This window comes from Oncorhynchus masou, chromosome 1 (genome assembly GCF_036934945.1).
Source record: "Oncorhynchus masou masou isolate Uvic2021 chromosome 1, UVic_Omas_1.1, whole genome shotgun sequence".
Lineage (NCBI taxonomy): Eukaryota > Metazoa > Chordata > Actinopteri > Salmoniformes > Salmonidae > Oncorhynchus > Oncorhynchus masou.
In genome coordinates this window covers 52,008,191-52,080,279 of record NC_088212.1, presented here as the reverse complement: position 1 = coordinate 52,080,279, position 72,089 = coordinate 52,008,191, and the positions used below count along the sequence as shown (strand labels likewise).

The 72,089-nt window shown below is 43.1% G+C and overlaps 1 protein-coding gene across 2 annotated transcripts; it reads left to right on the top strand.

The window, feature by feature from the left end:
* The first annotated feature begins 37,811 nt into the window (after positions 1-37,811).
* sncaip (synuclein, alpha interacting protein) lies at positions 37,812-62,689 on the top strand. Of its 2 annotated transcripts, none has more exons than XM_064974665.1 (10): positions 37,812-37,899; positions 50,427-50,524; positions 50,827-50,878; positions 51,002-51,846; positions 51,960-52,139; positions 52,372-52,485; positions 54,828-54,953; positions 57,081-57,250; positions 59,112-59,201; positions 59,321-62,689. In XM_064974665.1, exons 2-10 carry the CDS (start codon positions 50,468-50,470, stop codon positions 60,318-60,320), a joined length of 2,634 nt encoding a protein of 877 aa, XP_064830737.1. In that variant the 5' UTR covers positions 37,812-37,899; positions 50,427-50,467; the 3' UTR covers positions 60,321-62,689. The 2 variants fall into 2 exon arrangements, with proteins under 2 accessions (XP_064830737.1, XP_064830729.1); XM_064974657.1 differs by having other exon boundaries at positions 50,806-50,878.
* The last annotated feature ends 9,400 nt before the right edge of the window (positions 62,690-72,089 follow it).

The window sequence follows — 72,089 nt, the reverse complement described above, 5'->3', positions numbered from 1 at the left end:
GGTTTGTGAAGGTTTTTGCCTGGAAAAGTACAGATATGATTCCTTAGTTTCAATGTCAGAGAATTTGTCCCATCCCCATTGCAGTGTTAGTGTTTTAAATGCCAAAGAATGGGATGTGTAATTACTCAGTGTAAAGGAAATAAAAATATGTGCCAAATGTGGAGGGTAACATGATTTTGGTGAATGTGGGAGCATTGTTAAAAGTGTTATAATTGTGGGGTAGAACATAGTGCAGCATTTGGTGGATTTCAGGTGCAGATAGAGACTGGAGAGTCTCAGAGATATAGAAACAGTCACAATATATCATATTTAGAGGCTGTTAAACAGACTGGTGGAACTACAGTGTGGACTGATGGAGCTTCCATGGCTGCTCCTGTAATAAGTGGACATACTGTCAGGGCTGGTGCTTCTGCTGGTCCTGGCATGAATTCGAGACCTGTTCAGAAATCTTGCGATCATGAATGTCCTGTGTCAAAAGACACTTTGATAGTGAATAAAGTTAACTTCATGGCTTTCATTGGTAAGGTTATGAACACGACTTGGGTTGTGGAAAGCAGAAATGCCAGGTCTAAGCTTATAGTGGATATGGCAACATAGTTATTGGCGGTAACAGGGCCTAGCTAGCCATCTAGCTAGCTAGCTACATTAGCGAATAGAATGGTACAGTGTTAAAGCTAATTTCCTGCAATTATACACATTTTGCTATTATGCGCTGTCTGGGGGCCCCCCTACCTCCAGCCTACTTTCTGACACAAAATGCAATGATGTATACTGAAACTATCACCCAAAATAAACACATTGCGCTTCAATACAGTGGCAGCTTCAACACAGTGGCAGTTTCACTACAGTGGCAGCTGCATTCATATAGACGATAATTGCCATAGTCAGTAACCGTAATGAATGTTGACTGAATTATTTGTTTTCTGCTATTTAACGAAAGACTGGACCTGTTCCTATAGAAGAAGCCTATTTTAATTGTTAATTTCTTAACTTTTCAACATACTTTTTCAAAGATAGCTTTTCGTCCATTCAGATGCCCAGATATATAAGTGGGGACACGATCCAAAGTACATACGCATAAATACAGAGATACATTTTTACGTGATTTGGGAAATTATAAATGTTGTTTTACCTGCATTAAGTACCAATTTCAGCTTAACAAAGGCTTGCTGTCTGGCAATAAAGGTAGATTAAAGCTCTGACAGAGCCTGGCCAGCTGTGGGGGAAATAGCATAGACCACAGTGTCATCTGCATACAGGTGAAAGTATTTATAATATTTTTTACAGATAAACCAATAATGTTCATGTAAAATACAAAAAACAAACCAAGAATCGATCCCTGTGGGACCATTTATTATGTCCAGAAAATGTATCTCCATCAATAAATGCACCCTGCATTCAGTCCTTTAAATAATTTTCAAACAACCTACACACAGCCTGGTCCAGGCCAATAGATGAAAGCCTCTGAATGAGTAATGAGTGATCCACAGTGTTAAAGGCTTTAGACAGGTCAATACAAAAGTGTTTTGTCTTATCCAAACTATTAATACGAACATAATTTAAAACCAAAGAAGTAGCAGAGATGGTGCTGTGACCTGGTCTGAAACCTGACTAGTGTATAGGGTTGCAAAGCTAACGGTAGCTTACCAAAGTTACTGGAATCTTCAGTAATTCTAGTAATTAACAGAAAATCTAAGGAACTATCATCATTTTGGTAATTTATACTTGAATAACCTTTAAATAAATGTATTCATATATACTATTCTTTTTTTTATATCTATCTCCATATTGTCCATTAGTTAATTGTAGATAGACCGTATGGTTCAAGAAAAAATTGCCTAATTAATGAAAAAAGCATCTAATCAACAATGGCATTATTTTCAATTAACTCTGCAACTCTACCAACTATTTGACTTTTATTCACCACTGCCACCAGTTTGTCGGCAAGACATTGACAACAAATACAGTGCCTTCAGAAAGGATTCAAACCCCTTGACTTACTCCACATTTTGCTGTGTTACAGCCTGGTTTCATAATGGATTAAATCAAAATAAACATCTCACCCATCTACACACAATACCCCGTAATGAAAGTGAAAACATGTTTTTAGATTTTCTTTCAAAATGACTGAAAATGAAATACAGAAATATCTCATTTACTTAAGTATTCACACCCCTGAGTCAAAGGTTAGAATCACCTTTGGCAGCAAATACAGCTGTAAGTCTCCAAGAGCTTTGCACACCTTGATTGTACAATATTTGCACATTATTTTATTTTTTTAATTCTTCAAGTTCTGTCAAGTTGTTTGTTGATCATTGCTAGAAAGACATTTTCAAGTCTTGCCATAGATTTTCAAGCCAATTTAAGTCAAAACTGTAACAAGGTCACTCAGGAGCATTCAATGTCATCTTGGTAAGCAACTCCAGTGTAGATTTGGCCTTGTGTTTTAGGTTATTGTCCTGCTGAAAGGTAAATTTATCTCCCATTGTCTGTTGGAAAGCAAAACTGAACCAGGTGTTCCTGTAGGATTTCTTATCCTGTCACATCCGTTTAATAAATAAGTGTACCAAGGCGCAGCGTGAGTAGAGTTCCACGTATTTATTATAATGAAACTTACAAAAACAACAAAGATTTAACGAACATGCAACTACGTAGTATACACAGGCACTAACTCTAAACAATATCCCACATCGCAGGTGGGAAAAGGGACACACTAAGTATGAGCCCCAATTAGAGGCAACGGTATTCAGCTGCCACCAATTAGGAACCAGACTCAAACACCAACATAGAACTCAAATAACTAGAAAACCCCTCCTAGTCACGCTCTGACCTATTACACCATAGAGAACCCCGAAGGCTCTCTATGGTCAGGGCGTGACAGTTTCTCCTCCCCATTCTCTGTGTTTGATTGGTGTTCATCAATTAGTTTGATTTTGACTGTGTTTCATTGAATTCAGTTTGTGCTGTCATCGTCATCTCCTATGTCATTACATATGGGTGACGGGCTCAAAGAGTTGGTCACTAAACCTGTTCCTCAATCTGATTAACAAGACTTAGAGTGTTACCTCGATTCTTGTCCCACATATTCCACAGATTGTTTTTACACTATGTTTAGTGATAACCCACTGGGCACAAGCATCAATTCAATGTCTATTCCACGTTGGTTCAACATAATTTCATTAAAATGACATGGAAACAATGTTGATTCAACCAATGTGTGCCCAGGGGGAATGGGTTTTCCAATTGGAAATTTGGAATTCCCAAAATTTGAAATATGTATTGCCATTGAAATAGCATGATAATCCCAAAATGTATTTACTCCCCCCTCCATTTTTTGTGAGTCTTAACCAGTGATGGGGAGTAATGAAGTAGATGTAGTTCAACTAGCAATTTAATTGTATTTTCATGTAACTTGGTGGTAGTTGAACTCAATTAAAATCATGGTTGTGTATTCAGTAGTTACTTTGTGCCATGTAATGGTGTAGCTAAATACAGGAACTACACACTACTTATTTTGCAAATAGAAGAGAAAATACAGTGGCAAGAAAAGGTATGTGAACCCTTTGGAATGACCTGGATTTCTGCATAAATTGTTCATAAAATTTGATCTGATATTCATCTAAGTCACATCAATAGACAAACACAGTGGGCTTAAACTAATAACACACAAATTATTGTATTTTTCTTGTCTATATTGAATACATAATTTAAACATTCACAGTGTAGGTTGGGAAAAGTATGTGAAACCCTAGGCTAATGACTTCTCCAAAAGCTCATTGGAGTCAGGAGTCAGCTAACCTGGAGTCCAATCAATGAGACGAGATTGGAGATGTTGGCTAGAGCTGCCCAGCTCTATAAAAATCACTCACAAAATTTGAGTTTGCTATTCACAAGAAACTTTGTCTGATGTGAACTATGCCTCGAACAAAGGAGATCTCAGAAGACCTAAGATTAAGAATTGTTGACTTGCATAAAGCTGGAAAGGGTTACAAAAGTGTCTCTAAAAGCCTTGATGTTCATCAGTTCACGGTAAGACAAATTGTCTATAAATGGAGAAAGTTCAGCACTGTTGCTACTCTCCCTAGGAGTGGCCGTAAAGGAAAGATGACTGCAAGAACACAGCGCAGAATGTTCAATGAGGTTAAGAAGAATCCTAGAGTGTCAGCTAAAGACTTACAGAAATATTTGGAACATGTTATCTTAGAGGCACTAGGTCACTTGACCAAGGAGCTATTGAAATTTTACATTTTGAAAAATGCATGTAAAATCATGTGAGATGAAAATGGACAAACTAAAGGGTGAGCAATATGTATGCCCACTGAGTGTATACATTCTAAACCTTGTCTGAAGTCACTAGATCACATGACCAAGGAGCTATTGAAATGTTACATTTTGAAAAATGAATGTAAAATCTTGTGAGATGAAAATGAACTAACGGGTGTGCAATATAGAAGGGTAGTCAGTGGTCATTCTGAACCTTGTTTGAAGTCATTAGGTCACATGATCAAGGAGCTATTACATTTTTACATTTGGGAAAGCCATGTTAAAATGTGTGAGATGAAAATGGACTAACTAAAGGATGTGCAATCTAGAAGGGTAGTCTGGACATTCTGTCAAGTAGGTCACATGACCAATGAGCTATTGAAATTCAAAATGGGAAAAGGTTTGTACTTTGTTTACAACTAGGAATACAATGCTGCTCACATTTCCACATGTTTATTAGCTTTGGAAAGTGAATTAATGTTCAAATCGTGAAAATAAAACCTGTGCAATGTTGTGCGCAATTCTTCCAACATAATGACACTTATTTGGAGTCTGTGACTCAAGTGGTTTGAAAGTTATTGAGGTTTGAATGCGTGAATAACCGTCGAATATCCAAATTCAAACTGTCTTTACCTCGGTACTAATGAGACTCCCAAATATTCTGGACATTCCTCGCAAACACCTTTTTTCCAGCACTTGGGCAGTTTTTACACCGCATGTGCTATCACAACAGCGGTTCATTCTGAAAATTCCTTCTTGGATCAGATGAAGTGTGAAACTATCATGGCCAAACTAATCAGCTGAACACCAAATCCACATCCAACAACTATTATGCATAATTATGGAAGAACCACGTTAATGACAGCATCATTTTAGGTGGTAAGATGACTCTTTCAGTTAAAAGCATTTGAGTTTGGATTTGTGTACCCATTAAAACGGTTTTCAGCCCGTAACATAAGAGTACACAACATGTTATGTAGTTACACTGCATTTCTGAGATCTCCATACAAAAACACAGTTGGACAGCTAGATCCAGGATTCTTACATGGGTCAAGTTTAATGTCTAATTGAACGGGTTCCTGCTTAATCAAGGTTTTACTGCTAACTTACAAAGCATTGCATGGGCTTGCTCCTATCGATCTTTCCGATTTGGTCCTGCCGTACATACCTACACTTACGTGCCTCCTTATTGTCCCTAGAATTTCTAAGCAAACAGCTGGAGGCAGGGCTTTCTCCTATAGAGCTTAATTTTTATGGAATGTTCTGCCTATCCATGTGAGAAGATAGGTCCAAGTCTGTCTTTATTAAAGACTCATCTCTTCAGTTGGTCCTATGATTGAGTGTAGTTTGGCCCAGGAGTGTAAAGGTGAACGGAAAGGCACTGGAGCAACGAACCACCCTTGCTCTCTCTGCCTGGCCGGTTCCCCTCTCTCCACTGGGATTCTCTGCCTCAAACCCTATTACAGGGGCTGAGTCACTGGCTTACTGGTGCTCTTCCATGCCATCCCTAGGAGGGGTGTGTCACTTAAGTGGGTTGAGTCACTGACGTGATCTTCCTGTCTGGGTTGGTGTCCCCCCTTGGGTTGTGCCGTGGGGGAGATCTTTGTGGGCTATACTCGGCCTTGTCTCAGGATGGTAAGTTGGTGGTTGGACATATCCCTCTAGTGGTGTGGGGGCTTTGCTTTGGCAAAGTGTGTGGAGTTATATCCGGCCTGTTTGGCCCTGTCCGGGGGTATCGTAGGATGGGGCCACAGTGTCTCCCGACCCCTCCTCCCGACCCCTCAGCCTCCAGTATTTATGCTGCAATAGTTTGTGTCAGGTGGGCTAGGGTCAGTCTGTAATATCTGGAGTATTTCTCCTGTCTTATCCGGTGTCCTGTGTGAATTTAAGTATGTTCTCTCTAACTCTTTTTTCTCTTTCTCCCTTTCTCTCTCTCGGCGGACCTGAGCCCTAGGACCATGCCTCAAGACTACCTAGCCTGATGACTCATTGCTGTGCCCAGTGCACCTGGTCATGCTGCTCCTCCAGTGTCCACTGTTCTGCCTGCGGCTATGGATCCCTGACCTGTTCCCCCGGATGTGCCAGCTGTCTCAGACCTGCTGTTTTCAACTCTCTAGAGACCGCAGGAGCGGTAGAAATACTCTGAATGATCGGCTATGAAAAGCCAACTGACATTTACCCCTGAGGTGCTGACCTGTTGCACCCTCGACAACTACTGTGATTGTTATTATTTGACCATGCTGGTCATCTATGAACATTTGAACATCTTGGCCATGTTATGTTATAATCTCCACCCGGTTCATCCAGAAGAGCACTGGCCACCCCTCATAGCCTAGTTCCTCCCTAGATTTCTTCCTAGGTTCTGGCCTTTCTAGGGAGTTTTCCTAGCCACCATGCTTCTACTCCTGCATTGCTTGCTGTTTGAGGTTTTAGGCTGGGTTTCTGTACAGCACTTTGAGACATCAGCTGATGTAAGAAGGGCTTTATAAATACATTTGATTGATATAATGACAACTTACACTGCCATAAATGCAAGGCCAAAAAGTAATGTTTTATGTGACACGATTTTGGACAAATCCACACGTATAGGGCTGTGGCAGTCACAGAATTTCTACACATAGCCTACAAGACAATGACGGAGGAACATCTACATTTTAAAAAGTCTAATAAATCCATGTCATATAGCCCACACTTTCACAATGAATCCATTATTTATCTTAGACAGGTCTAAAGAAATATATTTTATCCAAATGATTTGAGAGAGAACGCACATGCGTCTATTCTGTGTTGAGCGGTTAACAAAGAAATAGGTACTCTGTAAGGGCAATTTCTGTTAAACCTTACTGATGCTTGTATACTACGAGATCTTTCTTAAAGCTTAGTTGCGTAGGCAGAAATGTTTATATTGTTAAAGAAGCTAGATCATATAAGATAAATGTGTGTGCATTAGTATAGGCCTGTTTTAACGTGTGTGTGTGTGTGTGTGTGTGTGTGTGTGTGTAGTATAGGAACCTACCTAGGGAAGTAGGTCCCCATTGTATGATCTGGGCCCACAGCCAAGAGCTGACCAGAGCGACCAATAGTATCCTGTTAGTCAGAAGAGAATGAACTGATTACTCTTAATCTACTGAAAACAGAGCAAAGTGTTGTATCCTGGGCACCAGTGATAAAGATGTTGTCCTGGTATTAGCTTGTTGCTGGTTGAAAGATTCATGAATGTGTATGTGTGGGTGTGAAACCATCTATCATCTTGGCAGACAGCAAAAGGCGCTTGCTGGCTAATGTATGAGGAACTAGTGATTTTCCTGTTGCTCTGACACCTATTGTCCTTTGTCCTCACTAGAAGATTAGAATAACCAGCAGTTGCTACAGGACAAGACAACCAAATTCTGTACCTTTTATCCCAGTTTAGTCCTTTTTCTCCACGCACATACAAAGATCATGTGTTTTGTATGTGTTTGCATAAGACAGCCTGACTATATAAGGTTCCTGCATTTCTAGTGTCATTTGGGCTCTCGGCCTTCCACCTCAGAGTGGAGGACTGACCAGCTGCATTATTGCAATTCTTATTAAATAAAGGTTGATTGTTTGAAGAAATAACAGTCTCAACTCATTAATTAGAATTTCCATGACAACTCCCAGTGGCGACCCTTCGTGTAGGGCATAGGGTCTTTTTTCCCAAGCATAAAACGATAAACATTCAACATTGGCCATGCTGTCAATCCAGCATGACTTCTGCCACTCTCAAAACAACTGGAAACTCAGAACTAGGAAATCTCAGACTTCAGTAAGGTCAAGACAACTGGGAACTCAGAAAATATGAGTTCCAACTCCAACCTGAAGATCACTAACATCATGATTTGACCTTGTTTTTTCCCAAATTTCCAGTTGTCTTGAAAGCACCATGAATTCAGAGAATGCCAGACATTGATGACCAAGGTTGATGACAAAATCTGCCCACAAAGGACCGCCGCACCACCTTCCTGTTCAAGTGAGGACAGCACAACAAGGTGAGTGTCACACCCTGCCCATAGTTTATTTGTATGTGTCTATGTTTTGGTTGGTCAGGGTGCGATCTGAGTGGGCATTCTATGTTGGATGTCTTGTTTGTCTATTTCTATGTCTGGCCTGATATGGTTCTCAATCAGAGGCAGGTGTTAGTCATTGTCTCTGATTGGGAACCATATTTAGGTAGCTGGGGTTTCACTGTGTGTTTGTGGGTGATTGTTCCTGTCTCTGTGTTTGTTGCACCAGATAGGGCTGTTTCAGTTTTCTACGTTTGTTGTTTTGTATTGTTCGTGTTTCATCTTCATTAAAGATGTATCTAACTAACCACGCTGCATTTTGGTCCGATCCTTGTTCCACCTCTTCGTCAGAGGAGGAGTTAGAAGAAACTCGTTACAGAATCACCCACCACAACAGGACCAAGCGACGTGGTGACAGGCAACAGCGGCAGCAGGAGCAACAAAGAGAGGAAAAGACATGGGAACAGAATCTGGACTACACTACATGGGAAGAAATAGACAGGTGGGTGGCCGACCCAGGAGGAGTGCCCGAGCCCGCCTGGGATTCGCTGGAGCAGTGCGAAGAGGGGTATAGAAAAATGGAGTTGTTGAAGCAAGCACGGCGGCGCGATAGGAAGCCCGGGAGTCAGCCCCAAAAATGTCTTGGTAGGAGACCTACGACGCTAGGTAGGAGACCTACGCCAACTTCCTGCGGTTACCGGAGGGCTAGAGAGACCGGGCAGGCACCGAGTAATGCTGTGGTGCGCACAGTGTTTCTAGTGCGGGTGCATAGCCAGGTGCGTTCTATTCCAGCTCCACGTGTCGGTCGGGCTAGATTGAGCGTCGAGCCAAATGCCATGAAGCCGGCTCTATGCATCTGGTCCCAGTGCGTCTCCTTGGGCCGGCTTACATGGCACCAGCCTTATGCTCGGTGTCCCCGGTTTGCCTGCATAGCACAGTGCGGGCTATTCCACCTTGCCGCACTGGCAGAGCGACCGGGAGTATTCAACCAGGTAAGGTTGGGCAGGCTCGGTGCTCAAGAGCTCCAGTGCGCCTGCACGGTCCGGTCTACCCAGTACCACCTCCACACCGCAGCCCTCCGGTGGCAGCTCCCCGCACCAGGCTTCCTGTGCGTGTCCTCGGCCCAGTACCACCAGTGCCAGCACCACGCATCAGACCTACTGTGCGCCTCGCCTCTCCAGCGCTGCCGGAGCCTTCCTCCTCTCCTGCGCTGCCGGAGTCTCCCGCCTGTTCAGCGCAGCCAGAGCCTTCGTCCTCTCCTGCGTTGCTGGAGTCTCCCGCCTGTTCAACGCAGCCAGAGCCTTCCTCCTCTCCTGCGCTGCTGGAGCATCCCGCCTGTTCAGCGCAGCCAGAGCCTTCCTCCTCTCCTGCGCTGTTGGAGTCTCCCGCCTGTTTAGCGCTGCCAGAGCCTTCAGCCTCTACAGCGTTGCCGGAGTCTCCTGCCCGTTTAGCGCAGCCAGAGCTGCCAGTCTGCATGGAGCAGCCAGAGCTGCCAGTCTGCAAGGAGCTGCCAGTCTGCAAGGAGCTGCCAGTCTGCAAGGAGTTGCCAGAGCTGCTAGTCTGCATGGAGCAGCCAGAGCTGCCAATCATGGAGCAGCCATGCCAGTCAGAGCAGCCAGAGCCGCCAGTCAGCATGGAGCAGCCAGAGCCGCCAGTCAGCATGGAGCAGCCAGAGCCGTCAGAGCCATCAGTCCGATCCTTGTTCCACCTCTTTGTCAGAGGAGGAGTTAGAAGAAACTTGTTACAGTGAGACCGTAAATGTATTGTATGCTGCTGCATAAATTATGTAATATGCCAGGGAGATATGTATACTGTAGCTAAGAAAGTAATGCTAAGTGTAGGTTGGGTAGTAAGCTGTTAGTAGCCCATGTGACTCACCATTTCCCCTCATAATTTAGCCTACTGTTCTGACTTGTTTGTGCACATGTAGCCTATAGCCTGTTTTAGAGAAATTTCATAATCAAATATTGTAAGAGATTTAATTGTCTGCTTTATATGCCTTTTTGTATTTATCCTACGGTTCTGACTTGGTGTACAGGGAGAACCCTGTAAGAACGGCCCATGTTCTGAATTCTGTCGCTGTACATTTCAAAAGTGCTAAGCAAATAGTTCTATTGACTACGTCCGACCTAGCTCGCTCATTAATAATGTCTTAATCAAAGTTACTATTGCCTCTTATCCGCTTGTCGTCCCCTTATGCCATAGTTTGTACATCTCAATTGTAATTTGAAACCACATTTGTTTCAGCAAGTCAGCCATATCAGCTATGTTTTTTTTAAAGGCAGTAAAGTAGGCTGAATGAACTGTTTCGATGCCAGACAAGGCTTCGCTGATAGCCGGGTGTAGCAGTGGTAAGATGCTGGGACTGCTGTTGCGACAGCTTTATGTAGGCCATTTGTGGGCACCGTTTGTCACCGTTATACTGAAATTAATGTATTGTTTAGTGTTGTGTAGTGGCTTTGCTGGCACGTTAATGACAGCATGTTAATGACAGCATCATTTTAGGTGGTAAGATGACTCTTTCAGTTAAAAGCATTTGAGTTTGGATTTGTGTACCCATTAAAACGGTTTTCAGCCCGTAACATAAGAGTACACAACATGTTATGTAGTTACACTGCATTTCTGAGATCTCCATACAAAAACACAGTTGGACAGCTAGATCCAGGATTCTTACATGGGTCAAGTTTAATGTCTAATTGAACGGGTTCCTGCTTAATCAAGGTTTTACTGCTAACTTACAAAGCATTGCATGGGCTTGCTCCTATCGATCTTTCCGATTTGGTCCTGCCGTACATACCTACACTTACGTGCCTCCTTATTGTCCCTAGAATTTCTAAGCAAACAGCTGGAGGCAGGGCTTTCTCCTATAGAGCTTAATTTTTATGGAATGTTCTGCCTATCCATGTGAGAAGATAGGTCCAAGTCTGTCTTTATTAAAGACTCATCTCTTCAGTTGGTCCTATGATTGAGTGTAGTTTGGCCCAGGAGTGTAAAGGTGAACGGAAAGGCACTGGAGCAACGAACCACCCTTGCTCTCTCTGCCTGGCCGGTTCCCCTCTCTCCACTGGGATTCTCTGCCTCAAACCCTATTACAGGGGCTGAGTCACTGGCTTACTGGTGCTCTTCCATGCCATCCCTAGGAGGGGTGTGTCACTTAAGTGGGTTGAGTCACTGACGTGATCTTCCTGTCTGGGTTGGTGTCCCCCCTTGGGTTGTGCCGTGGGGGAGATCTTTGTGGGCTATACTCGGCCTTGTCTCAGGATGGTAAGTTGGTGGTTGGACATATCCCTCTAGTGGTGTGGGGGCTTTGCTTTGGCAAAGTGTGTGGAGTTATATCCGGCCTGTTTGGCCCTGTCCGGGGGTATCGTAGGATGGGGCCACAGTGTCTCCCGACCCCTCCTCCCGACCCCTCAGCCTCCAGTATTTATGCTGCAATAGTTTGTGTCAGGTGGGCTAGGTCAGTCTGTAATATCTGGAGTATTTCTCCTGTCTTATCCGGTGTCCTGTGTGAATTTAAGTATGTTCTCTCTAACTCTTTTTTCTCTTTCTCCCTTTCTCTCTCTCGGCGGACCTGAGCCCTAGGACCATGCCTCAAGACTACCTAGCCTGATGACTCATTGCTGTGCCCAGTGCACCTGGTCATGCTGCTCCTCCAGTGTCCACTGTTCTGCCTGCGGCTATGGATCCCTGACCTGTTCCCCCGGATGTGCCAGCTGTCTCAGACCTGCTGTTTTCAACTCTCTAGAGACCGCAGGAGCGGTAGAAATACTCTGAATGATCGGCTATGAAAAGCCAACTGACATTTACCCCTGAGGTGCTGACCTGTTGCACCCTCGACAACTACTGTGATTGTTATTATTTGACCATGCTGGTCATCTATGAACATTTGAACATCTTGGCCATGTTATGTTATAATCTCCACCCGGTTCATCCAGAAGAGCACTGGCCACCCCTCATAGCCTAGTTCCTCCCTAGATTTCTTCCTAGGTTCTGGCCTTTCTAGGGAGTTTTCCTAGCCACCATGCTTCTACTCCTGCATTGCTTGCTGTTTGAGGTTTTAGGCTGGGTTTCTGTACAGCACTTTGAGACATCAGCTGATGTAAGAAGGGCTTTATAAATACATTTGATTGATATAATGACAACTTACACTGCCATAAATGCAAGGCCAAAAAGTAATGTTTTATGTGACACGATTTTGGACAAATCCATGAAGACACCAATAGGGCTGTGGCAGTCACAGAATTTCTACACATAGCCTACAAGACAATGACGCAGGAACATCTACATTTTAAAAAGTCTAATAAATCCATGTCATATAGCCCACACTTTCACAATGAATCCATTATTTATCTTAGACAGGTCTAAAGAAGTATATTTTATCCAAACGATTTGAGAGAGAGCGCACATGCGTCTATTCTGTGTTGAGCGGTTAACAAAGAAATAGGTACTCTGTAAGGGCAATTTCTGTTAAACCTTACTGATGCTTGTATACTACGAGATCTTTCTTAAAGCTTAGTTGCGTAGGCAGAAATGTTTATATTGTTAAAGAAGCTAGATCATATAAGATAAATGTGTGTGCATTAGTATAGGCCTGTTTTAACGTGTGTGTGTGTGTGTGTGTGTGTGTGTGTGTGTGTGTGTGTGTGTGTGTGTGTGTGTGTGTGTGTGTGTGTGTGTGTGTGTGTGTGTGTAGTATAGGAACCTACCTAGGGAAGTAGGTCCCCATTGTCTGATCTGGGCCCACAGCCAAGAGCTGACCAGAGCGACCAATAGTATCCTGTTAGTCAGAAGAGAATGAACTGATTACTCTTAATCTGCTGAAAACAGAGCAAAGTGTTGTATCCTGGGCACCAGTGATAAAGATGTTGTCCTGGTATTAGCTTGTTGCTGGTTGAAAGATTCATGAATGTGTATATGTGGGTGTGAAACCATCTATCATCTTGGCAGACAGCAAAAGGCGCTTGCTGGCTAATGTATGAGGAACTAGTGATTTTCCTGTTGCTCTGACACCTATTGTCCTTTGTCCTCACTAGAAGATTAGAATAACCAGCAGTTGCTACAGGACAAGACAACCAAATTCTGTACCTTTTATCCCAGTTTAGTCCTTTTTCTCCACGCACATACAAAGATCATGTGTTTTGTATGTGTTTGCATAAGACAGCCTGACTATATAAGGTTCCTGCATTTCTAGTGTCATTTGGGCTCTCGGCCTTCCACCTCAGAGTGGAGGACTGACCAGCTGCATTATTGCAATTCTTATTAAATAAAGGTTGATTGTTTGAAGAAATAACAGTCTCAACTCATTAATTAGAATTTCCATGACAACTCCCAGTGGCGACCCTTCGTGTAGGGCATAGGGTCTTTTTTTCCCAAGCATAAAACGATAAACATTCAACATTGGCCATGCTGTCAATCCAGCATGACTTCTGCCACTCTCAAAACAACTGGAAACTCAGAACTAGGAAATCTCAGACTTCAGTAAGGTCAAGACAACTGGGAACTCAGAAAATATGAGTTCCAACTCCAACCTGAAGATCACTAACATCATGATTTGACCTTGTTTTTTCCCAAATTTCCAGTTGTCTTGAAAGCACCATGAATTCAGAGAATGCCAGACATTGATGACCAAGGTTGATGACAAAATCTGCCCACAAAGGACCGCCGCACCACCTTCCTGTTCAAGTGAGGACAGCACAACAAGGTGAGTGTCACACCCTGCCCATAGTTTATTTGTATGTGTCTATGTTTTGGTTGGTCAGGGTGCGATCTGAGTGGGCATTCTATGTTGGATGTCTTATTTGTCTATTTCTATGTCTGGCCTGATATGGTTCTCAATCAGAGGCAGGTGTTAGTCATTGTCTCTGATTGGGAACCATATTTAGGTAGCTGGGGTTTCACTGTGTGTTTGTGGGTGATTGTTCCTGTCTCTGTGTTTGTTGCACCAGATAGGGCTGTTTCAGTTTTCTACGTTTGTTGTTTTGTATTGTTCGTGTTTCATCTTCATTAAAGATGTATCTAACTAACCACGCTGCATTTGGTCCGATCCTTGTTCCACCTCTTCGTCAGAGGAGGAGTTAGAAGAAACTCGTTACAGAATCACCCACCACAACAGGACCAAGCGACGTGGTGACAGGCAACAGCGGCAGCAGGAGCAACAAAGAGAGGAAAGGACGTGGGAACAGAATCTGGACTACACTACATGGGAAGAAATAGACAGGTGGGCGGCCGACCCAGGAGGAGTGCCCGAGCCCGCCTGGGATTCGCTGGAGCAGTGCGAAGAGGGGTATAGAAAAATGGAGTTGTTGAAGCAAGCACGGCGGCGCGATAGGAAGCCCGGGAGTCAGCCCCAAAAATGTCTTGGTAGGAGACCTACGACGCTAGGTAGGAGACCTACGCCAACTTCCTGCGGTTACCGGAGGGCTAGAGAGACCGGGCAGGCACCGAGTAATGCTGTGGTGCGCACAGTGTTTCTAGTGCGGGTGCATAGCCCGGTGCGTTCTATTCCAGCTCCACGTGTCGGTCGGGCTAGATTGAGCGTCGAGCCAAATGCCATGAAGCCGGCTCTATGCATCTGGTCCCAGTGCGTCTCCTTGGGCCGGCTTACATGGCACCAGCCTTATGCTCGGTGTCCCCGGTTTGCCTGCATAGCACAGTGCGGGCTATTCCACCTTGCCGCACTGGCAGAGCGACCGGGAGTATTCAACCAGGTAAGGTTGGGCAGGCTCGGTGCTCAAGAGCTCCAGTGCGCCTGCACGGTCCGGTCTACCCAGTACCACCTCCACACCGCAGCCCTCCGGTGGCAGCTCCCCGCACCAGGCTTCCTGTGCGTGTCCTCGGCCCAGTACCACCAGTGCCAGCACCACGCATCAGACCTACTGTGCGCCTCGCCTCTCCAGCGCTGCCGGAGCCTTCCTCCTCTCCTGCGCTGCCGGAGTCTCCCGCCTGTTCAGCGCAGCCAGAGCCTTCGTCCTCTCCTGCGTTGCTGGAGTCTCCCGCCTGTTCAACGCAGCCAGAGCCTTCCTCCTCTCCTGCGCTGCTGGAGCATCCCGCCTGTTCAGCGCAACCAGAGCCTTCCTCCTCTCCTGCGCTGTTGGAGTCTCCCGCCTGTTTAGCGCTGCCAGAGCCTTCAGCCTCTACAGCGTTGCCGGAGTCTCCTGCCCGTTTAGCGCAGCCAGAGCTGCCAGTCTGCATGGAGCAGCCAGAGCTGCCAGTCTGCAAGGAGCTGCCAGTCTGCAAGGAGCTGCCAGTCTGCAAGGAGTTGCCAGAGCTGCTAGTCTGCATGGAGCAGCCAGAGCTGCCAATCTGCATGGAGCAGCCAGAGCCGCCAGTCAGCATGGAGCAGCCAGAGCCGCCAGTCAGCATGGAGCAGCCAGAGCCGCCAGTCAGCATGGAGCAGCCAGAGCCGTCAGAGCCATCAGTCCGATCCTTGTTCCACCTCTTTGTCAGAGGAGGAGTTAGAAGAAACTTGTTACAGTGAGACCGTAAATGTATTGTATGCTGCTGCATAAATTATGTAATATGCCAGGGAGATATGTATACTGTAGCTAAGAAAGTAATGCTAAGTGTAGGTTGGGTAGTAAGCTGTTAGTAGCCCATGTGACTCACCATTTCCCCTCATAATTTAGCCTACTGTTCTGACTTGTTTGTGCACATGTAGCCTATAGCCTGTTTTAGAGAAATTTCATAATCAAATATTGTAAGAGATTTAATTGTCTGCTTTATATGCCTTTTTGTATTTATCCTACGGTTCTGACTTGGTGTACAGGGAGAACCCTGTAAGAACGGCCCATGTTCTGAATTCTGTCGCTGTACATTTCAAAAGTGCTAAGCAAATAGTTCTATTGACTACGTCCGACCTAGCTCGCTCATTAATAATGTCTTAATCAAAGTTACTATTGCCTCTTATCCGCTTGTCGTCCCCTTATGCCATAGTTTGTACATCTCAATTGTAATTTGAAACCACATTTGTTTCAGCAAGTCAGCCATATCAGCTATGTTTTTTTTAAAGGCAGTAAAGTAGGCTGAATGAACTGTTTCGATGCCAGACAAGGCTTCGCTGATAGCCGGGTGTAGCAGTGGTAAGATGCTGGGACTGCTGTTGCGACAGCTTTATGTAGGCCATTTGTGGGCACCGTTTGTCACCGTTATACTGAAATTAATGTATTGTTTAGTGTTGTGTAGTGGCTTTGCTGGCACGTTAATGACAGCATGTTAATGACAGCATCATTTTAGGTGGTAAGATGACTCTTTCAGTTAAAAGCATTTGAGTTTGGATTTGTGTACCCATTAAAACGGTTTTCAGCCCGTAACATAAGAGTACACAACATGTTATGTAGTTACACTGCATTTCTGAGATCTCCATACAAAAACACAGTTGGACAGCTAGATCCAGGATTCTTACATGGGTCAAGTTTAATGTCTAATTGAACGGGTTCCTGCTTAATCAAGGTTTTACTGCTAACTTACAAAGCATTGCATGGGCTTGCTCCTATCGATCTTTCCGATTTGGTCCTGCCGTACATACCTACACTTACGTGCCTCCTTATTGTCCCTAGAATTTCTAAGCAAACAGCTGGAGGCAGGGCTTTCTCCTATAGAGCTTAATTTTTATGGAATGTTCTGCCTATCCATGTGAGAAGATAGGTCCAAGTCTGTCTTTATTAAAGACTCATCTCTTCAGTTGGTCCTATGATTGAGTGTAGTTTGGCCCAGGAGTGTAAAGGTGAACGGAAAGGCACTGGAGCAACGAACCACCCTTGCTCTCTCTGCCTGGCCGGTTCCCCTCTCTCCACTGGGATTCTCTGCCTCAAACCCTATTACAGGGGCTGAGTCACTGGCTTACTGGTGCTCTTCCATGCCATCCCTAGGAGGGGTGTGTCACTTAAGTGGGTTGAGTCACTGACGTGTCCCCCCTTGGGTTGTGCCGTGGGGGAGATCTTTGTGGGCTATACTCGGCCTTGTCTCAGGATGGTAAGTTGGTGGTTGGACATATCCCTCTAGTGGTGTGGGGGCTTTGCTTTGGCAAAGTGTGTGGAGTTATATCCGGCCTGTTTGGCCCTGTCTGGGGGTATCATAGGATGGGGCCACAGTGTCTCCCGACCCCTCCTCCCGACCCCTCAGCCTCCAGTATTTATGCTGCAATAGTTTGTGTCAGGTGGGCTAGGGTCAGTCTGTAATATCTGGAGTATTTCTCCTGTCTTATCCGGTGTCCTGTGTGAATTTAAGTATGTTCTCTCTAACTCTTTTTCTCTTTCTCCCTTTCTCTCTTTCGGCGGACCTGAGCCCTAGGACCATGCCTCAAGACTACCTAGCCTGATGACTCATTGCTGTGCCCAGTGCACCTGGTCATGCTGCTCCTCCAGTGTCCACTGTTCTGCCTGCGGCTATGGATCCCTGACCTGTTCCCCCAGATGTGCCAGCTGTCTCAGACCTGCTGTTTTCAACTCTCTAGAGACCGCAGGAGCGGTAGAAATACTCTGAATGATCGGCTATGAAAAGCCAACTGACATTTACCCCTGAGGTGCTGACCTGTTGCACCCTCGACAACTACTGTGATTGTTATTATTTGACCATGCTGGTCATCTATGAACATTTGAACATCTTGGCCATGTTATGTTATAATCTCCACCCGGTTCATCCAGAAGAGCACTGGCCACCCCTCATAGCCTAGTTCCTCCCTAGATTTCTTCCTAGGTTCTGGCCTTTCTAGGGAGTTTTTCCTAGCCACCATGCTTCTACTCCTGCATTGCTTGCTGTTTGAGGTTTTAGGCTGGGTTTCTGTACAGCACTTTGAGACATCAGCTGATGTAAGAAGGGCTTTATAAATACATTTGATTGATATAATGACAACTTACACTGCCATAAATGCAAGGCCAAAAAGTAATGTTTTATGTGACACGATTTTGGACAAATCCATGAAGACACCAATAGGGCTGTGGCAGTCACAGAATTTCTACACATAGCCTACAAGACAATGACGCAGGAACATCTACATTTTAAAAAGTCTAATAAATCCATGTCATATAGCCCACACTTTCACAATGAATCCATTATTTATCTTAGACAGGTCTAAAGAAGTATATTTTATCCAAACGATTTGAGAGAGAGCGCACATGCGTCTATTCTGTGTTGAGCGGTTAACAAAGAAATAGGTACTCTGTAAGGGCAATTTCTGTTAAACCTTACTGATGCTTGTATACTACGAGATCTTTCTTAAAGCTTAGTTGCGTAGGCAGAAATGTTTATATTGTTAAAGAAGCTAGATCATATAAGATAAATGTGTGTGCATTAGTATAGGCCTGTTTTAACGTGTGTGTGTGTGTGTGTGTGTGTGTGTGTGTAGTATAGGAACCTACCTAGGGAAGTAGGTCCCCATTGTATGATCTGGGCCCACAGCCAAGAGCTGACCAGAGCGACCAATAGTATCCTGTTAGTCAGAAGAGAATGAACTGATTACTCTTAATCTGCTGAAAACAGAGCAAAGTGTTGTATCCTGGGCACCAGTGATAAAGATGTTGTCCTGGTATTAGCTTGTTGCTGGTTGAAAGATTCATGAATGTGTATATGTGGGTGTGAAACCATCTATCATCTTGGCAGACAGCAAAAGGCGCTTGCTGGCTAATGTATGAGGAACTAGTGATTTTCCTGTTGCTCTGACACCTATTGTCCTTTGTCCTCACTAGAAGATTAGAATAACCAGCAGTTGCTACAGGACAAGACAACCAAATTCTGTACCTTTTATCCCAGTTTAGTCCTTTTTCTCCACGCACATACAAAGATCATGTGTTTTGTATGTGTTTGCATAAGACAGCCTGACTATATAAGGTTCCTGCATTTCTAGTGTCATTTGGGCTCTCGGCCTTCCACCTCAGAGTGGAGGACTGACCAGCTGCATTATTGCAATTCTTATTAAATAAAGGTTGATTGTTTGAAGAAATAACAGTCTCAACTCATTAATTAGAATTTCCATGACAACTCCCAGTGGCGACCCTTCGTGTAGGGCATAGGGTCTTTTTTCCCAAGCATAAAACGATAAACATTCAACATTGGCCATGCTGTCAATCCAGCATGACTTCTGCCACTCTCAAAACAACTGGAAACTCAGAACTAGGAAATCTCAGACTTCAGTAAGGTCAAGACAACTGGGAACTCAGAAAATATGAGTTCCAACTCCAACCTGAAGATCACTAACATCATGATTTGACCTTGTTTTTTCCCAAATTTCCAGTTGTCTTGAAAGCACCATGAATTCAGAGAATGCCAGACATTGATGACCAAGGTTGATGACAAAATCTGCCCACAAAGGACCGCCGCACCACCTTCCTGTTCAAGTGAGGACAGCACAACAAGGTGAGTGTCACACCCTGCCCATAGTTTATTTGTATGTGTCTATGTTTTGGTTGGTCAGGGTGCGATCTGAGTGGGCATTCTATGTTGGATGTCTTGTTTGTCTATTTCTATGTCTGGCCTGATATGGTTCTCAATCAGAGGCAGGTGTTAGTCATTGTCTCTGATTGGGAACCATATTTAGGTAGCTGGGGTTTCACTGTGTGTTTGTGGGTGATTGTTCCTGTCTCTGTGTTTGTTGCACCAGATAGGGCTGTTTCAGTTTTCTACGTTTGTTGTTTTGTATTGTTCGTGTTTCATCTTCATTAAAGATGTATCTAACTAACCACGCTGCATTTTGGTCCGATCCTTGTTCCACCTCTTCGTCAGAGGAGGAGTTAGAAGAAACTCGTTACAGAATCACCCACCACAACAGGACCAAGCGACGTGGTGACAGGCAACAGCGGCAGCAGGAGCAACAAAGAGAGGAAAAGACATGGGAACAGAATCTGGACTACACTACATGGGAAGAAATAGACAGGTGGGTGGCCGACCCAGGAGGAGTGCCCGAGCCCGCCTGGGATTCGCTGGAGCAGTGCGAAGAGGGGTATAGAAAAATGGAGTTGTTGAAGCAAGCACGGCGGCGCGATAGGAAGCCCGGGAGTCAGCCCCAAAAATGTCTTGGTAGGAGACCTACGACGCTAGGTAGGAGACCTACGCCAACTTCCTGCGGTTACCGGAGGGCTAGAGAGACCGGGCAGGCACCGAGTAATGCTGTGGTGCGCACAGTGTTTCTAGTGCGGGTGCATAGCCAGGTGCGTTCTATTCCAGCTCCACGTGTCGGTCGGGCTAGATTGAGCGTCGAGCCAAATGCCATGAAGCCGGCTCTATGCATCTGGTCCCAGTGCGTCTCCTTGGGCCGGCTTACATGGCACCAGCCTTATGCTCGGTGTCCCCGGTTTGCCTGCATAGCACAGTGCGGGCTATTCCACCTTGCCGCACTGGCAGAGCGACCGGGAGTATTCAACCAGGTAAGGTTGGGCAGGCTCGGTGCTCAAGAGCTCCAGTGCGCCTGCACGGTCCGGTCTACCCAGTACCACCTCCACACCGCAGCCCTCCGGTGGCAGCTCCCCGCACCAGGCTTCCTGTGCGTGTCCTCGGCCCAGTACCACCAGTGCCAGCACCACGCATCAGACCTACTGTGCGCCTCGCCTCTCCAGCGCTGCCGGAGCCTTCCTCCTCTCCTGCGCTGCCGGAGTCTCCCGCCTGTTCAGCGCAGCCAGAGCCTTCGTCCTCTCCTGCGTTGCTGGAGTCTCCCGCCTGTTCAACGCAGCCAGAGCCTTCCTCCTCTCCTGCGCTGCTGGAGCATCCCGCCTGTTCAGCGCAGCCAGAGCCTTCCTCCTCTCCTGCGCTGTTGGAGTCTCCCGCCTGTTTAGCGCTGCCAGAGCCTTCAGCCTCTACAGCGTTGCCGGAGTCTCCTGCCCGTTTAGCGCAGCCAGAGCTGCCAGTCTGCATGGAGCAGCCAGAGCTGCCAGTCTGCAAGGAGCTGCCAGTCTGCAAGGAGCTGCCAGTCTGCAAGGAGTTGCCAGAGCTGCTAGTCTGCATGGAGCAGCCAGAGCTGCCAATCTGCATGGAGCAGCCAGAGCCGCCAGTCAGCATGGAGCAGCCAGAGCCGCCAGTCAGCATGGAGCAGCCAGAGCCGTCAGAGCCATCAGTCCGATCCTTGTTCCACCTCTTTGTCAGAGGAGGAGTTAGAAGAAACTTGTTACAGTGAGACCGTAAATGTATTGTATGCTGCTGCATAAATTATGTAATATGCCAGGGAGATATGTATACTGTAGCTAAGAAAGTAATGCTAAGTGTAGGTTGGGTAGTAAGCTGTTAGTAGCCCATGTGACTCACCATTTCCCCTCATAATTTAGCCTACTGTTCTGACTTGTTTGTGCACATGTAGCCTATAGCCTGTTTTAGAGAAATTTCATAATCAAATATTGTAAGAGATTTAATTGTCTGCTTTATATGCCTTTTTGTATTTATCCTACGGTTCTGACTTGGTGTACAGGGAGAACCCTGTAAGAACGGCCCATGTTCTGAATTCTGTCGCTGTACATTTCAAAAGTGCTAAGCAAATAGTTCTATTGACTACGTCCGACCTAGCTCGCTCATTAATAATGTCTTAATCAAAGTTACTATTGCCTCTTATCCGCTTGTCGTCCCCTTATGCCATAGTTTGTACATCTCAATTGTAATTTGAAACCACATTTGTTTCAGCAAGTCAGCCATATCAGCTATGTTTTTTTTAAAGGCAGTAAAGTAGGCTGAATGAACTGTTTCGATGCCAGACAAGGCTTCGCTGATAGCCGGGTGTAGCAGTGGTAAGATGCTGGGACTGCTGTTGCGACAGCTTTATGTAGGCCATTTGTGGGCACCGTTTGTCACCGTTATACTGAAATTAATGTATTGTTTAGTGTTGTGTAGTGGCTTTGCTGGCATGCATCCCACCAAGATGTACATGTTAAAACCGCCACTGGTAGTGAGATACCCAATAGGCTGGACGATTCTCTTCTCATCACTCATCTTCAAAAAACATATACTAAAAACTTGGAAATCCATCAATCTGCCATCATTAACACAATGGAAAAATTGAATGATTTATTAAATAGCATAGGCACCATAAATTAATTGGTACAATTTAAGGCCGTGTAGAAAACATGAATGCAGGTGCTAGGGATGGGGGTGTGAGCATGTCGGTCTGGGCAGAGGAGATGTAGTCGTTGTTTGTGTGCATCTGTAAATTGTTGTTCGTGTGTGTATGTTTACATCTAGTGTAATTCTTCTTTAAAGGAATTGGTCCTTGGAGTTCGTTGGTCCTCAAGTGTGGAGTATAACCAGAGATACTGGAACATAATGACTTCTCTGGTATAATTTAGTTAACGACCTTAAATAACGTTATTCCTGGTTATGTTGGTAGCTATCTTTTGATAAAGCGAGGCAGCAGTCTAGCTAACGTTTTAGCTAATTTTAGCGTAACTAGCTCGCGAGCTACCTCATTACAACATTACAGTTATGGTGGTAGCTAACTAAGTCTGACTAACACAGTGAACTAGGAGCAACAAACAGTAATAATGTCACTAGCCCGGATCTAATCCAATCTGGTCAGTCTGTAAAGCATAGAATTAGGGTTTCCACAAGTTACCACAGCCACATATGTTCAATTATTCCTGGTTATGTTGGTAGCTATCTATTGATAAAGCGAGGCAGCAGGCTAGCTAATGTTTTAACTAATGTTAGCGTAACTAGTTCGCTAGCTACCTACCTCAGTACAACAATGCGGTTATGGTGGTAGCCACAAATATGATGATTTGCAATTCGACTTTGATTTTAACACCAATGACTCGTGACTTGACTTGGACTTGAGCCTTATGACTCGACCTGACTTAAGGTCGGCAGGTGAATTCAGATTGAACCATTGGAAAGATGATACCCAAAATTATTATTTGTGGTTATAACATAAACTCACCCCATTCCGTACAAATGTGCGCAACCCCAACATTCAAATGAGGCTACAAAGAAAACTAATGGGACTGTAGCGACTGTGTTAACGTCAAAATTGGGGGTGTGAACTAGGTTTCTATTCAAGCGTTGATCGACATGGTAATGGCTCTATAGTATTGGGAAAAAGTTGAAAAAACTGAACCTCCGTTACATCATGACGTGTCATGTCGTAACATACAGCACGCATAAAGCAACTATTTCTGTCTTACAATCTCTCTCCACCAGGTGTAGCACTTCCATCATCCTTTAAAAACAAGAAATGGACAGTGACAGGGGTAAGGGGGATACCTAGTCATTTTTTCGTCATTGCATGCAATCATCATTCTCAAAGCCGCTGTTTACTTCTAAGATCACTTTAGCACCGCCCTAAAAACCTGATTCAAATTTGACATAAACCTTCAAATAGGTATGTAATGACACATTATATATACTCTTTATAGTGTTTTATTTACATTTTAAAGGCGATAAGGTGATAAGTTGGACAGATCGAGTGAAAAAAAAGCTATTTTCCCACACTGTCACTCCCTGGTCTAAGTATTTTGTGTTTTCTTCATTTATTTGGTCAGGTCAGGGTGTAGCATGGGTTTTTGTATGTGGTGTGTTTTTATATTGTTTTTTTCACATGTATTGGGATGATAGCTTAGTGGGGTGTTCTATGTCTATCTATGGATGTCTGACGTGGTTCTCAATCAGAGGCAGGTGTTTATCGTTGTCTCAGATTGGGAACCATATTTTGGCAGCCATATTCTTTGAGTGTTTCGTGGGTGATTGTCCTTATTGTCCTTATGTCCTTTTTCTGTCCTTGTTCGGTGTTAGTTTACACCAGTATAGGCTGTTTTCGGTTGTCTTGTTACGTTTGTTGTTTTTTGTATTTTGATTCGTGTTTACTTTTGTCTATTAAACATGGATCGCAATCTACACGCCGCATTTTGGTCCGACTCTCCTTCGCCTATAGAAAACCGTAACAGAATCACCCACCACAACAGGACCAAGCTGCGTGTCAACAGGCAGGAGCAGCAGGAGAAGCAACAGAGGCAGCAGCAGCAGTGGGAGAGGCCGCACTATTTGGATAAATGGACTTGGGAGGAGATCCTTGACGGAGAAGGACCCTGGGAACAGCCTGGAGAATATCGCCGCCCCAAGGAAGAACTGGAGGCGGGGAAAGCGGAGAGGCGCTGGTATGAGGAGGCAGCACGGCGATGCGGATGGAAGCCCGAGAGTCAGCCCCAAACATTTCTTGGGGGGAGGCTCACAGGGAGTATGGCGACACTAGGTAGGAGACCTACGCCAACTTCCTGTGCTTACCGGGGGCTGAGAGACCGGGCAGGCACCGTGTTATGCTGTGGTGTGCACGGTGTCCCCAGTGCGGGTGCATAGCCCGGTGCGGTACATTCCAGCTCCGCGTATCGGCCGGGCTATAGTGGCGTCGAGCCAAATGCCATGACACCAGCCTTGCGCACGGTGTCCCCGATTCACCTGCATAGCCCAGTGCGGGCTATTCCACCTCGCCGCACTGGCGAAGCGACCCGGGAGTATTCAACCAGGTAAGGTTGGGCAGGCTCGGTGCTCAAGAGCTCCAGTGCACCTGCACGGTCCGGTCTACCCTGTACCAAGTCCACGCACCAGCCCTCCGGTGGCAGCTCTCTGCACCAGGCTTCCTGTGCGTGTCCTCGGCCCAGTACCACCAGTGCCAGCACCACGCATCAGGCCTACAATGCGCCTCGCCTCTCCAGCGCTGCCAGAGCCTTCCTCCTCTTCTGCGCTGCCGGAGTCTCCCGCCTGTTTAGCGCTGGTCGACGGAGAGGGTCGCCTATCTAAGGACGAGAGGAAAATGGACAAAGACTTTGATAGAGTGGGGTCCACGTCCCGCGCCGGAGCCGGAGCCGCCACCGTGGACAGACGCCCACCCGGACCCTCCCCTATGGGTTTTGGTGTGCGGCCGGGAGTCACGCCCTGGTCTAAGTATTTTGTGTTTTCTTCATTTATTTGGTCAGGTCAGGGTGTAGCATGGGTTTTTGTATGTGGTGTGTTTTTATATTGTTTTCTTTTCACATGTATTGGGATGATAGCTTAGCCGGGTGTTCTATGTCTATCTATGGATGTCTGACGTGGTTCTCAATCAGAGGCAGGTGTTTATCGTTGTCTCAGATTGGGAACCATATTTTGGCAGCCATATTCTTTGAGTGTTTCATGGGAGATTGTCCTTATTGTCCTTATGTCCTTTTTCTGTCCTTGTTCGGTGTTAGTTTACACCAGTATAGGCTGTTTTTGGTTGTCTTGTTTCGTTTGTGGTTTTTTGTATTTTGATTCGTGTTTACTTTTGTCTATTAAACATGGATCGCAATCTACACGCCGCATTTTGGTCCGACTCTCCTTCGCCTATAGAAAACCGTAACAGAATCACCCACCACAACAGGACCAAGCTGCGTGTCAACAGGCAGGAGCAGCAGGAGAAGCAACAGAGGCAGCAGCAGCAGTGGGAGAGGCCGCACTATTTGGATAAATGGACTTGGGAGGAGATCCTTGACGGAGAAGGACCCTGGGAACAGCCTGGAGAATATCGCCGCCCCAAGGAAGAACTGGAGGCGGGGAAAGCGGAGAGGCGCTGGTATGAGGAGGCAGCACGGCGATGCGGATGGAAGCCCGAGAGTCAGCCCCAAACATTTCTTGGGGGGGAGGCTCACAGGGAGTATGGCGACACTACGTAACCATATTTTGGCAGCCATATTCTTTGAGTGTTTCGTGGGTGATTGTCCTTATTGTCCTTATGTCCTTTTTCTGTCCTTGTTCGGTGTTAGTTTACACCAGTATAGGCTGTTTTCGGTTTTCTTGTTACGTTTGTGGTTTTTTGTATTTTGATTCGTGTTTTGTCTATTAAACATGGATCTATACGCCGCATTTTGGTCCGACTCTCCTTCGCCTATAGAAAACCGTAACACACACAACATCTCTCCTTCGCAATATCACGCATTAGTTTGGCGTTCCCACCCGCCATTTTTAAAATAACCCGACGGGGCTCATTGCCTGCTTGAATTATGCAGAAAAGGGCAGCGTTTAGATCATGTAATTGATTTTGTTGGAAAGGGGAGAAATTGTGCTTTACAATGGTATTGACATCTGGAAGTATTACGTTTTTGGGGTGCTAAAATAAGGGCAATTGTACGGACCAAGGCGATGTACGAGTTTACGTTACAGACTACACTGTTGTCAACAAAAAATGGACGTGCGGGAAGAAAATGACAGATGGAGGCATAACAACTTCCAACTTTATTCGACATTTGAAGCTACACAAAGAATGGTAAGTCGTGACAAATATAGCCGACAGCTATATATAACTTTGCTAGTATAGCATGTAGACTAACATAACATTAAATCAATGAGCCTCCACACAGTCAGCCAGTGCGGGAACATGATCATTGCACCCAAGGTTGAGACCAGGCAAGATTGTGCTACTGCCCCGCTCAATATTTTTTTAATATGCTTACAGATTTGAACAATACCAGATGAACAAAAGTGTCACAAGTGAACCACAACAGTCTCCAATCTCACAGTTCATGGAGACCCGTGTAGGGCAGTACAGCATGAATCATCCACAGCAGAAAGCTATCGACAATGCAATACTGTCCGACCTGGTTATCGATTGCAACTTGCCTCTGTCTATTGTGGAAAACAAGAGTTTTCGTCACTTTCTGTCAGTGGTTGACAGTAAGTACAGCCCAGTGTGTCGTAGAACATTGACATCAAAAGGAGAGAACCTCGCTACAGAGAGAAGTTCAAAACTGAAAACTCAGTTGAGCAAGACAGAACATGTTTCAGTCACAGTGGACATTTGGTCTGACCGAAATATGAGGGGGTTCCTTGGTGTCACTGTGCACTGTATGGAGAAAGATGGAGAGAGGATACAGCTCAAGTCCAATCTCTTGGCCTGTGACCGCTTCAAAGGCCCACACATGGCCGAAAGAATCTGTAAGCAATTTGAGGCCATATGTGGTGAGTACAGCATTAAAGATAAATTGGACTATATCATTAGTGACAATGCTGCCAACATGAGAAAAGCATTCACTGTGTGCTTCCCCATTGAACAAGAAGATGAAGTACTTGACGAAGATCACCTTGATGACCCAGAGCTCTGGAATGACCTAACCCTGGAAGACCAGCAAACAGTGGATGCTGCTATTGCAAAAAACAGCACTTGCAGTGTTTTGCCCACACTCTCCAGCTGGTGATGGGAGATGGCTTGAAAGAAACAAAAGTGATGACACCTTCTCTTTCAAAGTTATCAAAAATCAGCTTACTGCTACATACAAGCACAACATTCAAAGAGGTGTTTGAGGCTGAATTTGGGGAAAGAGGCACCCCTGCTGCTGTCAACACAAGATGGAACTCAACACTGAGACAAGTGAAGGCAGTTATCCAATGAGACCATCTTAAGCTCAGTCATGTTCTACAAAAGGCTGGGCACAAGGAGTTGTTGTTCACAGTATGGGAGTGGAATAAGTTGAAGGAGTTGGTGGACACCCTGAAGCCATTTGGAGAAGCAACAGATATGACACAGGTGGAGAAGATAGTCACAGTCAGGTCTGTTGTTCCCTTGGTTCTGTCCCTGAATCACCACCTGGAGCAGCGGAAGCCTCAATCCATTTCCTGAGCGGCCTGGTCAGAAGTCTCCAGGCATCCCTGAACAAAATCTTTCTTGGAATCTTCATCAATGTGAAAATGGACAGGACACAAGATGGAATCACTGTCCCCTTTTCAGATCCAGTCTACCTCAAAGCAGCTGCTTCACTGACCAGACTGGCCATCAGGGTCATGGCAGTGCCTGCCTCCAGTGCTACGGTGGAGCGTGTCTTCAGCCATGGTGTCATCATACTGTGGCCTCATCATGCACAAATGACTGACAGACTTTTATCGAATTTGGTCTTTTGCAAATGCAATGCATCATAGGGCCCTGAGATAAGAGAAACATTTTTACTGTTTATGCATTACACACACACACACACACACACACATGTAGTCTCCATGTTCAAGTTTAATCTCCCATCTTTGGGATCTGTATTTTTTTCTCAGACATTCAGGCCAGTGTTCAAATTGTAGGCCTATTTGAAGTTCAGTGTCAGTTGTTTTGATGTACCTTTAAATAAATTATTGTAACTTTATGGCAGGATTGTTTCAGGTGTCTAGAGTATATCTGGAGAGAGGGAGAGAGCACTACAATATTTTGTTTTTGTTGTCGTATTGATGTTTCTTTCTCATGGCTACCCATGTATTTCCATGGAAATATAAAGTTTATTTGGAAAGTAATAAATATATAGATTTTTAAATCATTCATGATTTGCATAAATTTCATATACTATTACTCTTGTTAAATATGAAATGGTATTACACTTGGTGAAGAGCACATTATGACTTGTTTAGGACTCAACTCAAAGTTTAGGACATGATACTTGACGGTCTTGACTTGAGACTTGACTCGGACTTGTCTGTCTTGACTTGGGACTTGACTTAGGACTTGAGTGCTAAGACTTGAGACTTACTTGTGACTTGTAAAACAATGACTTGGTCCCACCTCTGGTGGTAGCTAACTGAGTCTGACTAACGCAGTGAACTAGGAGCAACAAACCGTAATGTCACTAGCCCGAATCTAATCCAATCTGGTCAGTCTGTAAAGCAAATAATTAGGGTTTCCACTAGTTACCACAGCCAGCAATTTTTAAGTTTGCTTTATTGAAAAAATGTATGAAAACTAAAATATGCTTTTTGGTTTTAATTTAACGTTAGGTTTAGGCATAAGGTTATCAGTGTGGTTAGGGTTATGTTTAAAATCATATCAATTGTAGAAATAGGCAGCCTTTATGAGCTTTACCTGAGTTAATGGCCAACACACTGGCCTTGGGTCGACAGGTATTCTAGTGGTTAGAGCGTTGGGCCTGTAACTGAAAGGTTGCTAGATCGAATCCCCGAACTGACAGATGAAAGAAATCTGTTGTTCTGCCCCTGAACAAGGCAGTTAACCTACTTCCAAGGCTGTCATTGTAAATAAGAATTTGTTTTTATTTGACTTGCCTAGTTAAATAAAGGTTAAATATATATTTTTAAACACAATACCCCATAATGTTAAAGTGGAATTATGTTTGTAGAAATGTTTACAAATTAATTCAAAATGAAAAGCTGTCTTGAGTCAATAAGTATTCAACCTCTTTGTTATGGCAAGCCTAAATAAGTCCAGGAGTAAAACTGTGCTTCAAAGTCACATAGTAAGTTACATGGACTCATTCTTTGTGTAATAATAGTGTTTTAACATTCTTTTTTAATGACTACTGTCACGTCCTGACCATAGAGAGTCCTTATTTTCTTTGGTGGAGTAGGTCAGGGCGTGACTGGGGGGTTAGTCTATGGGGTTCTAGTTTTGTTTCCTATGTTGGTGTTTGGTATGATTCCCAATTAGAGGCAGCTGGCTATCGTTGTCTCTAATTGGGGATCATATTTCGAGCAGTGAATTTCAAACACAGATTTAACCACAAAGACCATGGAGATTTTCCTATGCCTCGCAACGAAGGGCACCTATTGATAGATGGGTAAAAATGAAAGAAGCAGACATTGAACATCCCTTTGATCATGGTGAAGTTATTAATAACACCGCTCAGGGATTTCACCATGATGTCAATGGTGACTTTAAAACAGTTAAAGAGTTTAATGGCTGTGATAGGCGAAAACTGAGGATGGATCAACAACATTGCTACTACTCCACAATACTAACATAAATGACAGAGTGAAAAGAAGGAAGCCTGTACAAAATACAAATACTCCAAAACATTCATCCTGTTTGCAATAAGGCACTAAAGTAAAACTGCAACAAATGTGGTAAAGAATCTTTATGTCCTGAATACAAAGCATTATGTTTGGGGCAAACACAACACATCACTGAGTACCACCCTTCATATTTTCAAGTATGGTGGTGGTGGCATCATGTTATTGGTATGCATGTCATCGGCAAGGACTAGGGGAGGTTTCCAGGAATACAGCTACAGGCAAAATCCTAGAGGAAAACCTTGTTCAGTCTGCTTTCCAACCGACACTGGGAGAGAAATGTACCTTTTCAGCAGGACAATAACCTAAAACACAAGATAAAATATACACAGGGGTTGCTTACCAAGACATCAGTGAATGTTCCTGAGGGGCCTAGTTACAGTTTTGACAATCTATAATAAAAATAATACAATTTAAAAATAATAATTTGCAAATATTGTACAAGCCAGGTGTGCAAAGCTCTTAGAGACTTACATTACCGTTCAAAACCTAGAAATGTCCTTGTTTTTTAAAGAAAAGCACATTTTTTGTTGATTAAAATAACCTCAAATTGATCAGAAATACAGCGTAGACATTGCTAATGTTGTAAATGACTATTGTAGCTGGAAACAGCAGATTTTCAATGTAATATCTACATAGGCGTACAGAGGCCCACTATCATCAACCATCACTCCAGTGTTCCAATGTGTTGTGTTAGCTAATCCAAGTTCATCATTTTAAAAGTGTAATTTATCATTCGAAAACCCTTTTGTAATTATGTTAGCACAGCTGAAAACTGTTGTCCTGATGAAAGAAGCAGTTGAGTATCTGGAGCATCAACATGTGTGGGTTCGATTACAGGCTCAAAATGGCCAGAAACAAAGCCCTTTCTTCTGAAAATCATCAGTCTATTCTTGTTCTGAGAAATGAAGGCTATTCCATGCGAGAATTTGCCAAGAAACTGAAGAGCTCGTACAGTGCTGTGTACTAGTCCCTTCACAGAACAGCGCAAACTGGCTCAAACCAGAAAAGAAAGAGGAGTGGGAGACCCCGGTGCACAACTGAGCAAGAGGACAAGTATATTAGTGTGTCTAGTTTGAGAAACAGACGTCTCACAAGTCCTTAACTGGCAGCTTCATTAAATAGTACCCACAAAACACCAGTATTAACATTAACAGTGAAGAGTTGCAAAGACAAATCTCAGTCTGGCTAATGAAAACAAAAGATTAAGATGGGCAGAAGAACACAGATACTGGACAGAGATCTGGCTTTTGGCAACTGTGCCAAATGTTATTTTTTATTTTTTTATACTCCTTATTTGTGGTATCCAATTGGTAGTTGCCAGTCTTGTCCCATCGCTGCAACTCCAGTACGGACTTGGCAGAGGTGAAGGTCAAGAGCCATTGCGTCTTCCGGGTTAGGCGGGCATTGTGTCCAGAAACACGACCCAGTCAAACCGCACTGCTTCTGGACACAATGCCCACTTAACCCGGAAGACAGCCGCACCAAAGTGTCAGAGGAAACACCGTACATCTGTCGGCAGAGTCAACGTGCATGCGCCCGGCCCCTACAGGAGTCGCTAGAGTGCGATGGGACAAGGACATCCCGGCCAGCCAAACCCTCCCCTAACCTGGACGACGCTGGGACAATTGTGCACTGTCCCATGGGTCTCCCGGTCGCGGCCGGATGCAACAGAGCCTGGACTCAAACCAGGATCTCTAGTGGCACAGCTAACACTGCGATGCAGTGCCTTAGACCACTGTGCCACTTGAGAGGCCCACCAAATGTGATTTTAACATGTATTGTCTGGGGTATGAATAATTAGGTAAATGAAATATTTCTGTATTTAATTTTCACTAAATTTGCTTAACATTTCTAACAACATGTGTTCACTGTCATTATGGGGTATTGTGTGTAGACAGCTGAGAAAAAGGACAACAAAGGAGATTTTTTTGTTGTGATTGAGTGGTGGGAAACAGCTGAGGGAAAGGTTCTGACAGATGGGTGGCTTGGTAGTGGCAAGGACACACCCAAGAAACACCCACATCAAAGCAAACTCACCTTTGGCTTCTGTCATGGCCACCAGCATTTCCTGAGGAGCAAGCCCAAAAATGTGGCAAAATCAGCAGGTGGAGTTCACCTTTAAATAGGAAGAATTAGGCTCCAAAGCAGAGCCATCTTCTTATAAAGTTGAATTAAAAACAAAGAGAAGTTTAAATGAATCAGGTGATCTCAAATTAGTCTACTTTCAGCAATCATGCACTGTCCATCTCTGATGGATTGTGCCGGGGCTGCTGCTTCAATGTAACCAAATGTAAATGATGTAAGTCAGGCCTACTCGAATCTGGCTTATTGTGAGGTCAATAACTCTGATAAATAGCTTCACCATGGGAAACAAAACATATTGTTTTAATTAAAATAAATTATAGCAGTAGCAAACTATCAAAGATTACCTTCTCATCTTCACGCGCGCCGTCTCAAACTGAACAGGACATCAGATTACCGCTTGCACAGATACAGTGGGGCAAAAAAGTATTTAGTCAGCCACCAATTGTGCAAGTTCTCCCACTTAAAAAGATGAGAGAGGCCTGTAATTGTCATCATAGGTACACTTCGACTATGACAGACAAAATGAGAAAAAAAATCCAGAAAATCACATTGTAGGAATTTTTAAGAATTATTTGCAAATTATGTTGGAAAATAAGTATTTGGTCACCTACAAACAAGCAATATTTCTGGCTCTCACAGACCTGTAACTTCTTCTTTAAGAGGCTCCTCTGTCCTCCACTCATTACCTGTATTAATGGCACCTGTTTGAACTTGTTATCAGTATAAAAGACACCTGTCCACAACCTCAAACAGTCACACTCCAAACTCCACTATGGCCAAGACCAAAGAGCTGTCAAAGGACACTAGAAACAAAATTGTAGACCTGCACCAGGCTGGGAAGACTGAATCGGCAATAGGTAAGCAGCTTGGTTAGAAGAAATCAACTGTGAGAGCAATTATTAGGAAATGGAAGACATACAAGACCACTGATAATCTCCCTCGATCTGGGGCTCCACGCAAGATCTCACCCCGTGGGGTCAGAATGATCACAAGAACGGTGAGCAAAAATCTCAGAACCACACGGGGGGACCTAGTGAATGAGCTGCAGAGAGCTGGAACCAAAGTAACAAAGCCTACCATCAGTAACACACCACGCCGCCAGGGACTCAAATCCTGCAGTGCCAGACGTGTCCCCCTGCTTAAGCCAGTACATGTCCAGGCCCGTCTGAAGTTTGCTAGAGAGCATTTGGATGATCCAGAAGAAGATTGGGAGAATGTCATATGGTTAGATGAAACCAAAATAGAACTTTTTGGTAAAAACTCAACTCGTTGTGTTTGGAGGACAAAGAATGCTGAGTTGCATCCAAAGAACACCATACCTACTGTGAAGCATGGGGGGGAAACATCATACTTTGGGGCTGTTTATCTGCAAAGGGACCAGGAAGACTGATTCATGTAAAGGAAAGAATGAATGGGGCCATGTATCGTGAGATTTTGAGTGAAAACCTCCTTCCATCAGCAAGGGCATTGAAGATGAAACGTGGCTGGGTCTTTCAACATGACAATGATCCCAAACACACCGCCCGGGCAACGAAGGAGTGGCTTCGTAAGAAGCATTTCAAGGTCCTGGAGTGGCCTAGCCAGTCCCCAGATCTCAACCCCATAGACAATCTTTGGAGGGAGTTGAAAGTCCGTGTTGCCCAGCAACAGCCCCAAAAAATCACTGCTCTAGAGGAAATCTGTATGGCGGAATGGGCCAAAATACCAGCAACAGTGTGTGGAAACCTTGTGAAGACTTACAGAAAATGTTTGACCTCTGTCATTGCCAACAAAGGGTATATAACAAAGTAATGAGATAAACTTTTGTTATTGACCAAATACTTATTTTCCACCATAATTTGCAAATAAATTCATTAAAAATCCTACAATGTGATTTTCTGGATTTTTTTTCTGATTTTGTCTGTCATAGTTGAAGTGTACCTATGATGAAAATTACAGGCCTCTCTCATCTTTTTAAGTGGGAGAACTTGCACAATTGGTGGCTGTCTATATATTTTTTGCCCCACTGTATATTGCATTTTTTTGACAAATCAAAATGCTTCTCTGAGCATGCACGTCATATAGCCTAGGCCTATAGCCTAATATAGACTATGGATCATTTGATTGAGACCACACTAAATGTAGGCGCACTTGATGTTGTGCGCCCAGCAGAGAATCAGGGATGAGTGGCAGCATCGGGCACATATTGAGCTATAACTAGTGTTGGGGTACGTTCCTTGTTGCTTGTCAATCATTGGCTTATTGGTGAAATCAGCAATCCGACAATATCTTCTTTAAGTAAATCAATCAAACCTTTATCAGTGCAATTGCAGACAGAAGTTGACAATAGAAACAGCATAGTTTCAAGAGTAAGTTCTGCAAAATTAAAAAGGTCAAAGTTGCTTTAATATGCTTTCAGTCAACCCCTAGTGATGTAACTGCCGACGTCAACATCTTCTACTCATGAGACCAAGCCCATGCATTTACAGTTATACAAACTTGCAGGAGAAAACATTAGTCCAGTGTGTTCTAAGGGCTCAGCAGTAATTTTCCATTCCCGTGTGGCTTACAGTGGTATGTCTGACTTGTCTCTTATCTCTTTACTCCCCTGCAGGGTTCTGTGTCTATGTATCTCTTTTAGCCTTGAGGTGCTTTCTCACAGACACCCTGTTATGACTGCAATAGCTCACACATCTCTCAGACCGTTTCTTATAAGATACAGAGACTATAAAATAACTGTGGAACAGTATTAAAGCTTATAATGCATATATTGCTAATCTGTGGTCCAGGACCCTATAAATGTAGTGGTGGAGGGTCTTATAGCCCTTCCCCTTCTATTAATACAACATAAGTATAATCAATTATTATAATACATCAATCATTTGGTGCAGCCCCTATCATGACCCCAAGGTGACCCCCATCACTAGAAACTAATTCTAAAACACTGAGCAATATTGAAATTGAAAAAGCATGGCTCTCCTGTTTTTTTCTGGGGCACAGTTCCAAAAATGGCTCAACATTTCTTTATAGACCTACAGTGTATTGCATTGGGTGCTATGGAACAGGGCTGGGGATTGTCAGGAAACTCACGATACAATATTATAACAATATTTAGGTGCCGATACGATATGTTTTGCGATTCTAATGGTTCTATATGTATTGCGATTCATTACTATGATTTTATTGTGAATCGATGTTCTAAAATCCATCTATGTAAGAGATACATAGATGATGTCTGTGCTCTGGGAAGGAAGTCAGCAGGAACTAAATGAATTCCAAACTCTACTAAACAAGAGCTCTGAATACCTCAAATTCATCATGCAGACTGATGAGAGAAAAATAAACTACCTGGACTTATGGATCATCAAAGAGAATGATGCATTACACTCAGACTTATACACAAAGCCCACAGTGGTTGTGATTTAAAAAAAAAGATGAATCATCCATTTTGAGTTTGATGCAATGAATCATGTAAAAAGTAATGGAAGAAATCAAAATGGATGTTTTTTTACTTCTCTCATTTTGATTTCAATTAAACCAATTGCAGGAATAGATGCCACTGCTTTTTTTCTGTAAGGTCAGACACATTGCACAGTATTCTATTTAAAAAATATATATATACCTTGCTATGTGAAGATAGTATACATCCTCGTCCCCTCAAGAATGTTTTACCATATAGCCAGTTATACAGGGTTAAATGAATCTGTGGCCACCAGACAGATTGTATCAGCAATGCTAAAAAAAATGACATATAAATTCAAAATGAGAGGCTACAAGGACAAAACTCTTGATGTTGCAATGATGAAAATATCTCAAAAACCAAGAGAGGAATTACTAAAAATTCAACCAAAGAGGAAAAACAAAGCAACCGTCTTTTGCACTAAGTACACCAAGGGTTCGGAGAAAATGAAGGCAGTCCTGAAAAAGCACTGGCATATTCTGCAATCAGACAACAACAAAAAATTGTACACCTCTTCAAGGAACCCCCACTGGTGGTCTATAAGCGTGGTCGCAATATTGGAGATAGCTTGGTGAGATCTGACATGCCCCCTGAGCCCACTCAGACACCTTTGACACCCATTCCAAATGGGAACTTCAAATGTGGCTCATGTGCAGTGCAATAGCACTATAAAGACATCCTTCTTCAGACATCCACATACAGGTTGAAAAATCCCTGTTAGGGGTGTCTTCTCATGCAAGACCAAGGGAGTAATCTATCTCATCACCTGTTCATGTGGAAAAGCCTACGTAGGACAAACTATTAAGACAATTAAAACAACGCATATCTGATCACCGCAGCTCAATCAGGTGTAAGAACATTGCCTATCCAGTAGCAGCTCACTTTGTTGAAGCTACCCATCCAATCTCCCCCCTCAAATACACAGGCATTGAGCATGTTGCTCTACCAAGGAGAGGAGGTAACATCGAGATCCTACTACTACAAAGGGCGGCTTACTGGGTATTCTATCTAAATTTCGACCCCTAGTGGTCTGAATATTGACTTTGATCTCAGGCCCTTCTTATGAATAATTCTTTCTTTTATGAACAAGTCTTAGAAATTGATATATTCTTTCTACAGGTTATTAGCATACCCCTAATATGTTCCCCATGTTGATGATGCTTATTATGCATTAAGATTGAACCAAAAGATAACATGTAACAAATAGGAAATTAAATAGGAAACAATTAAATATGTGAAATTGAATTAAACAATAATGTATCTTGATGCTAATATTATGTACAATATTCAATTATGTTTCTATATGATAACAACAGCCAAATATATTTAATATGCCATAAACCAGTTTTTTTTCACAGTTTCACTAATTCATTCTAATTAATTTAATCGTTATGACACACCCCTCACTATTTTCACTGGTTGCACTAATTGCACTGTTTGTCTTCATAACCTGGTTCAAGTATTCCTGACATTACCCTGAAGAAGGCACAGTGATGTTGAAACGTTGGTAAATACCCAATAAATTACTGGGAGTTTATATATGGAGTGTGCGACTCTCTTTATTTTGATAGTTTATAGTTTATTCGCCGTTAGTCAGCACCTCCACACAAACTAATCTTTCTGGGTGTGTGCCAGCTCATGTTTTTAATTCCAAACGTATTGCTCACCATATGTCTGCTGCAGAGGGACAAGTGAAGGCCATGAGAAAATGAGTTTCGATCAGACTCCCTACATAAAAAGGTGAAGAACAAGATACAAAGGAAAAGTACTAGTTTTGGCGCAAAAATAAGATTGCGTTATTGTCAAAATGTTATGATATATCGTCAAAAATAATATCCCGATATGTACTGTAACTGTATCGATTGTTTTTACCCATCATTATGGAGTGGGTGGAGTAGAACGTGTTGCTGGGTATTTAGACCAGAGTCCCCCATAACACCATGTATAGGATTCTACAGACCCCACTGAGTATTCCCAACACAAATTTTACATCGGCACATATAATACTTTATTTCTCTGTAAACCAATATGTATTTCACACACAGTGTAGTGCATTGTAGGCATTTATTGAACTTTGGAAATATGTTTTTGAAACCCCCATTTAATGCAAATGTCACTTAAAAATTAAGTAAGTAAGTATGAACCATTGTTGATGTTTTGACAATCCTTTTTCATAAACAATATCATGAATAAATACAGGTTAATGACACGTTTCTACTATTACGTGGGGGACTTTTATTTTTAACGTTTTCCAAAATTCCGTGAACGGATGTACTTTTCAAATGTTGCTGATGAGACGCTGGTCCAGTCTGGGACCTCAAAAACAGCTGGAATCTGGAACTGAGCCTAGAAAATAGTCGAAGACAAAACCTGGGCATTAGCTAACTGAGCTAAAAGGTATTGTAAACGAAAACAAGTATTTGTTATAATATTATATATTAAGCTATATGAAATCGTGTTTGTTGAATACTTGTGTAGCTATCTGCATCCCTCTTTTTGATGACCCGATTCGTTTCAAACTGCTCGCTAGCTAACGTTAGCTAAAAGGCTAACCTGCTTGCCTTGAGATGCTGGAGTCGATGGTCATTCCACAGAATGGTGATACTTGCTCAATTAGCTAGCAGTCAGACCTTTTTTCCCCATGTCAAATTTTCCCTGCCTATACTGCATGTTAATTAGCTTGCTAGTTAGGCATTTAACGTTTGATGTAACTAACGTTAGCTAGCTATTTGTTTTCCAAATGCCAGCCAGCCATCAAGCTAGTTAGCTAACTAGGGACTCCCTAAAAACACATCACTTCGTACGAAGATATTTTCTTAGCAGGTTCGGGAAATATTTTCGCTTACTACAAGCTTCACTCCGTTGATCTACGTGGATGGAGTGGGATTTTTGTAGTAGGAGACACCTTTTGGTAGTGTGCAACTGCAGCCTGCAATTCGGGGCGTTGCTGCATGTTCAGCAATGCCCCCCGTCGAGCATCCCATTGGTTCCTTCATGAACACCGCCCATCGAGCGCCCGCATTTGTTCCTCAATGACTAGGGCGACACCATGTCCTGGCTAGCTACCCCCCCCCCCCCCCACCGAAAATTGTAATATATTTTAGACCGTTCTAAAGAAGCATGATATGAAGGAAATGTAGTCTATTTCAGAAGAGCAGAATAGCTTACTCTGAGTTGTCCTTATGTTAGGTCCTGATCTGACTTTGCCAAATAGCTGTGGGCAGACAAGATTTGCTTAGAATTCTGTGGCATTATTTTATAGCATGAAGAATGAGAAAAAAGAAGAAACCCAAACACTGCTCTTGATAGTATCACTGCTCTTTAATAAGCTTTACTTATTGTCAGTGTTTTCTAGAATACAATTGAAGGATACAATTGGACAAATCTGAATAAAATAGAAAGCATATTTTCTCCAAGCGATTTGAGGGAGTGCGCACATACGGCTATTCTGTGTTGAGCGGTGAACAAAGAAATGGGTGTTGATGTGTGCTTAATTTAGAGTTAATAATGTAACTTTAGTTGTTCTACAAATGTTGGGCTATATGTTTTGATGTTTAATACATTGTAAGGCTGCATGATGCAACTCTAATGATGATTTGAAAAAAGTTGCTTGAAAGGCATGAGCTCTGCTTTGTTTGTTTTTTTGCGCAGGCTGTACACACTTCATCAGTCACTCATTCACAATTTGACAAACACTTGATAATGCCTAGAATTTCACGGCAGCATCCCCTTTGTGTGGCCATAATGCACCCTAAAAGAATCCATGCCTTTTGCAGCCAGTGGCTGTTGTGCCCTTCTACCTGAGTGCTGCGTGCTCGGTAGCACCTCACTAACATGGCTCTCCATCATGTGATCGGATCTTTCTCACAGGTATAAGTGAAGACAGACACATCGGGGACGGACCTGCGGGCGTCCTTATACAATTCCGAGGTGCATATTGAAGATATTGGAAGAACTTTCCACATTTACTTTTCATCAGCCAAAAAGATGAGTAGGCCTAACGGACAGCAAAAGCCCTAGCCCATGTCAATCTGTATCCCCCATAGTACAAAAGTAAACCTATTCTGTGTGAGAGAAACATTTCCAAACATAGTCTGGGATAGTTGCGGGATGCGATAGGTCCTAAATTAATATAACCGCTAGCATCAAAAAAACATTAATTACGCAATGTGGCTGACATAACAGATCATAATGTTTAGCTTAAAATGTTGATAAACTATTAGGCTATTTCTTCACATAAGCTCAGCAATGCGCACATGGCAGTAGGCTATAAGGGCAAATGTTCCATTAGTGGGAAAACACCATTCTCAAAAGTGACCGCAAATGCAATTATGCATGTAATGCTTTTATTTAGGGATGGACCAGTATGACATTTTTTGGCCAATACGGATATCTGATATTTTCCTTGCCAAAAATAGCCGATAACGGATATTAACATTTTTAGCGGACTTTTACTAGCATTCTAGTATAGTTGAAACACACACACTGACCCAAAAGTTATTTTATTGGCATTTACCTATGTCCCCATCACCAGTCAAACATAATCAAAACGTATTTATTTCACTTACTTGCTGTGCTGTTTCGTTGTTTCGTCATTTGTTCAGTCATTTCATTCTCAACCAGGATTTCATCATACATGTCAAGCAGTGAAGTTTCAGCTCTGTCTGTCCATGGCCTCTCTTCCTGGGTGCGCACTGTCACTGTGTCCGTTTCCATCTTGTCCAGCTGTGTATGTAACATTTCACGTAAACCCCGTTTCTTGTCTGCATCGAAGTAGCGGTCCTTGTACCTAGCATTGAGCATGGTGGCGACACAGTAAAGAGGCTCAGAGAGAAAAACACCTAATCGCTCGTTCACAGCCTCGAGTACATTTGTAAGTTTTAACCCCACGTCTGTGTCGACAGTATTGTTGAGCAGGCGTTTCAATGCCATGAGAGGGTATCACGTCTGCTGCAGACGCTGTTGATTAGCTTATTTCTCGAGTCAGTTGTTCGAATAGCGCTAGGAGTGTGTTCATGTTTCAAACATGTTCTTAAATGCCATTGAAATGGCAGCAGTGATATGAGAACCAGCATATTCTTGAGCATGCAATACAGCTTTCCTCAGCATGCTCATGGGGCTGACATCGCTGGTTCAAATGTCAGTCTTGATACCTTAGCAAGTAGCATAACGAATACCATTATCTTTGCGTTAATGGATTTCGCCTTTAGTTGTCTCACAGAATTTTTTTCTTAAACTGACTTTTCTTAAAATGACTGCTCAATTTGAACTTGTTTAGTTGTTGGAAGTGTGCGTGTGTTTTTCTGTGTTTGTGTTGTGTATTTTTCGTGGTGGCATTACGTCATTTACTTACGTATGCACGTCAGCTATGACATCGGTTTTGCACATCAGCTTTAAGCTAGACATCGGGCCAATATTGGCATTTTTAGCTAATATCGTCCAATTCCGATGTATGCTCACCAATTATATTGTTTATCCCTACTTTATGAAAGACCATTTTCCACCCCCGTGCTAGTGGCTAATGCTTAGAAATGATAATCCCAGATGCTGTGTATCGCTTTGAGCCAATCAGGTTGCAGTCTGTTGTTTACCCAAGACTGAATGTAAGGCGCAACATCAGAAGGTAGCATTCCTAGACATTAGCCACTCTAGCACGGTGGTGAAAATGGTGTTTCGTAAAGAAAGTATGCCAGTTTTTCTCTGCCTTCTCCCCGTTATAAAGCTAGTTAAGGAGGAATATGATGCCCCACTGGGGACACGAGTGTATTACTGGGAATGCACATTGAGCCTTGGCTTCCCAGACTAACCCAGTTTGATTTGATTTGCTGCTTGTGTATTCATTCATATATATCAGCTAAAAATATAATGTTATCATGTTTTGGTCACAAAGTAAAAAAGCACATGGCTAGCTAGTTGTCTACAGTAGGTTCTACCATTTCACAATAGCCTATAATCACCTTTTTGGTGGATTCTTGTTTGCTTTTACTATTTGAACAGTCGCTGAGATTATATTTGGTTAGTAATGCAAAATAGGCTACTTTGATGACTAGCCTATAGATCAGATCAAGGAACCAAGCGACAACACATAGATAGTGGAGATCCATAGCGCCCATTAGCGGCTTCCCAGGCTATTAGCGGCTGGCCAGGCTATTATCTTGTTTTAAGATGGCGCCGAAGAACATGGCTGTTGTTTTACATTCTTCCAACCAGTTGTGCTATTTTGTTATTTTTTTGCGTTTTGTGTAACTTATTTCTTAACTTATTGTGTACATAATGTTGCTGCTGGCAACATCTGCATCGAACTAAAGGCTGAACTAAAGAGCTGCCACTTTCAAGGAGCAGGAGCCTAATCCGGGTGCTAAGAAATCCTGCTATGCCCTCAGACGAACCATCAAACAAGCAAAGCGTCAATACAGGATTAAGATTGAATCCTACTACACCGGCTCTGACGCTCGTTGAATGTGGCAGGGCTTGAAATCTTTTACGGACTACGAAGGGAAACCCAGACACGAGCTGCCCAGTGACGTGAGCCTACCAGATGAGCTAAATGCCTTTTATGCTCGCTTCAAGGCAAGCAACATTGAAGCATGCACGAGAGCACCAGCTGTTCTGGATGACTGTGTAATAACGCTTTCCGTAGCCGATGTAAACAAAACCTTTTAAACAGATCAACATTCACAAAGCCGCTGGGCCAGACGGATTACCTGGACGTGTACTCAAAGCATGCACGGACCAACTGGCAATTGTCTTTACTGACATTTCCAACCTCTCCCTGACCGAGTCTGTAATACCAACATGTTTCAAGCAGACCACCATAGTCCCCGTGCCCAAGGAAGCAAAGGTAACCCGCCTAAATTATTACCGCCCTGTGGTACTCATGTCGGTAGCCATGAAGTGCTTTGAAAGGCTGGTCATGGCTCACATCAACAGCATCCTCCCGGACACACAAGAGCCACTCCAATTCACATACCGCCCCAACAGATCCACAGATGATGCAGTCTCAATCGCACTCCACACTGCCCTTTCTCACATGGACAAAAAAGAACATCTATAAGAGAATGCTGTTCATTGACTACAGCTCAGGGTTCAACACCATAGTGCCTACTAAGTACATCACTAAGCTAAGGACACTGGGACTAAACACCTCCCTCTGCAACTGGATCCTGAACTTCCTGACGGGCCGCCCCCAGGTAGTAAGAGTAGAGAACAACACGTCTGCCATGCTGATCCTTAACACTGGGGCCCCTCAGGGGGTGTGGACTTAGTCCCCTCCTGTATTCCCTATTCACCCACGGCGTGGCCAAACACGACTCCAACACAATCATTAAGTTTGCTGACAACACAACAGTGGTAGGCCTGATCACCGACAATGATGAGATGGCCTATAGGAAGGAGGTCGCCAGGACAACAACCTCTCCCTCAATGTGAGCAAGACTAAGGAGCTGGTCGTGGACTACAGAAAAAGGCGGGCCGAACAGGCCCCCATTAACCTTTCTAGCGGAACCCCTCGACAACATTCCTCTGAAAAGGCAGCGCGCAAAATTCAAAAATATTTTTTTAAATATTTCACACATTAACAAGTCCAATACAGCAAATGAAAGAAACATCATGTTAATTGACCTCTTGAAACTCCCCATCCCGGATCTGGGATCGTGACTAAAGCCTCAGGCTCATTAGCATAACGCAACGTTAACGATTTCTGAAAATCGCAAATAAAATGAAAATAATGCGCCTACTCTCAAGCTTAGCCTTTTCTTAACAACACTGTCATCTCAGATTTTCAAAATATGCTTTTGAACCATAGCAATTCACTAATTTGTGTAAGAGTATGCTAAGCTAGCTTAGCATTTTGAGTAGCATTTAGCACGCAACATTTTCACAAAAACCAGATAACCAAATAAATAAAATCATTTACCTTTGAAGAGCTTCGGATGTTTTCAATGAGGAGACTCTCAGTATTGTTGTAATTGTCATTATTACAAATACATTTTTTTTAATTGGCCGATTTAATCGGTATCGGCTTTTTTTGGTCCTCCAATAATCGGTATCGGCGTTGAAAAATCATAATCAGTCGACCTCTAATATTTATATCCAAAAATCTCAGTTTACATTGGCGCCTTACGTGCATTAATGTTTTGATTCCAAAACATCCTGTGATTTTGCAGAAATCTCATACTAAACAGTGATAAAAGATACAAGTGTTATTCACAGAATTAAAGAGACTTCTCCTTAATGCAACTGCTGTGTCAGATTTGAAAAAAACTTTACGGAAAAAGCATTATCTGGGAACGGCGCTCAGAACCCAAAACAGCCAGAGGAATATCCTCCATTTTGGAGTCAACAAAGTTAGAAACAACACCATAAATATTCACTTACCTTTGATTTTCATCAGAAGTCACTCCCAGGAATCCCAGTTCGACAATAAATGACTGATTTGTTCCATGAAGTTCCATCATTTATGTCCAAATAGTCACTTGTTGTTAGCGTGTTCAGCCCAGTAATCCATCTTCATGAGGCGCAGGAACTTCGTCCAGACAAAAACTCGAAAAGTTCCGTTACATCGTTTGAAATGTTTCTAAAGGACTGTATGGAATCAATCTTTCGGATGTGCTTAACATAAAACATCAATAATGTTCCAACCGGAGAATTCCTTTGTCTTCAGAAAAGCACTGGAACGAGAGGTAACCAACAGGGCAGATCAAGAAGAGCTAAGAAAATATTTACCAAGTAGACTAAAATAAAAAGTAATAATAAAAAAGTAACACAATAAGGATAACTAATGAGGTTATATACAGGGGACACCGGTATCGAGTCAGTGTGCGGGATCAGGTTAGTTGAGGTAATTTGTACATGGGGGTGAAGTGACTATGCATAGACAATGAACAATGAAGGAGGGAGGGGGTCAATGTAAATTGTTCAGTGATGATTTTATTAATTGTTCAGCAGTCTTATGGCTTGGGGGAAGATGCTGTTGAGGAACCTCTTGGTCCTAGACGTGGCCCTCCTGTACCGCTTGCCATGCGGTGGCAAAGAAAACGGTCTATGACTTGAGTGACTTGAGTCCCTGACAATTTTATGGGCTTTTCTCTGACACCGCCTATTATTATAGGTCCTGGATGGCAGGACGCTTGGCCCTACCTACCCACTACCCTCTGTAGCGCCTTACGTTCAGATGCCGAGTAGTTGCCATACCAGGCGGTGATGCAACCGGTCAGGATGCTCTCGATGGTGCAGCTGTAGAACCTTTTGAGAATCTGGGGACCCATGCCAAATCTTTTTAGTCTCCTGAGATTCAAAAGGTTTTGTCGTGCCCTCTTCACGACTGTCTTGGTATGTTTGGACCATGATAGTTCGTTGGTGATGTGGACACCAAGGAACTTGAAAACGCTCAACCCACTCCACTACAGCCCCGTTGGTGTTAACCTTTTTGGGATAGGGGGCAGCATTTTCACTTTTGGATGAATAGCGTGCCCAGAGTGAACTGCCTCCTACTCTGTCCCAGATGCGAAGATATGCATATTATTATTATTAGTATTGGATAGAAACACTCTGAAGTTTCTAAAACTGTTTGAATGATGTCTGTGAGTATAACAGAACTCATGTGGCAAGCGAAATCCTGAGAAAAATCCAACCAGGAAGTGGGACATCTAAGGTTTGTAGTTTTTCAAAGCTTGGCCTACCGAATACACATTGCGATACGGATAAAGTTGCACTTCCTATGGCTTCCACTAGATGTCAATCGTCTTTAGAAACTTGAATGGAGGATTCTACTATAAAGGAGGGGCTCATGAGACCTCTGAGTCAGTGGTCTGGCAGGTCTTGGTCTCATGATGCGCGCTCCCGACAGAGTTAACCTTTCTTGCACAGGCGTTCCCACTAGTGACCCACCTCGACAACATCCGGTGAAATTGCAGAGCGCGAAATTCTAATTACAGAAATAGTCATATTTAACATTATTAAAATATTCATGAATTCATGAAAAAAGCTTAACTTCTCGTTAATCCTGCCGCCAGATTTCAAAAAGGCTTTACGTTGAAAGCACACCATGCGATTATCTGAGGACAGAGCACCGCACACAAAAGCATTTTTTAAAAACAATGTCAACCAGGCAGGTGCGCCACGAAAGTCAGAAATAGAGATTGAAATAAATGCCTTACCTTTGAAGATCTTCTTCTGATTGGCACTCCAAAAGGTCCCAGTTACATCACAAATGGTCCTTTTCTTCGACAAAGTCCTTCTTTATATCCCCAAAAACTTAGTTTAGCTGGCGTGCTTCATTCAATAATGCACCAGTTTCCCTCCTTCAAAATGCATACAAAATGAATCCCAAATGTTACCAATAAACTTCTCCAAACAAGTCAAACAACGTTTAGAATCAAACCTCAGGTACCCTAATATGTAAATAAACAATCAAATTTAAGACGCAGAATTGTTATTGTCTTTACTGGAGATAAACAACAAAGAACGCGCTCTCATCCACGTGCATGAAAATACTACAGCCAAAATGGGAGCCACTTAGAAAAACTACAAATTCTAGCTCATTCTTCCAAAAACAAGTCTGAAACTTTTTCTAAAGACTGTTGACATCTAGTGGAAGCCCTGGGAACTGCAATCTGGGACGTTTACCCTTCATGTTAACCATGACAGCCATTGGAAACAGTGGTAGGCTGATTTTGTTTTTCTGGATGGTTTGTCCTCGGTTTTCACCTGCCATTTCAGTTCTGTTATACTCACAGACATTATTTTAACAGTTTTAGACATTTTAGAGTGTATCCAAATCTACCAATTATATGCATATCCTAGCTTCTGGGCCTGAGTAACAGGAAGTTTACTTTGGGCATGCTTTTCATCGACGTCAAAATACTGCCCCCTAGCCCAAAGAGGTTTTAAGGGCTTGTAAGTAAGCATTTCACGGTAAAGTCTTCACTTGTTGTTGTCGGCGCATGTGACAAAGGTTGATTTGTAGCCCATTAACTAACCTAAAGTAGCAGGCATAAAATAAACGCCTGAATCTAGATCTCCTTCATACTGGTCTTGACTAGTATGTTTTCTTCTGCACTGTTCAATCGAACCAGTAAATGTAGAGGAGGAATTAAGATGTGTCGCCTTGTTAATGTACAAAAGCAGAAGTTGTGTCATAAGCTTGCTTTTCATTTCCCCTGAAAACTGGAACATCCGATTGTTGGAGACGCGGCAGAGGCTTGTAGCCCATAAACCTAGCTAATTATTGTTGCAAATTGGGTTAAGGAAACAAAAATATAATTGCACCTTTTATACTTATATTCAATCTGGGGTTCATATTCAGTGATCTTTTAAATTCTTGATATGTAGTGCATTCAGAAAGTATTCAGTCCCCTTGATTTTTTTCCACATTATCTCAAATGGATTAAATAGATGTTTTTCCTTCACCAATTTTCAAACAATAACCCGTAATGACAAAGCAGAAACATGTTTTTAGAAACATTTACGCATTTATATAAAAAAACTTATCACATTTGCATAAGTATTCAGGCCCTTTACTCAGTACTTTGTTGAAACACCTTTGGCAGCGATTACAGCCTTGAAACTTCTTGGGTATGACTCTACAAGCTTGGCACACCTGTATATGGTGTGCCATTCTTCTCTACAGATCCTCTCCAGCTCTGTCAGGTTGGATGGGATGCGTCGCTGCACAGCTATTCTCAGGTCTCTCCAGAGATGTTCGATCGGGTTCAAGTCCGGGCTCTGGCTGGGCCACTCAAGGACATTCAGAGACTTGTCCCAAAGCCACTCCTACGTGTTCTTGGCTTTGTGCTTAAGGTCTTTGTCCAGTCCTGAGGTCCTAACCTGCTCCAGAGCGCTCTTCATCAAGGATCTCTCTGTGCATTGCTCTGTTCATCTTTCCCTCGATCCTGACTAGTCTACCAGTCCCTGCCGCTGAAATACATCCTCACAGCATGATGCTGCCACCACCATGCTTCACCGTAGGGAGGGTGCCAGGTTTCCTCCAGATGTGTCTCTTGACATTCAGGCCAAAGAGTTCAATCTTGGTTTCATTTATCGGACCAGAGAATCTTGTTTCTCATGGTCTGAGATTCCTTTAGGTGCCTTTTGGCAAACTCCTAGCGGGCTCACTGCGGTGGCTCACTGCGTTTTCCTTTTGGCGCATCACAGCCTGCTGAAGGTGAACACGGACAGCTTCCCATGTCTCCTCTGCGCGCCTGAACCAGTCGTCCACCGCTGACTCTGATGTCAAGGCGCCAGAACCGGCTGGTACCCCAGTATGCACCGGAAGGGAGAGAGGATAGTGGAGGAGTGGCGAAGTGAGTTCTGTGCCATCTCAGCCCAGGGCACAACCGGTCCTGGCAATAGGACCGCAGATACCTGCCCACATCCTGGTTTACTGTCTCCATCTGCCCATTACGCTCGGGGTAAAACCCTGAAGTAAGACTGATCGAGACCCCCAAACGTTCCATGAACGCCTTCCAGACCCTAGACGTGAACTGAGGGCCTCGATCAAACACTATATCCACAGGCACCCCGTAGTGCCGGAAGAGGTGCTTAAACAAGGCCTTCGCAGTCTGTAGGGCCGTAGGGAGACCGGGCAGAGGGATGAGACGACAGGACTTAGAGAAACGATCCACAACGACCAGGATCGCGGTGAGAGTGGAAGATCGATCAGAAAATCCACCAACAGGTGCGACCAAGACCGTTGTGGAACAGGTAAGGGGTGTAGCTTACCTCTGGGCAGGTGCCTAGGAACCTTACACTGGGCGCACACCGTGCTGGAGGAAACATGAATCCTCACGTCCTTAGCCAAGGTAGACCACCAGTACCTCCCCCTCAAACAGCGCACTGTCCAACCGATCCCAGGATAATCAGAGGAGGGTGACGTGTGGGCCCAATAGATGAACCGGTCACGAACAGCAGACGATACATACAGACGCCCAGTGGGACACTGGCAGGGAGCGGGCTCTGCACGTAACGCCTGCTCAATGTCCGTGTCCAGCTCCCACACTACCGGCTCCACCAGGCAGGAGGCGTGGAGTATGAGAGTGGGATCCATGGGCCGCTCCTCTGTGTCATACAGCCGAGACAATACGTCTGCCTTCACGTTCTGGAAGCCTGGTCTGTAGTAAAGGGTAAACACAAAATGGGTGAAAAACATGGCCCACCTTGCCTGGCGAGGGATCAGTCTCCTCACCGCCCGGATGTACTCCAGATTACGGTGGTCAGTCCAGATGAGAAAGGGGTGTCTAGCCCCAACAAGCCAATGTCTCCACACCTTCAAGTCCTTGATGACATCCAAAAGCTCCCGGTTCCCCGCGTCATAGTTTCGCTCTGCTAGGCTGAACTTCTTCGAGAAGAAGGCACAGGGGCGGCGCTTCGGTGGCTTACCCGAGCCCTGAGAGAGCACAACTCCTATCCCAGCCTCGGATGCGTCCATCTCCACTATGAACGCCAAAGAGGGATCTGGATGGGCCAGCACGGGAGCCGAGGTGAACAGAGCCCTCGGGTGACTAAAAGCCCTGTCCGCCTCAACTGACCTCTGCAAGCGTACCGAGCCCCCCTTCAGCAGTAAGGTAATGGGAGCCACTACCTGACCAAAACCCTGGATATACCTCCGGTAGTAGTTGGCAAACCCTAAGAACCGCTGCACCTCCTTTACCGTGGTTGGAGTCGGCCAATTACACACGGCTGAAATGCGCTTACTAGAGCGAGAGCCAAAAAGGCATGTTCAGGGGGAATGCGCACGGTGGAGACCTGGTCTGGACTCTCCATCGTAGTAGCACCAACGGAAACCCCTAAACACCTCCCCGAGCACTCTCGCGACCACCCTGTGAGAGCCCTCTGTGGCCAAGAAACAGTGGGGTTATGACAAGCTAACCAGGGTAGGCCTAGCACCACGGGAAATGCAGGAGATTCAATAAGGAAGAGACTAATTCTCTCCTTGTGACCCCCCTGCGTCACCATGCACAGAGGAGCGGTGACCTCCCTAATCAACCCTGACCCTAATGGTCGACTATCTAAGGCGTGAACGGGGAAGGGCACAGCCCTAAACTATGAGCTAACGCTCTATCAATAAAATTCCCAGCCGCGCCTGAATCGACGAGCGCCTAATGCTGGGAATGCGGGGAAAACTCAGGGAAAGTGACATGCACAACAGAGGGCTCTGGGTCAGAATGGTGCCGGCTCACCTGGGGTAGCGCCAGAGCCAATATACAGGTTAACTATTATGCATATAACAACAAAGGGAAAGGTGCCAATTCTACAGGACACTGAAGATTGTTTCAGAACTGCGGACAGCGACCATATCCAAAATCATATTTGATTTATTAGTGTAGCGCCATTATTTTTACATAATACAACCATAACAATTTCAGTATCACATGTCTTACAGTGATGGGCTTTGCCATCCCCGCAGCCTCCGCAATAGATTAGTCCATTGTGGAAGTGGAAATCAGACGGGTGTCTTGTGCACCATGAAAAGGTAATCATAATTGCGACTGCTTGACTAAAGAAATCTGTCGACCAACAGCCTATCGACCAATCAATCGACCAGTCAACTAAATGGGGTCAACCCTAAACACTGCACAGCTAGTCACATTACGTTGAACAGTCTCAGTGAGTCACCTAAAGGATTTAGCCTGTAGACATTGATCAGCTTTGTTGGGTGACTTTTGGATCGAGACAGTTCAAACAGCCACTCTAGGTCATAGAAACTTGGTCATCACAGATTTGCAGGAAGTGGCCTATAGTCAATAGTGTGTCCCAAATGGCATCCTATTGCCTATATAGTACCCTATGGGCCCTGGTCAAAAGTAGTGCACGCAATATGGAAAAGGGTGCTATTGAAGACACGGTCCAGATCTATAAATCACAAAGTTGTCTTTCCTTAGGCTGTAAATGAATGTGGAATGCTAATATCAGGCTTTATCAAACAGGTTGCTTCTCACTAGGGTGTCAAGAATAATGCTGACTGAAGATGGATGCTCCTGAGTACTTGGATTTGGATGAGATTGACTTCACTGATGATTCAGTGGTGAGTAAAAGTCCAAAACTCAGGTTGTTCTACAGTAAACAGTTACACACCATCTGGCTATGCCAGGGGATGTAATATAGTCTATGGGGCAGTTTCCTGGACACAGATTAAACCTAATCTCCATTGAGTTTGCTTTTTAGTCCAGGACTAGTCTTAATCTGTGTCATCTGGGGAAACCACCTCTATATGAAGTACTTTCTAGGCTACAGTTGGCTAAATTAATATTTCAATGTAATAAGCACTTATAGACAAACATGTTGATGGTCTCTTCCCTGTAAAAGTATTCTGTGACATCCTTGAAGAACATTCCAGAGCTGTCCAGAAGAAACGATGGTCAGGGAGAAGAAAGACAAGGTGTGGCCTGTAGGCTATTATTGCAAATGTATTTTTTTTAAATGAATGTCTTATTATTTTGTAGCACTACAGGTAGCCTAAATGGCAGATAGAAACGTTTTTGTTTTATTTTACCATCTTTAGCCCCAGCCATCAACTGGAGCCGTGGTGTGTCGTCACATAGTGGCGGTGGAATCAAGCCGACCGGCATCGCCGACGTCCACAGCAAATTCCGGCCTGTGAAGAGGGTCTCGCCACTCAAACATCAACCGGAGACCTCTGACAACGAGAGTGACAACGAGGCTCAGGCTCACAATGGGGAAGGCAGCAGCAAAGAAGAAGCCTCTGACAAAACACCTGCAACCTGCGAAGGCCAGGGATTTAAAGCCAAGAGCCTGGGAACCGGAGGAGTTCTTTTTGGGGAGCTGGAGCACTACGACCTGGACATGGATGAGATACTGGACGTGCCTTACATTAAATCCAGCCAACATGTCTCTACTCTTCCCAGAGTTCCCCATGACAAAAGGACAGTGGGCGGCGGTGGCAACGCCAGTGACAGGTGCCACGGCGTTAAGACCTCAACACTTACCCACCCTGAGAGCCTTGCAAGTGTCACCCAGTACTGTATGCTTTCGCCCGTCAAATGGTCTGATATGAGGAAGTTGAAATCTCTGGACCCGGACAATCACCGGCCACCCACTGGGGGCTATGACCACTCCACACCAGGATCACTTAGCAGTTCCTCTGCCTCAGACATGGATAAACTTTTAGCCAACAGGGCCTACCCAGAGACACAGGCACACAAGACAGGGGCTGACACCCCTGGGAGCAGCCAGGCTATGATGTTCCCCCTCCAGGGCTGTGCTGGGTCTAGGCAGGACAGCAGTAAGACCTGGAACGGTACAAGACTGCACGGAGAGTGTGATGACGAGACCAAGAAATCCCAGAACATCATCAATATCATCCGAGAGGGGCAGATCTCTCTGTTGGTAAGTCAACAGTATGGGGAAAAGCCATAACAATATAGTTTTAGGCTATATGAACAATACCATTTTGTATCAGCAACTCACTGAGTGTTATTCCTGGTGTTCTCTGTCCATAGCCTCACCTGGCCGCTGATAACCTGGAGCTGATCCAGGACGAGGAGGGGAACAACCTGCTCCACATCTCTGCGTCCCAGGGCCACGCTGACTGCCTGCAGCACCTCACCTCCCTCATGGGAGAGGACTGCCTCAACGAGCGCAACAACCACCAGCTTACACCTGCTGGGCTCGGGGTGAAGGTGAGTGAGGGGTTAGAGGACGGGTGAGAGATTGGGTCAGGGCCTCTAGAAAACGTAACTTGTGGACATGGCGAATCAACCATGTCCAATCAAGTCCACCTACCATGTCAACCAAGGCAGACGTCGAGGTTTCATTCTAAATGGCACCCTATGGGCCCTAGTCTAAAGTACTGCGGACAGTATCTATATCAAACTGATCTACAGAATAACTTGAGTGTTTGTGTGCGTGCAGAACGGCCATTTGGAGTGTGTGCGCTGGATGGTGAGTGAGACGGAGGCCATCGCCGAGCTAAGCTGTAGCCGAGAGCACCCCAGTCTCATCCACTACGCAGCCCGCTACGGACAGGTGAGGGAGACGCACACCGTTTTATAACCCTATCATTGGGGAAATCTAACTATTAGAATTAGAACTATTAGAATTTTAGCAACCATGAAATGGCGGAGCGATTTCTGCGTAGTTCACCTTTTAAGTGTGGAAATTAGAGGTCGACCGATTATGATTTTTCAACGCCGATACCGAGTATTGGAGGACCAAAAAAGCCAATGCCGATTTAAAAAAATATACATATATTTATATTTATATATTTATATTATATATATTTATAAATATATGTATATATATATATTTATATATATATATATTTATTTATATATTTTATATATTATATTTTTATATATTATATTTATATATATTATATTTATTTATATTATATATTTATTTATATTATATATATTTATATATAATATATATTATATAATATATATTTCTTTTTAACTATATTTTAAAAAATATAATTATTTATTTATTTGTAATAATGACAATTACAACAATACTGAATGAACACTTATTTTAACTTAATATAATACATCAATAAAAATCAATTTAGCCTCAAATAATAATGAAACATGTTCAATTTGGTTTAAATCATCCAAAAACAAAGTGTTGGAGAAGAAAGTAATGTGTGCCATGTAAAAAAGCTAACGTTTAAGTTCCTTGCTCAGAACATGAGAACATATGAAAGTCGGTGGTTCCTTTTAACATGAGACTTCAATATTCCAAGGTAAGAGGTTTTAGGTTGTAGTTAATATAGTATTTATAGAACTATTTGTCTCTATACCATTTGTATTTCATATACCTTTGACTATGGGATGTTCTTATAGGCACTATAGTATTGCCAGTGTAACAGTATAGCTTCCGTCCCTCTCTTCACCCCTACCTGGGCTCGAAACAGTAACACATCGACAACAGCCACACTCGAAGCAGCATTACCCATCGCTCTACAAAAGCAGCGACCCTTGCAGAGCAAGGGGAATAACTACTCCAAGTCTCAGAGCGACTGACGTTTGAAACGCTATTAGCGCACACCCAGCTAACTAGCTAGCCATTTCACATCGGTTACACCAGCCATTAGGCTGATAGTCTTGAAGTCATAAACAGCGCTGTGCTTGCGAAGAGCTGCTGGCAAAACACACGACAGTGCTGTTTGAATGAATGCTTACGAGCCTGCTGCTGCCTACCATCGCTCAGTCAGACTGCTCTGTCAAATCATAGACTTAATTATAACATAATAACACACAGAAATACGAGCCTTTGGTCATTAATATGGTCGAATCCAGAAACTATCATTTCGAAAACAAAACGTTTATTATTTCAGTGAAATACTTAACCGTTCGGTATTTTATCTAACGGGTGGCATCCCTAAGTCTAAATATTCTTGTTACATTGCACAACCGTCAATGTTATGTCATAATTACGTAAAATTCTGGCAAATTAGTTTGCAATGTTGCCAGGCTGCCCAAACTGTTGCATATACACTGACTCTGCGTGCAATGAACGCAAGAGAAATGACACAATTACACCTGGATAATATTGCCTGCCATCCTGGATTTCTTTTAGCTAAATATGCAGGTTTAAAAATATTTACTTCTTTGATTTGATTTTAAGAAAGGCATTGGTGTTTATGGTTAGGTACAGTCGTCCAACGATTGTGCTTTTTTCACAAATGCGCTTTTGTTAAATCATCCCCCAGCGTTGCATCGATTATATGTAACGCAGGACACGCTAGATAAACGAGTAATATCATCAACCATGTGTAGTTATAACTAGTGATTATGATAGATTGATTTGTTTTTTTATAAGATAAGTTTAATGCTAGCTAGCAACTTACCTTGGCTTCTACTGCATTCGCGTAACAGGCAGGCTCCTTGTGGAGAGCAACAAGAGGCAGGTGGTTAGAGCGTTGGAATAGTTAACTGTAAGGTTGCAAGATTGGCTCCCCCGAGCTGACAAGGTGAAAATCTGTCATTCTGCCCCTGAACAAGGTAGTTAACCCACCGTTCCTAGGCCGTCATTGAAAATAAGAATGTGGTCTTAACTGACTTGCCTAGTTAAATAAAAGTATAAAAAATAAATAATTAGAAACTGCAAAATCTGCGCCCAAAAATACCGATTTCCGATTGTTATGAAAACTAATTAGGGCCAATTTCAAATCGGCCATTCCGATTAATCGGTCGACCTCTAGTGTAAATATATACAGTATATTGCAGTGTGGTCACCACTGCAGCATTTCTGTGACCGCAAAATCTATCCACACTTAGTATTGTATAGTATGACTTTTGAATCCCATTTTCTTTAATCTTTTTTTGTGTATATTTTGTCCTTTTGGATGTTCATGATCTCTCTTTTAGGAAAAGGTTCTGCTGTGGCTGCTCCAATTCATGCAAGAGCAAGCCATTTCTCTGGACGAAGTAGACCAGTACGGAAACAGTGCAGTGCATGTAGCTGCTCAGTACGGCCATCTCACTTGCATTCAGGTATGTGGCCTTCTGTGGCTGTTGGTAAAGCATGGCGCTTTCGAACAAGGTATGGTAGTAGGTGCAAGGCGCACCGGTTTATGTCAAGAACTGAAATGCTGCTGGGTTTTTCACACTCAACTGTTTGCCGTGTGCTTCAAGAATGTTATTTTTGAAGATATTGATTCTTTGGCTCCCCAAATAATATATATATACATACTGAACAGAAATATAAATGCAACATGCAACAATTTCAAAGATTTTACTGAGTAAGAAATGTATCCACTAAGCCATAGTCTATGGATTTAACATGACTGGGCAGGGTAGCGCAGCCATCGGTGGGCCTGGGAGGGCATAGGCCAGGAGATGCTAAATATATTGATGTTAATTAATGTTCAATTACCGTGAGACCGGAAGTTATTTGCTTGACAATCACCAGCTGATAAAATTTTGTGACTGTCATTATTAAAGATTGAAAAAAGCAAGGGGCCTAAACAGCTACTCTGGGGAATTCCTGATTCTATCTGGATTATGTTTGAGAGGCTTCCATTAAAGAACACCCTCTGTTCTGTTAGTCAAGTAACTCTTTATCCACATTATAGCAGTGGGTGTAAAGCAATAACACGTATGTTTTTCCAGCAGCAGAATGATCGATAATGTTAACATGTCAACACCTCTAACAAGACAGCACCCACAATCATTTTATCAATTTCTCTCAGCCAATCATCAGTCATTTGTGTAAGTGCTGTGCTTGTTGCGTGTCCTTCCCTATAAGTGTGCTGAATGTCTGCTGTCAATTTGTGTACTGTGAAATAACATTGTATCTGGTCAAACACATTTTTTTCCAGAAGTTTACTAAGGGTTGGTAACAGGCTGATTGGTCAGCTATTTGAGCCAGTAAAGGGGGCTTTACTATTCTTGGGTAGCAGAATGACTTTAGCTTCTCCAGGCCTGAGGGAACACATTTTCTAGTAGGCTTAAAAGATGTGGCAAATAGGAGTGGCAATATCGTCAGCTATGATCCTCAGTAATTTTCTATCCAGATTGTCAGACACCGGTGACTTGTCATTGTTGATGGACAACAATACTTTTTTCACCTCTTCCACACTGACTTTATGGAGTTCAAAAATACAATTCTTGTCATTCATAATTTGGTCCAATATACTCGGATGTGTAGTGGTCAGCATTCGTTGCTGGTATGTCATCCCCAATTTTGCTTATCTTGCCAATGGAAAAAGTAATTAAAGTAGTTGGCAATATCAGTGGGCTTTGTGATGAATGAACCATCTGATTCAATGATGGTGCCGAGTTGGCTTTTTATTTTTTTATTTAAGGTGCCCCAAAGCTTTTTACTATCATTTTTTTAATGTAATTTTTCTTTGTTTCATAAGTTTATTTACTTTAGTCACATGATTTCTTAATTTGTAGTACATTTGCCAACCAGACTTATTTGCCATACTTTTGCCTCATCCCTCTCAACCATACAATTTTTTAATTCCTCTTTGGTCCAAGAGGATCGAACGGTTTTTAGTCATTTTATTACTGGATGCATGCTTCTAGTAACTGGAATAAGCAATGTCGTAAATGTGTCAAGTGCAGCGTCTGGTTGCTCCTGGCTTGCTGAATCAACAGCAGGAAACAAATCAGGAGTAATATATCCGCTCATTCTATTGTGCCCTTGTCTATAAAAGAGAGGATCTGGACTTTAGACTGTGCTTTTACAAAATAGAATGAGGATGTGGGCCGGCTGTTGATTCAGCAAGCCAGACGTATCAAAGTACGGTTGGTGACCACATTAACTATGTTTCAGAGAGACAAGCTGGGCCTAGGAAACATTGAAAACACTGTTTTACTTTGTTTCTGCACTTCTATGTACGTTAGATAATACAGATTTCATTTGCATGTTTTGTTGTTAAACTAAGTTGTTTTAGAGGAAGAATACTGGACGATAAGGACATTTGTAAATGTACTTTTTGGATGTTTGCCCATCCGTTTGCACTAAATGCTTTCTGTACCATTTTCTTGAACAGCTATGCATTATTTTGGTAAGGCTTCAATGCCATTTCAGACACTACTAACAGCCGATAAGTCTATGTTTGGAGCTCCTACTACATGAACTGACAAAGCAGCATGTCTTTCTTTCCTCAGACCCTGGTGGAGTACGGCTCCAACGTCACCGTGCAGAACCAGGGCGGCGAGAGGCCTTCCCAGAGCGCCGAACGGCAGGGCCACACCACCTGCGCCCGCTACCTGGTGGTGGTGGAGACGTGCATGTCGCTGGCCTCCCAGGTGGTCAAGCTCACCAAGCAGCTCAACGAGTGAGTGGGAGGTTCCTGTCTGACTCTTTTGATCTGTCCCAAAAAGCATCCTATTGCATACATAGTGCACTACTTTTGACCAGAGGCCTATGGGTCCTGCTCAAAAGAAGTTCCCAAATAGGGAGCAGAGTGTTATTCAGGATGCGGCCTTTAACTCACCTCAGATTACTTGTGTTGTCTGAAATTACTCCCTATTCCCTATATAGTACTATTAGCAGAGTTCTGGATTTGAGTCACATGACTTGGACTCGAGTCTCAAATTTGATGACTTGAGACTCAACTTAATAGAAAAGAAAAGAACTTAATACTTGATTTGGACTCTCAAAACTTGAGACTGATGACTTGAAATTATCCGGCCAGGTTTTGTAACATTTTTTCACTCATTGTGGCACAGTCTCCGTGGATCACTCTCCATGCAGTCAGAGACAGTAGCCACAGCATCGCCTTAGCAAAAAAGGCAACAGATTGGCTAGTGAAATGCACACTCGACCCTCACACCCTCAACACAGGTCGGGTGAGCTAGCGAACAGATTGCTGATTTGCTGTACAGGTGCAGCGCAAACATGAAATGGTAGTGAGAGAGGATTGCCATAATAAATAAATATGCATCTCCCCAAAAAATTGGTGATCAAGAATATTAACTGCAGACAGCCTAGTGGTTAAGAACGTTGGGCCAGTAACAGAAAGGCTGTTGGTTCGAGTCCTCGAGCTGACGAGGTGAAAAATCTGTCTGCCCTTGAGCAAGGCACTTAACCCAAATTGCTCCTGTAACTCGCTCTGGATAAGTGCATCTGTTAAGTAATTAAAATGTAAATGAAAGTTCACCAGCAATGGGGCATCAAGGAACAATTAATAGCATAGGCTTACTGGTCTTTTGGTATGTCAAAATTGCTTAAAATGTATAGTTTACTTATGAATCTTGCATTTGGAATTTGATGTTAAAATTCATAATTACTGTGGCGCAATTCTCGCCAGTGTAGAGAGCTTTGTTTTCTTGTTGAAATGGTTGCTGTTACTTTCACATGTTTTAAATGCATACATGGTAAATCTAGATTTAATCTAATCCGACAATAATTGCTAGCGTTTCATCATTCCATGCCCATACTGTTTATTGCAACACTTGGACTTTTCTGTTTGATACGATACATTTTAATGTAACATTTTCTTACACTCTGAGGCGGCACAAGGTTTATTGTTCACATGAGCGTTTATGAGACTCATGTGGTGGAAGTTCTGTTAATTTAATTCAATGTATCATTTCTCATATTTCCCTGTTTATGTCAGAGTTCTGTGTGTCTGTGTCCTATGTCTCTGTCATTCTGGTTGCGCCCACCTCGGTGCCTATTCTAGGCTACGTGGACTGTGTGCCACACTTTGGAGTCAGTACGTTGCACAAGAGAGAATTATTGTTCCATGTATGAATGTTAATGAAATATTATTAATAATCAATAAGTCTGATGAAGACGTATGTACCATTTTACAACACTTGTTACTCGAATAATAGGGACTTGGTCTCACCTCTGGCTATCAGTGCACTTCGTCTCTGGTCAGAAGTAGTGCACTACATGGGGAATAGGGTGCCATTTGGGATGCACATAAACCTAGTCTTTACACCAATGTTGATAAAAAATAAATAATAATTTCTTTAAAAGGGTGTAATAACCGCAGTATTTCAGAAAATGTACATTTTTAGCATGCAAACTTCTTCTATACAGCGTTTTGGAAATGGAGATGCACTGAGGATTTTCTGGAGGTTAATTTTAATGAATCAATGTTTTAAAAATGAAGATTTCCTTAGCTGGTTAATTTACCTTGCCTGCATGTCAGTGTTATCATTATATATTGTTCCAAAACATTTCAGACAAGCAACAAAGACGAATGCTCTACAGAATCAAGTTCAGCTACACCTAGATCCCTTAAAAGCAGAGGGAACTTTGCCACGATCGCCCAGGTCTGATCTTCCACCACATACTGTACTGTACACCATTCACCGTCTACACATTGATTACAAGCACGTACATGTACATTAAATATATCCAAATCAGTCATTTCTGTCTTTTTGATGATCAGCTCCCATGTCCCGTCTGTGGAGGCGTGGCCTGAGATGACCCTGACCGCAGAGGGGACCCCCGGGGATGGCCACTGGATCCTGAGGCAGAGGAGCGTCGACTCAGACACCGTCCTGCGCCAACTATTGGGTAAAGACATCTCAGACAAGGTGTGCACCAAGGAGAAGCTGTCCCTGGAGTTCCAGGAGGGCTCCAAAGCGGGGCCTCCAAGTCTGAACGGGGCCAACCCTGGGCCCCTGCGCAGGATGGGGGTGGTGGAAAGACGGGAGCTGAAGCTGGCCAGACTCAAGCAGATCATGCAGCGCTCTCTCAGCGAGTCCGACTCGGACACCTACCCCCCTGAAGAGGCCAAACATGGGCCCCCCCCAGGGGTGCGCCTAGAGAGACCCAGCCACCTGCCCATTGCAGAGAGCGAGGAACCTGTCGGCAGCCTGCATCTGGGCATGAAGAAGCACACCTCGACCACCGAGCACAAGTCAGCTTTCGCCCTCAGCACTTCCAAGTCCATGGATGGATACCCTTCGCCCACATCGGACAAAAGCGAGCTTGACGCTGACGGGAAACCGGAGGCCGGTGGAGATTTCCCTGACTACAACAATGGACAAAAGATCACGACGAGCCCCAAAAGTGCACTCAAATCGCCTACCTCTCGAAGGAAGACCTCCCAGAACCTGAAACTGAGGGTGACCTTTGATGAGCAGGTGGTTCACAAGATGGGGACACCAGAGAGTGAGCCGCCCAAGGGTGCCCACAGTAAAGAAGGAGCCGGAGGTAGGACGCCCACAGGGTCTGAGACGGTGAAGCGCCCGTTCGGGACATTCCGCTCCCTAATGGAATCGCTGAGTGGAAATCAGAATAGCAACAATAATAATGTCCAAACGTCTCCCTCTGTCAAACAGTCAAGCTGTGGTGTGTCCCAGGGTTCGCCTGGCAGGAAAACTGAGGTTAAAACCAGTCCATGTGGGCACTCCAAGGGCAAGAGCAAAGCTAGTGCTGTTTAGGGGCCTTTGTTTTTTTTTTTAAAGGACACAATAAAAAGCATTGTACTTTCTCTCACAGTATTTGATCAACTGAAGTGTCCTCTGAAGTATCCAATACAATTGTATTAGAGTATGTATACTTATGCACACACAGTTATACCATTGGTAAAACAATCTGTGGTTTTTCTCATGCACTTAATGTGCACTAGCACAAAGCGTATACACTGAATTAAAAATATAAACGCAACATGCAACAATTTCAAAGATTTTACTGAGTTACTGTTCTTATAAGGAAATCACTCAATTGAAATGAATTCAGTTGGCACTAATCTATGAATTTCACATGACTGGGAATAGAGATGCATCTGTTGGTCACAGATACTTTAAAAAAAGGGAAGGGGGCGTGGATCTGGTTTAACCACAATGTGCCTCATGCAGTGTGACATCTTCTTCACATAGAGTTGATCAGACAGTTGATTGTAGCCTGTGGAATGTTGTCCAACTCCTCTTCAATGGCTGTGCGAAGTTGCTGGAAATTGGCGGGACATGGAACATGCTGTCGATCCAGTGCATCTGAAACATGCTAAATGGGTGACATGTCTGGTGAGTATGCAGACCATGGAAGAACTGGGACAGCTTCCAGGAATTGTGTACAGATCCTTGTGACATGGGGCTGTTTGTTCATTATCATGCTGAAACATGAGGTGATGGCAGTGGATGAATGGCACAACAATGGGCCTCAGAATCTCGTCACGGTATCTGCATTCAAATTGCCATTGATAAAATGCAGTTGTGTTCATTGTCCTTATCTTATGCCTGCCCATATAATAACCCCACCTCAACCATGGTGCACTGTTCACAACGTTGATATCAGCAAACCGCTCGCACACACAACACCATGCACGCTGTCTGCCATCTGCCCGGTACAGCTGAAACCGTGATTCATCCGTGAAGAGCACACATCTCCAGCTTGCCAGTGGCCATCGAAGTTGAGCATTTGCTCACTGAAGTCAGTTACGACACCAAACTGCAGTCCGGTCAAGTACCTAGTGAGGATGAGCATGCAGATAAGCTTCCCTGAGACGGTTTCTGACAGTGCTGAAACTCTTTAGTTGTGGGCTCCTGAGTGGCGCAGTGGTCTAAGGCACTGCATCTCAGTGCTAGAGGTGTCAATACAGACTCTGTTTCAATTCCAGGCTGTATCAAAACTGGCTGTGATTGGGAGTCCCATAGGGCGGTGCCAAATTGTTCGTCATTGTAAATAAGAATTTGTTCTTAACTGACTTGCCTAGTTAAGTAATGGTTAGATAAAAACCACTGTTTCATCTGCTGCCGGGGTGGCTGATCTCAGATGATCCCACAGGTGAAGAAGCTGAACATGAAGGTCCTTGGCTGGCATGGTTACACATGGTCTGTGTTTGTGAGGCCGTTTGGGCGTACTGACAAATTTTCTAAAAGGACGTCAGAGGCCCCTTATGGTAAAGAAATTAACAGTAAATTGTCAGGGAATAGCTCTAGTGGACATTCCTGCAGTTAGCATGCCAATTGTACACTCCCTCAGAACTTGAAGCATCTGTGGCATTGTGTTGCGTGACAACTGCACATTTTAGTGAACTTTTGTCCCCAACACAAGGTGCACCTGTGTAATGATCATGCTGTTTCATCAGCTTCTTGATATGCCTCCCCTTTAAGGTAGATCGATTATCTTGGCAAAGGGGAAATGCTCACAAACGAGGATGTAAACAAATTTGCAATTTAAAAAAATATATATTTTTCTTTTTTAAATAAGCGTTTTGTGCATGTGGAACATTTCTGGGATCTTTTATTTCAGCTGATGAAACATGAGACCAACACTACATTTTGCGTTTATGTTTTAGTTCAGTGTATTTGCAACCACTGTATATATTTAAAGCTTCCTTCACATCACTTCTAATCATTCGTAGTTTCATTATCTATGCAGTGGTTGGTTATTGCCAATATTTGAGTTCCTGTCTGTATCAGTGACATGTATTGATGAGAGGTTTGAATGCAGTGATTTAATATAACCACACTTTGAGAATGAGGACATGTGTCCTTTTCTAATTATGATAGCATTGTTAGGGCTCTGGTGGAATATAAATGGTTGATCATGTTTTTTGTTCTTATCTTTGGTGTAACACACATTTGACAAAATGTCAAACGATGAATTTGACACTTCCTTCAGTACAAATGCAATAGTTGCTCTAGTCTATGTGCGGTGTTAAACCTAAAGTGTATTTTACATTTTGTAAAAGAGTTGTTAGGTTTTGTATGCACAAAGACGGAATTAACCAAATGTTGAAGATGCTTTGCGCCCTCCCACTAGTTACGACAAACTCTGAGCTGAAATAAACCATTACTTGTCTTCTGTCTCCTGTTTGTCTGTATGATTCTGTGGATTCAAAACAAGTCTGAAATTGTTACGGTTTGAAACATTACCTGGGTCGTTCTCAGATGTTAGTCCAAATGCAGTCATGAGTCAGTATTGGCTCACCACAATCCATAATCAAGATAAAATGCCATCATGATGAGGTAATACAGAGTTATTACACATGTATTTTAAGTTGTGTCCCCCCCAAGTATTCAATTCAAGTAACTTTATTTTCCTGTGCAGGGAATGTCTTGTGGGGTGTGGTTCAATAAGCAAAAATACAGTACATACAAATAATCAGAACAGGAAATAAAGGAGTCCATGAAATTGAGCTCATTCAATAATTTCTTAGCAAGCATAGTTAAAGATGACTACTCTACGTTAAGGAGCCTGACAGAGGTTGGCAAAAAAAAAAAGATACAACACATTGGGTTTATGCTGTTTTTTAAACTCAATTCAACCAATAGATAGGCTGTATCAAAGTGTAATATGTCAATGGTTCGTTCTATTGAGATAGATCATTGAGACTGATGGGTTTAAATAAGATCATATATTTTTCATGGGGTGACACTTAAGACAATCTTTCAATATGGTTTGTTCAGACATCAAAATGTATGTTAAAAACAAGAATAATGTCAGCTTGTTATAGCCACTATACATGTTGTGGCTTCATGCTATCAGAAACACATTACTGTAACGTTATACATAACAATATTTTGGTATTTTGCAGGAAATCAACCTATATTTATTACATGTAAGTATCCCAAAGGAATCTAATGGATCTTCACTAATTGTAGTTTTTAATCTTAGTCCACAATATGAAACATTTTCCATAGGTACACAATTAGCCTAACAATAATTCACAGATGTGAGTAGTGTCAATTGAATACATTCATAAAATGCATCAGTTTGGGAATCAGTTGAGAGATATTTTCATTTTATACCACAGGAGCAGATCGCAGTTCATGTTCCAAAAAACGAGCAATTTTTTGGTGAAGTTAAACTGACAAATTAGACCTCATTTATTGGACAACAGTTTGAGTCAATATCCCAGGGAGCCATTCCACACCTTTGAAGACCCAGGGAGTTTAATTGGGTGATGGTGTGAGAGGAAACGTTTAAGCATGGGGCGCCAGGCCTGGTGTGCAACATGAAAATGGAGGAGACAAGCACTTGATTTGACAAGGGGAGTCATATATAGATTTTTGTGTCCATTGTTTTGGCTTATTTGTGTGTGCTTTACTCAGTCAATCAAATATAATTGACACCACTGGGCTCTGTTGTTTCTGGGATGACAGCAGTAAATGCCAGTGGAAAAAAACGCTAGGAGGAAACTTCTCCCTGTGAAGGATGGGAAAAGGTTTCTGCCTGGCCTGTGACAATCTTTCACCCGTCAACAGCATTAATTGATGTAATGGCAGAGATGATGGATACTAATAAATGCAACCTTTGAAAAAAGGTAATTGTATTGCTCACATGCATGCTGGTTGAACCTGGGAGCCGGTAAACAATGATACATCACAAAAGCCCCACGTATTATTTTGTTCATGGCATAGGAACAACTTGAAAAGCACGTTTTTGTAAGACATAGTTTTGTACATACACAAGCAAACACATTTGCATGTAAAAAGATTGTAAAAAAAATAATGAAAGTATCCAGCATTCACTCGTTGTATTGCATGGAGTTTGTTAATTTATAGATTTGCTCACAATAAGACATTTGCAACTTAATATCGTATATGGTTACTCATTGTTGCATTATATTAAGATAGCAAATCGCCATCTACTCATTCAGAGAAATGCTTGGTATCCAGTAGAGTAGATTGTTCCTTCCACAGTGTACCAGAAGAGGGAAGCATTGCTGTTCAAGTTGCACCACATGCAAAAAGACAAAATAACATCAGCATTCATTCTCTTAGTACTGTTTTACATCTTGTAACTCACAAACCAAAGCCATTTTGTTTATCTCAACATTTATTTGCTGATATTATTTACCTGTGCTGTCAAAAGCTGTCATCTTTATCCAGCAATGAACAGGTAGTCTTTAAAAGCAATTTTATTTGTACTTAAAGACATTTTGAGAATTAAAAATTAGGTGGAACCTGAAAGTCCAGTGATTTTCAATCAGGCTCCAAAAGTCTTAGGTCACATGGACTAATTGTCTCTCTGTGCCGTATTAAACATATACCCGGTATATTGCTATAGTATGTTTAAAGTAATACTACACTCAAAACGTTAATGCAATCCTCCCAAAAATGTGCATGCCAGCAGTCAAGTTTTCAATATAGAGCATGTTCATAACAGAGCAAAAACTCTTATGATGATGCAAACTCCAAATGTATCATTTATGTATGCTAAAAACATTAAGTGATTGGTAATAACTTAATAATCATAACTATTTTAATATACATAACCAGAGAGTAGAAAACATAATTTGCAAATAAAAATATATTTTTTTCATATTCATGGAAGAAAGAATAATGGCTATTTGGTTTTTAAGCGAGTGCTATTTTGGAATTAGAAAGCAGCACCATTCACACTCCGTATTTGGACTGGAATGCTTGGGTTTTTAAGTTATTCCTGATGGACCCCTTATAAACATACCACACATTACATAGTGTATATTTGACTTATGTGGGCATGAGACTGGTATGCATCAAATGTGTTTTAGAAATATACTGCAAAACAGGGGTCATCTGGCAGATGTATATTACAACTACTATTTAACTGTCAGAAAATACCTCATGAGCACATCATGAAATTGTAATGTCAACTTTTTGATTTGCATTAGTGAGGAGGAAATAGATAATAGGGAATGATATCTTTCCCTTTTTTACAGCATTAATAATGATGCTTGTTTGTAGAGCACCTTGTAAATCATAACAACATGAAGTCTGTCAACACAGCCACTAGAGACAGGCAGCATTGTTAATCCCTAGTCCCCGGAGATGGCTCCAGACCAAACATGGACCTGTCCCAAATGGCACCCTAGGCTATTCCCTATATAGTGCAGTACTTTAGACTAGAGCTCTATGGGTCCTGGTCAAAATTAGTGCGCTACACAGGGAATAGGGTGCCATTTAGGACACATACCATAATAGTAAAACACTCTATTTAACATCTCAAAGGGGCAATCCAGAATTTGAAAAACAACAAAGCGGTGACCTCACCCCTTGATTTGGTAAACAGCTGTGGGATGAGGCTGAAGAAATGTAACCACTCTCAAATTTTTAAACAGAGCTATTGAAGCAAGGACTAACCATCCATGAGAATTATAGTTTTAGCCATGCTTTAAAACAATCTTAAATTTTTGGTTCTGATGGCGAACGACATTTGAACTGAGCTCATGAGGCGTTTATAAATTATATTCTTCAAGAATCAATGGCTATATATCATTAATTTATGCGTCCAAAAATGTATCTACCAATCGCAGATTGATCCTTTAATAACAGTCACACATAAGAGGAGAAGAGGGCAAATAATGGTCACCCAACGAATTAAAGATTGTCAGTATCAGTAGAAGATCATGATAAACAAATGGGTTTTTATTGCAGTTTACATATTTTGGAAGTTGCAACATATGCTACCCATTTTCCCTTTGGAAGAGAGAGAGGAAAGCATTTTATGTACGTACAGTACAGTGTTGCAGCACAGTATGAAGTCAAGTATGTGTTGAAATATGTGTGTAGTGGGCATCCCTTGAATTATGTAATGATAATCTCTCATGGACATGTTTACGTAAACGTAACTGGTACCGGTAGAATATGTCGGGAAGGAATGGGATGCGTGGGATAACGAGCAGCAGGAGTTCCGGTGTTTGAATTTTTCAGCACTGGTTATTTGGACAAATTACGGTTTTGCAGGTGTTAGCATCTTTCGAATTTCGGAAGCGGATGGGACATTCGGCCCATAAACAAAGAGATAGGGTGGAGCTCTTTGTTCTGGTTCCACTCCTTGTTCTAGCATCTCTTCTCTTAACATATGGACCCGTAACTTAATCGAGCAGCTGACCAATTACGGAGACTTTAGTTAATTAAGGGTTAACCGAGATTACTGTAATGATAACAATAGATTGGATTTATTTAGTGTATTCCTGTGTTTAACACTACTTTGTAATGGGGAATTTACCTCATCCACCACCAATGGTGCGCATACCTGGTTGATACAACTGTGCACAGCTGCCATTGGAGAGAATAGAGAAAACAATAGCTGCTGTCATATTCAGAGAGATTGTCAAATTATTCCTTATAGATGGTACCTATGTCTGTCAGTCCACTGAATGTCCGTACAGAGTGGTGTTCTTGTACTGCTAGAAATTACCCTTGACCTGCTGTCAGGCTGCTTGCCTGCCTGAGAACTCCTTCTCAAACAAGTAGCTGACAGGTATTCTGGAAACAATACAACTCAATCTTAAAAAATATATTTCCCAAAAACTTCTGTAGCTGTTTTTATCTCAATGTCCTTTCTTACTCTAATACTTTCCCATTCCAATTGAAAAAAAATAAAAAGTTTTTCAGCAAAAGTCTATTTCTCAAGCAAGAATTTTGCTAGGACTGTCTGGGAGTGGTGTGAGTGAGGAGCCTAATTGGAGGGGCCAAATGGGTGGGATATGTAACCTGAAAGCGATGGTGTTATTGGCAGAGGTTTCGAATTCTCTTTGTTATTGGTCTATGAACTTATACTGCCTGGGGATGTCACCCAGCAAGTGAAAACTCCACACATGCCAAACCTACAGGATTAGAAGGTCCTGTGTAAATTATATTTTCAACCAGCAACTATCAGGAATTTTTCACACATTTAGTGTTAGTTACATGTATATGATACAAATCACAGGAAAAACCTATTTGATTGCACTGGGCCTTTAAAGAGTACTTCTGTCATCTATCCTATGCTGTCTGTCTGTCTTACTTTGTGTTGCAAGCCACTTTATTCACCCAAATGCTTTTCTATGTTGTCATTTCATGAAAGCAGTTCCAGTTAGGACAACTCTTCCCGCTGACTCAATCTGTAGTGTGTACAGATTCCTCACATTACCATTTCCTGAAAGACACACATTTCTTGAAATTTCTAATGTAAAAGTTATGAAAGAACAAAGCATGACTAATTGTATACTTCCTGGGCTGTTTTCCCAGACACCGATTAAGACTAGTCCTCGAATGCACTTTCAATGAAGATTCTCCATCGAAAATTATTTTTATTCCAGGACTATAGGCTTAACCTGGGTCTGGGACATCAGCTCCAGTAGTTTTACAAATGATATCCTTTGTAGTGGACTTCAAGTACAGTGCAGCCTTGAGGTCCTGCAATACTGAGTTTTATAAAACATTATCATGCTTACGAACAGGAAGAAAAAGCTTACTCCACTGGATGTCAGAAGGTGAATTCACCAATTTGTAAGTCGCTCTGGATAAGAGCGTCTGCTAAATGACTTAAATGTAATGTAAATGTGACGGTTCCACCGCCTTCTATTTCTGAAAACTATTATGAAAGAGTTATTTGCTGCCTAAAGCCTACCAGTGTTTCCCAAATGGATCAATCAGGAGCCAGCCAGCCAATTCCTCTTGGGTCGTCCTGGTTTGGGTGTGGCAAGAAATATGGTTAGAGAACCACTGACCTAGTCCCACTTTGACCTTCTATATACCGTTACCAAAGTTGATTGTGCCTTGGTTTATGATTAGAAATTATTCAATTTCTAGGACATAGGGTAATCTATAGCCTGGTCCCAGATATGTTTGTGCTCCATGACAAGGAGTTGACATTATTGCACGAACAGATCTGGGATCAGATTAGGTAATCTTGTGTTTAAAAATAGTGATGAGTTCTTATTAAACAGAAGGGGAAATGTCTACAAGTGCAACCAATGATCCAGGGAGAACCCTCTTTATTCTAACATCCAGTCATTATTCAACTTCTTTATCATGCCCTGGATTTATTATTTTCCTATTAGATTGTAGCCTAATATTTCCAGGGCTGCACTTTTCATTGCGTATGTCACACTGTGCTTCAACCCACTCCAATGCCATAGTCGGATGGGCCCAGCATACATTTATTGGAATGCAATGGCTCCTTTAACCTATTCCATTGATTGGTGAGTGTCTCCCATTAAAGCTCAGAAGTGTGTCCACGGAGAAAGGAATAAGAAGTCCCTCAATGCCGGCCTGCCTCCCTACCAGGCCCTTGGCCCTGCCCTCAGAGGAGTGGCGGCTTCACCAGCGCTTCATTTAGGCCTGTGTTCTCTTAGCCACCTTTTTTGCTGTAAATAGCAGATCATTATCGCGGGACAGACAAGTGCACTGTCGTTACAGCTCGATGCCTGCGTTCAGCCCGTCTGCGATTCTGGACTGGGGGGGTCTAGGGGGTTGAGGGTGCAGGGAGTGGGGGATGGTGTCCCGTGGGGCCCCATCTTGGGCTCTCAAACTGTCAGGGTTCAATGCGAGAGTTTAGTTTGAAGATTTAAAACATTTTGTCACCCTATCCTGTTGCATCCCGGCAAATGACTTTTGCAGTTGTCATTTAGTTAGAGACATATGTGGTCGCAGTTTCCTTAAGTCACCCATAGTCCTGTGCGATGCAATTCATCCAACACGGTTTTACACTTCTTTAGCTAATAGCCTAGTCACCCTATTTTGTGACATCAATAAAATCATCTCCCCATCTCCCTTTGTATTCTGTTGGAACATGTCTCCCATACTGCTGATGTGATATGTGACACAATGGATTAGACAAGGTAATGGAAACCTCCAATGTTTTTAAGCATTCTCCGTAAAGTTATGTCAAGATGTCTTCACCAATATATTGTCTGAAGAGATATTCCAACTTTTTACACAGAGTAGCCTAGCTAGTATCTTCTACAAGTAATCCTATGCCTATCGTTATCATGAGTGGCAAAACCTTTAAAATATATAGCACAAACTAGCATAGAGGTAGGCGTACAGTAATGTGTATAAACTGTGATCAAACATCTACAGCAAGTCTTTGTGTCTGGGTATAACATCCCTTATTCATCAATGAGCCATTTCTGTGTAAAAAGTGGTAAATGTAAAATGTATTTACATTGCAATTATATTACAGTATAGGTACACATAATTACAGTGCAGGTATATTGTAGGCCTATTTACATTGTTACTGTACACATAGTAGATCTGCAGGCCTTTTAGAAGCCCCTTTTCCATAGGCAAAGTTACTGCGGAAATTAAATAGGTCATTTTTTTTTCAATTGCTCTCCAGCTAGTGATACTGGAAATACATAAATATCATGTGAGCAGTGTTAGGGAAGGTACTCTGAAAATATACACAGAACAAAAATATAAACGCAACATGTAAAGTGTTTCAAAAGCTCCTTGAAATGTTCCATACGCACAAAAAGCGTATTTCTGAGGCCCATTGTGAGGCCCTTTTTTTTTTTTTTAAGGTATATGTGACCAACAGATGCATTCATTGTTCTTCACCTTTATATAACTCTGTAAGCAAGTCAGTTATGTACAAAATCTTATTTACAATGACGACCTACATCAGCCAAACCCTCCCCTTACCCGGACGACACTGCGCCTCCCGTTCAAGGCCGGTTGTGAAACAGCCTGGGATCAAACCAGGGTCTGTAGTGACACCTCTCGCACTGAGATGCAGTGCCTTAGACCACTGCGCCACTCGGGAGACCCTAGAATGTATTACCAGTTTATTTTTATTTTTTACCTTTATTTAACCAGGTAGGCTAGTTGAGAACAAGTTCTCATTTGCAACTGCGACCTGGCCAAGATAAAGCATAGCAGTGTGAACAGACAACAGAGTTACACATGGAGTAAACAATAAACAAGTCAATAACACAGTAGAAAAAAAAGAGAGTCTATATACATTGTGTGCAAAAGGCATGAGGAGGTAGGCGAATAATTACAATTTTGCAGATTAACACTGGAGTGATAAATGATCAGATGGTCATGTACAGGTAGAGATATTGGTGTACAAAAGAGCAGAAAAGTAAATAAATAAACAGTAAGGGGGTAGGTAAAATTGGGTGGGCTATTTACCGATAGACTATGTACAGCTGAAGCGATCAGTTAGCTGCTCAGATAGCAGATGTTTGAAGTTGGTGAGGGAGATAAAAGTCTCCAACTTCAGCGATTTTTGCAATTCGTTCCAGTCACAGGCAGCAGAGAACTGGAACGAAAGGCGGCCAAATGAGGTGTTGGCTTTAGGGATGATCAGTGAGATACACCTGCTGGAGCGCGTGCTATGGCTGGGCGTTGCCATCGTGACCAGTGAACTGAGATAAGGCGGAGCTTTACCTAGCATGGACTTGTAGATGACCTGGAGCCAGTGGGTCTGGCGACGTATATGTAGCGAGGGCCAGCCGACTAGAGTATACAGGTCGCAGTGGTGGGTGGTATAACGAGCTTTAGTAACAAAACGGATGGCACTGTGATAAACTGCGTCCAGTTTGCTGAGTAGAGTATTGGAAGCTATTTTGTAGATGACATCACCGAAGTCAAGGATCGGTAGGATAGTCAGTTTTACTAGGGTAAGTTTGGCGGCGTGAGTGAAGGAGGCTTTGTTGCGGAATAGAAAGCCGACTAGATTTTATTTTAGATTGGAGATGTTTGATATGAGTCTGGAAGGAGAGTTTATAGTCTAGCCAGACACCTAGGTACTTATAGATGTCCACATATTCTAGGTCGGAACTATCCAGGGTGGTGATGCTAGTCGGGCGTGCGGGTGCAGGCAGCGAACAGTTGAAAAGCATGCATTTGGTTTTACTAGCGTTTAAGAGCAGTTGGAGGCCACGGAAGGAGTGTTGTATGGCATTGAAGCTCGTTTGGAGGTAAGATAGCAGTGTCCAAGAACGGGCCGGAAGTATACAGAATGGTGTTGTCTGCGTAGAGGTGGATCAGGGAACCGCCCGCAGCAAGAGCAACATCATTGATATATACAGAGAAAAGAGTGGGCCCAGGAATTGAACCCTGTGGCACTCCCATAGAGACTGCCAGAGGACCGGACAGCATGCCCTCCGATTTGACACACTGAACTCTGACTGCAAAGTAGTTGGTGAACTAGGCAAGGCAGTCATCAGAAAAACCAAGGCTACTGAGTCTGCCGATAAGAATATGGTGATTGACAGAGTCGAAAGCCTTGGCAAGGTCGATGAAGACGGCTGCACAGTACTGTCTTTTATCGATGGCGGTTATGATATCGTTTAGTACCTTGAGCGTGGCTGAGGTGCACCCGTGACCGGCTCAGAAAACAGATTGCACACCGGAGAAGGTACGGTGGGATTCGAGGGAGATGGTCAGTGACCTGTTTGTTGACTTGGCTTTCGAAGACCTTAGATAGGCAGGATGGATATAGGTCTGTAACAGTTCGTGTCCAGGGTGTCTCCCCCTTTGAAAGGGGGATGACTGCGGCAGCTT

What these genes read in the sequence shown, in the direction of transcription:
- sncaip (XM_064974657.1), top strand. Translation starts at nt 50,468, where the DNA reads ATGGATGCTCCTGAGTACTTGGATTTGGATGAGATTGACTTCACTGAT. An exon ending in ACTTCACTGATGATTCAGTG is followed by an intron (nt 50,525 to 50,805) that starts GTGAGTAAAAGT and finishes TCCCTGTAAAAG; the next exon opens with TATTCTGTGACATCCTTGAA. An exon ending in CTGCTGGGCTCGGGGTGAAG is followed by an intron (nt 52,140 to 52,371) that starts GTGAGTGAGGGG and finishes GTGTGCGTGCAG; the next exon opens with AACGGCCATTTGGAGTGTGT.